Source organism: Helianthus annuus, chromosome 15 (genome assembly GCF_002127325.2).
Source record: "Helianthus annuus cultivar XRQ/B chromosome 15, HanXRQr2.0-SUNRISE, whole genome shotgun sequence".
NCBI classification, from domain to species: Eukaryota; Viridiplantae; Streptophyta; class Magnoliopsida; order Asterales; family Asteraceae; genus Helianthus; species Helianthus annuus.
The window spans coordinates 115,464,308-115,536,396 of record NC_035447.2 but is presented as its reverse complement, the minus strand read 5'-3'; the positions used below and the strand labels follow the sequence as shown (position 1 = coordinate 115,536,396).

General features: G+C 41.7%; 2 protein-coding genes across 2 annotated transcripts; both read right to left on the bottom strand.

Annotated features, from left to right (window-relative positions):
• Positions 1-12,551: 12,551 nt before the first annotated feature.
• Positions 12,552-16,989, bottom strand: LOC110882701 (N66 matrix protein-like). Its single transcript, XM_022130656.1, has 2 exons — positions 16,323-16,989; positions 12,552-12,580 (listed from the first exon to the last, which is right to left on the bottom strand). Exons 1-2 carry the CDS (start codon positions 16,987-16,989, stop codon positions 12,552-12,554), a joined length of 696 nt encoding a protein of 231 aa, XP_021986348.1.
• Positions 16,990-35,173: 18,184 nt separating this feature from the next.
• Positions 35,174-36,067, bottom strand: LOC110882700 (putative uncharacterized protein DDB_G0290521). Its single transcript, XM_022130655.1, has 2 exons — positions 35,924-36,067; positions 35,174-35,815 (listed from the first exon to the last, which is right to left on the bottom strand). The coding sequence occupies exons 1-2, from the start codon at positions 36,065-36,067 to the stop codon at positions 35,174-35,176; spliced, it is 786 nt and encodes a 261-aa protein (XP_021986347.1).
• Between the last annotated feature and the right edge of the window lie 36,022 nt (positions 36,068-72,089).

Here is a 72,089-nt window from a genome sequence, read left to right as displayed (position 1 = left end):
AGACAGAACTTTGGCACAAAAGACTGGGGCACACAAATCTTAAGACAATAACAGAAATTTCAAAAAATGGTTTGGTAAGAGGCCTGCCACAAAAAATGTTTTCATGTCCTGAACATTGCATTTCCTGTTTAAAAGGAAAACAATATAAAAGTTCCCACAAGTCCATTGAAGAGTCCAAAACAACCCAGTGTTTGCAAATGCTACACATGGATTTGTTTGGCCCAGTTCAAGTCATGAGCCTTAAAAAGAAAAGATATTGTTTGGTAATAGTTGATGACTTTTCTAGGTTTACATGGACTTTCTTTTTGCACTCTAAAGATGAAACTGTAGGCATTTTGCAAGACTTTGTGACACAGGTTGAAAAGCAATTTGACCTTCCAGTGAAAGCTTTAGGAGTGACAATGGCACAGAATTTAAAAATAGGGAGTTGGATGCCTTCTGTGTGAAGAAAGGGATTGTAAGGCAGTACAGCATCCCTAGAACACTAGAGCAAAATGGGGTTGTTGAAAGAAAGAACAGAACTTTGATTGAGGCTGCCAGAACCATGCTTGCAGATTCAGGTTTGCCATTAACTTTCTGGGAAGAGGCGGTAAACACTGCTTGCTATGTCCAGAACAGAGTTTTAATAAACCCCAGGCACAAAAAGATTGCCTATGAAATTCTGTATAAAATCAAACCACTGATCTCATACTTCAAGGTGTTTGGCTGCCCATGCTTTATTTTGAACTTAAAAGATTCCATTTCAAAATTTGCAGCCAAAATAGATTGTGGTTATTTTCTGGGATACTCAACCACTGCCAAGGCCTACAAAGTGTTTAATGCACGGACCAAGGTAGTGGAGGAGACTTTGGATGTAAAGTTCAATGAACTTTCATCAATGAAAATCCCAGCAAATCCTGCTGAACTGTTTGATCTTGAAAAATTCACTTTTGAAAATACTGCTGTCAAGACTAACAGTGCAGGTCAATCAGAGGATACAACACCAGACTATGGGTATGAAATCATCATCCCTCAAAGGTCTGCCACAAAAGGGAAAGCATCAGTTGTTCAAAACATATGTGAAAGCTCAACCACTGCTACATCAACAGTTGTTGACCAAAGTAGCCCATTTCCCACTGCTTCCACATCCTCAAACACTGCTGACAAAAGTCCTCAAACAGTGGATAAAAGTCAGCAGTGGTCCACTCCATTACCACCCATTCCACCACCTTTTGAAGCCACTGCTGGGTCATCAAAGTCACCAGCAGTGGTTAGCTCAGATGATACACATTTGCAGCCTTCACCAACAAATGCCATCATACCATACCAAGGAGATTTAATCTTCTTGAGATCTCATCCACCTGATCAAATCATTGGCAACATCAATGAAGGGGTGCTCACAAGAAGCCAAACCCAAAACATTTGTCTTTTTGCTGGTTTTCTATCACTCCATCAGCCAGTCAAGTACCAAGAGGCACTAAAAGACAACAGCTGGGTAGAAGCCATGCAAGAGGAGCTCCAACAATTTAAGAGACAACAAGTATGGGAGCTTGTACCACTGCCAAAAGAGGTTAGTCCCATTGGCACAAAGTGGGTCTTCAAGAACAAAACAGATGAAAGGGGCATTGTTGTCAAGAACAAAGCCAGGCTTGTGGTTCAAGGTTACAGACAGGAAGAGGGGATTGATTATGATGAAACATTCGCCCCTGTTGCAAGATTGGAAGCTATCAGACTGTTCCTGGCCTTTGCTGTCAACCACAACATGAAGGTGTTTCAGATGGATATCAAAAGTGCTTTCCTCTATGGTACATTGCAAGAAGAGGTATATGTATGTCAACCTCCAGGCTTTGAGGATCCATTTTATCCTGATCATGTCTACAGGCTAAACAAAGCCTTGTATGGCCTGAAACAAGCACCTAGAGCCTGGTATGAAACTCTTTCCAACTTTCTACTCTCAAATGGTTTAAAGAGGTACCATTGATAAAACACTGTTTCTTAAATGGAGAGGGAAAGATTTAATGATTGTCCAAATTTATGTGGATGATATTATTTTTGGAAGCACATGTACCAAAATGTGTGAAGAGTTTAGAGAACTCATGACAGCTGAGTTTGAAATGAGTGCAATGGGTGAGCTGCAATGCTTTCTTGGTCTCCAAGTACAGCAATTGCAAAATGGAACTTTCATTCATCAAAGCAAATATGCTAAAGAACTTTTAACAAAATTTGATATGAATGATTGTAAACCATGCAGCACACCCATGGCCACAAATAAGCTGGTCATGTCTGATGAAAAGGATGAGCTGATTGACCAAACACTCTATAGAAGCATGATTGGGTCTTTATTGTACCTAACTGCATCTAGACCAGACATCATGTTTGCAACATGTGTCTGTGCAAGAAGTCAATCAGCTCCCAGAAAATCAAATCTCATTGCTGTAAAAAGGATTCTCAGATACATAAAAGGTGCTCCCACACTTGGTATCTGGTATCCAGCTAATGGGAATATCAAGCTTTCAGGTTTTTCAGACAGTGACTTTGCTGGATGTCACACCACAAGGAAGTCCACTTCAGGAGGGTGCCAGTTTCTAGGTGATTGCTTAGTATCCTGGCAAAGCAAAAAGCAAGCAGCAGTTTCAACATCCACTGCTGAGGCTGAATACATTGCTGCTGCAAGCTGTACAGCCCAACTCCTGTGGCTTCAAAATCAGTTACTGGATTTTGGTATCACTGCCTTAAAGACACCACTCATGTTGGACAGCCAGGCAGCAGAAAATATCATCAAAAATCCAGTTTCCCATTCTACCACAAAGCACATCGACATCAGACATCACTTTGTGAGGGATTGCTATGAAAAAGGTTTGATTTCTCTGCATCATGTCCCAACTAAAGACCAGCTGGCAGATGTGCTCACAAAAGCACTTGATACAGCCACTTTTGAAAGCTTGGTCTCTAGGATTGGGATGCTAAACATGGAATAACAAGCAACATCTTGTTTTTCTATGAACAAAAGCAACAAAATGTTTTCAGAAAATCAAAAATCCATCCTTAAAAATAGCTTAAAAATGAAAATTTCATTAAAATCCTTAAAAGTCTGCCATAACCACTGTTTGTTCAAAAGTCTGCTCTACTTCAAAAAGTCTGCCCACTGCTGAAAGGCAACCTCTATTCTCTCCTTCCTTGATAACCACTATTGTTCAAAAGCAGTGTCTTATCCACTGATATGCTATCCACTGATAGTGAAAATCATCCACTGCCCCCTTTCCACTGCTTTCATCAGTTGCTTTCATCAAAAGTACTGTCCTTCATTTTCACCAGTGGTTGTCACGTGGGCAGTACATAGCAGTCAGACTTTTTGTAACGGCTGCCACGTCAGCATTCATTCTCTTTACTATAACATCCCCACTCACCATCAAAACAGGGTTTTACTGTCGAATTGAATTCTTAAAAATTCTCTTCTCAAAGCAGTTTTTCTTCTCATTTCTCACAAATTTCTTTGATCGTTTCGTTTCAAACATGACAAAATCGAAGCTCTCTGCAAAACCCACATCAAAATCATCGAAAACAGCCTCTCAAAAGGCAACTTCCACTGAAATTCCATTAAAAAAATCTCACAATCTCCTGGGTCTTCTCACAAAACCAGGAACCACAGATGTTTTCGATTCCATTATCACCATCATGGCAAAATCAAAGTACAAAACTTTGCTCACCGCCGACGCACCCATCTACTTGGCGACCGAAAGGGAATTTTGGAAAAATGCAACCCTTGAAAAACAAGGAGACCTTGCAACTGAAATCCACTCTTCCATAAAGGGTAAAGCTGTCCACATTACACCACAATCCATCCCCGAAGTCTTTCAACTCGATGACCAGGCAGGTAAAACTTCCTTCACTAAAAACGAGTTGCATATTGACTTCATTGAACGAGGGTATGAGGCAACAATGATGAAGAAACTAACCTTAGAAAAAGGTTATTTTCCTCCTGCACCAAGATTTCTATTTCATACCCTCCTCCTATGTGTGTCAAACAAAACCACTTCTTTTAATGAGATCCCTATAAAGATTCAAAATCTGGGATATGCAATTCTTCAAGAAGAAAATTATAATTATTCTCGGGAAATCTTTAAAGATTTGGTAAATAATGTTGAAAGCAAATCATTCTTACTATTTCCAAGGTTTTTAAGTTATTATTTTCAAAAGAAATTCAGTAAGGATGATTTAGCTTTAATAAACCAAGGTGAAATAACTGCAATAAACTGCCTAACGTCTGAAACTTTTTCACGAATGTTAGCACCTTGCAAAACACAAGCAGGGGTACCTGAGCAGAATTTAGCAGCAACCACTGCCCCTCAGGTATCTGCTGCTGAGCCTACTGCTCTAGGTGATCAAAGCAGCAGACCAACTGTTTTAAAACCCACACCTACAAAACCCAAAAAGCTTTACAAAAGGAAAAATCAAAAACCCCCCAAACCAATCAAAAATGGCAACTCTGGAGGATGAGATACCAGAGTTAATGCCTATGACAACACAAATGTCACAAGAAACCACTGCTGCTTCTTCCTCACAGCAGATGGTACACATATCTCAACCCATAACCATAACTCCTCCTGCTTCTTCACAAAAAGAACAGGTTGTACACAAAGGGCCACCACATTATGATGCTCTGGATACACTCGTTTCCATCATCCACAGCTCAATGCCCGGAGCAAATCCGCTTTCTAAACCCACCATCACATCCTCAATTCCACCAAAAACACAACTACTGTTGGATGCAATTGATTTGAACCAGGCATTACTCAGTCCTTCTCAATCACCTGTCAATGAGAATATATCTCAACAAATGACTGAGCCTGCTGTATCATTCTTTGCTAGCCCACCAACACAACCTGAGGAGGTTACACCCATTGAGTTACAAGTAACTCTTTGTGGTAATCCAAGTGAAGCAGCCACTATAACTGTTGAACCTACAGGTTTACAGTTGGACAGTGGTTACATCCATAAGACTTCCTTGGAGGCAATTCCTTTTATAGCACCTCTGCCAACCACCAGTGGATTTATTTATCCTACTGGCAACATCAAAAGGTTGTCAAGTGTTGAAAGAAGAAGACCCCAGTACCAAGAAAAAGGGGAATCAGTGGTTAAGGTTTGGAATAAACTCCCTACTTCTACCACTGATAAAACCGCTGTTAGTGGGAAATCAGATGATCCCATTAAATTGGGTGATGGTTTAAAGTACCAGAAATTGACGGCTCGTGTTGAAAAACTTGATAACTCTGTTGCAGAACTCAAAGAAATGCTACAACAGTTGTTACAAGTACAAAAGGTACAATCCACTGCTGTTCCACCTCAAGCACCTGCTCTACAACAGGCACCTGCTACAAATGAGCTCTGGAATCTATTTCAACCTTTTCTCCATCGTCAAGCACAGATAGCAGATCAGCAACATGAAAAACATGTTCAACAATTAAGAAATGCTATGGAGTCTAGGTACAGAGACACTCAGGCTGATCTAAAGGCTCTCAAAACTCAGATCCTGCACTCCACTGGCACTGCTCCTCCACCAGTATTTTTCATTGATCAACTCCCCGAAGATAATGCCAAAAAGGGGGAGAAAATTCAGGAATGGAGAAGGAAAGGAATAACAGATGGTCTTTACCTCGCACCAGAAAATTCCAATATGACCAAACAGATTCCTTTGCCAGATGGGAGTAAGAAACTTGATGTGACTACAAATGCACTTGCAGAAGCACTTGCATGTGTAAAAAGGGATAGAGAGGCCAAAAAGAAAGCCAAGGTGGATTATCCGGATTAGGGTACTTCAGGGTCAAGAGATGATGAAAATCTCTTTGATGAAAAGAAGAAGCCTACTAGAAAAGTAAGGCTACCCAAATCCATTCCGGTCAGACGTTCAAAGTCTGCTTAAAAACCACCACCTAAAACAGCTGTTGTAACTCCTGGTGTATCAGCTGCTGTTGGTACTTCAGTAGTTTCAACATCTGCTCCCACTTCAACACACACCACTTCAACACACACTACATCCAATGTTTTACCTCCATCACCACCAAAATCACAATCACCTCCTGTCAAAAGGCAGAAGACAGCAGTTGTTATAACTTCCGTTGTAAAGACAACAGTGGTTGGAACACCAGTTGTTCCAACAGCTGTTAGTCTATCACAAACCACTGCCACTACAACCACCTTTCCATCCAAAACATCATCAGTCCCTCCTCAAATAAAGAGGAGAAGGCTAATTCCCAAAGATGATGTCACTTCACCATCTCCAACATCTTCAAAACCTTTAGCTCTTGTCAATATACCAAAACCAGTTCCACTTTCTTCTGTTCCAATGCACAAACCCTTACCTCCTGCAGGTGTTCAATTCCCTCTTGAACTAGAAGCTGTCAGAGAAGAGATAAAATCCTTCTATACTGAGGATGACCCTGCCAAAAGGAGTTTGCCTTCAATCAAAGGATATCCCTGGCCCAAAAACATTGAAGAATATTTGAAGATAAAGGCCAAGCAAGCAGAGGATATCTCGAAAAGAAACACACAAGGGAAATCTGACAAAGAAGTATCAAGATACTACCAATATCTGCTCACACAAGTTAGTTCCCTAGAACGTTTTGCTAAAAATGTCAGTCAACAAATTTCAGAAAGAGCAGCTGAAACTCTGAAGAAAGACTACATTGAAAGCATTATGTTCTACAAGAAATACAAAGGAGAGAGACACATGTACAAAGAGTGGACTATTCCAGAGCTTGAAGCTGAATCAGCCAGAATTCAAGTTATGATAAAAAGAAAAGTCACTCACACTCCTCCTGATTGGGCAAAGTTCAAAAAGAATGTACCTGAAAAGCAGTTGGAACTAAAAAGAATGAAAGAAGAATTGGTTGTTGCTGAATTTGGTACCAAAAGACAAGTTGCTAGATGGAAAGAAGATTTGGTCAGGTCAACCTACAAAAGGTTGGAGGAATTAAGGAAGAAAGATCCAAAAATTCCTCAAAAACCTGACTACCCTGAAGCAGCGGTTTCAAAAGGACCATCAAAGCTGCAAACCAGGAGAGCCACTGCTCCAGCTGGTACTGCCATCTACAAAAGAAGGACACAAAGCCAGTTTGGAGCTGAAACTGTTCAAGAAATTCTTGCTGGAAATGCTGTCTTAAAAGAAGGCTTGTTAAGAACGTTAAAAGAAGAACTTGAACAGGAAAACTCTGCTACCACTGCTCAGCCAGTGATGAACCGGCCAGCCTCACCAAATACTTCTGCAAATAAACATCTCCCAAGAAACCCATCAGGCTCAAAAATACAAAAGTGGGCAACTGACAAACAGACCTGCGTATTGACTTTGCTCAGGTCTGGTGGAGTAGTGGAGAAAATATCAAGGGAACAAGCTCTTGGCCTGAGTCTTGAAGATTTGCAGGATCTCCTTGATCTTCCACTTAGCAGGGATGATGAAGATACAGATGCCCTTGACTTTGAATTACAATTCAAAGGTCAGATAAGGGAGCTGTTAATGAGGCAATAAAATATCCACAAATAATGAAGGGTTTTGGCATTATCTGTTCCAGGGGGAGATTGTTGGGATTGAACCCTATCAGAGGAACAGATAATTAAAGCAAAAACTAGATCAGAACAGTGGATTATGAATAAGCAGATGCTGATACACAAATCTCTCCCCTTGAAAGTGATTACAACTACTGATGACCTCCTATCTGCTGATCTTACCAAACTATTGACTCATAACTGCTGCTCAACTAAAGATCTGATGGAAGACTAAAGTCCTGCTGATTCAATCTACTGCCTTGAGTCAAGCACTGCTGATCCGGACAAGTGCTGCTGGGTTCACAACAGTAGAAGGTTGCAGCAGCTGTTCTAAAGTCTGTTTTATAATAGAATGTATTAGCAGTAGTTAACACAAGCAGTGTCTGTATAGATCAGAGGTTAGAGTTTGTTAGGAGGTTAGATGTCACTTTCATGGTGACGTCAGCAAAGATGCTCAGTAGTTTGCAAGTGCCTATAAATAGTTCAGTACTTTGTACTGTTCTATTAGCTCTTTACATCATTCGTCTTCTTTGCACGAACAAACTACTGAGCTCGGGCTGAGGGGGAGTTTGCATTCATACATCTATCTTTGTAATCGTTGTTGAAATTAAATTCAATCATTCGGTTCATTGTGTAAAAGATGTTTGATTAAAGTATTACTCTCATTTGATTGTATGCAAAGTTTGTTTTCATTTTAATTCCGCTGCACAACTCATCCATTTTCATCTTAACTTCAAACATAAAATACAATCAAAAAGAAACTCAGATCCAACATTGGGAAAAATGCTTAAAAGAGTCAGAAGGACCCAGTTTCATAATCTATGATGATGAAGGTTATGATTGGAGTCAACATGATGAAGAGGTTGCCGAAGTGGAAGCTAAAGCAATGACTGCTGAAGTAACACTTACTCGTGAAGAAAGACATGCACGTATGAGATTGGATGATGTGTATGATGCTTACAAAGAAGCAACACTAGCAGGCAGGTGGAGTAGAGAAAAAGAATGCTATGTTGATCCTCAAGGAAATCCAACGGTTGATCCGAAGACAGTTGACCTTGATGCATTAGTTGCGGCTATACCTACTGTGAGTGTTTGGTGCAAAGGCCTTAGGGAGATTCCAAGGTACAAAGAGCAGGTTGAAGAAGGTATTCGGAAGGTGATATTTGCTAGTCTGGAGAAGAAAAAGAAGAAGACAGTTGAAGAAATTGTGACTGAGAGTGAGAAGATGGTGAATGAAGTGAAGAAGGTTGAAGAGAAAGCCAAGGAAGTTGTTGAAGAGAAAACGCAAGTGGCTGAGGAAGATCAAATTCAGAAAGCAGAAGAAACCACAGTGCTAGTCACTAAGGTAATTATTCAAATTGATACTTCTGATAAAATTGATAATGAAGCTGAACAACAATGCAAGAAATGCATGGAAACGTGCAGTGCTTGTATTGAGAAAGATGAAAAACTCAACAACAGAGACATTGAATTTACTAAAATAGATAAAATTTTCAAACAAAAATGTAATGAGATGATTGAAAATGAAAAGTTTTTGAAACAAGAAAATGAAAAATTGAAACAAAAATGTGATGATCTTGAAACAGAAAACAAGGTATTAAAAGAAAAGTGTTCAGCTGTTTGCAACGAATGTGTTCCAAAAGACATCAAAATTCAAGAGTTGCAAAAAGAATATGATGTAATGAAATTGTCATATGATACTATAAAAGAAGCATATGAAACTTTGAAAAGTAAAGTCAAAAGTCTAGATGATAGATTGTGTGCTTGTCAAAGAAACACTAAATTTCTTGAAGCTAGATTTGAAGATAAACAAAGAGTGTTAAACCAATATATTGATGATGTTGCTAAACTTAAACAAGAATTGGCAGACAAAGAAAAGTTGGTCAATAAATTGCAAAGTTATCATTCATCTTCATATATTCTGGAACGTATTTTCAACATCACACCCGATGAGAAAGAGTCTGAAAAGAACAAAAAGGGAATAGGGTCTGAATACCATCAAGTTCCACCACCGTTGGAGAATAATTATACATTTTATGATGGCGAAAAAGTGGAAAAAGTAATCAACATGGTTGATCAGTTACCCGATAACATCAATGTGACTTACACCAAATCTGATGATATCGGTGATTCAGAGGTGGTAGGTAAGGTTGTTGAAAGTGTTTTCAAAGAAGAGTCGGTTGATACAGGTAAATCTGAATCACAAGATGAAAATGAAGGAAATTTTCATGATGGGTATCTGAAAAACACAAAATCCGAGAAAAATTTGAATGATGATTCAAAGGGATTGGTTTATACCATGATTGGATCAGACAAATTATTCTTAGATGTTGTATTCCCGATTCAGAATGTGATTTCAGAAAAGGTTGACAAAGTTTTCAAAATGGCTGAGATTGAGAAGTCTGAAATTTCAAAGTTTGTTGGTAAGAGTCGTAAAGGTTCGTATAACAAACCTGGTTTCAAAAAGAAAAACATGAAGGCTGGTTTGGGTTATAAGAAGAAACAAAATCAAAAGAAAAATGAAGTGCCAAATTATCAGGCTAAATTGAGTTTTGTTCAAGGAAACAGTTTAACTGAAGAAAAAGAACTCAAAATGAGACAGTCTAATGCTGAGTTTGAGGCACAAAAGAAAAAGCAACAACCACAGGTCAAAGATGTGTCCATGAGAACATGTTTCAAATGTGATCAAAAAGGACATCTTGCACGCAAGTGTCCAAATCTAAAACCTGTGGATGTTGATCAAAAGAAGCTTGATGCTGAGAAACAAAAATCTGAGAATGTGAGACAAAGGTCAATCAAACTTGATGCGAAACAAACTTGGAGGTATAACACAAACAAGTTTGCTTCAAATCTTAACAGGTTCGATTCAAGACAGACCTGGAATTCTCATATACCCAGATTCAGAACAACATAGAGTTGGAAAACTTCAGTTGATATGACAAAACCCCAACAGTTTTGGAAACCAAAAGTTGTTGTTCAAAATCAAAGTGCTCAAAAAGATTCACATTTTTACAAACGAGGAACACCAAAAGGTCAAACATGGAGTGTTAAGAAACATATTGATTCGGTAAAAGATGAGAAAGTTAAAGTTAAAATTGAGAAAGTTTTTGTGAAAAATGATAAAGAATTTCCAGCATTGAATGAAAATTATTGTGTTGAAATGCCTAAGGTCCAACAGACCTGGGCTAAATTGTTCAAGTAATTCAATTAGTTCAATGTGCAGGTGCTCAAGAATTCTGAAGATTGTAAGTTTGAAGGTTGGAGCAGCCTGGCACACCAAGAGGAGGAGAAGGCTGCTGGGCCCTGTGTTGGTTGAAGCAGGGAGATTTTTAGTGTTTCTGTATATAAATAAACTATATTTCAAAAAAAAAAACTCTAAAAATTAGAAAAATGAAAATAAAAAATATGTGTTGATTGAATACGTCGAAACCCTCACGGCTGATCAAACATGATTACATTCATCAGATTGAAAAACGGTTTTCAAATTGTAAAAATCAATGTGTTGTAAATCATGGGGGTAATTATTGCTTCTAGTGTAATTCAGTGCATGATTAGCTGAACATGGATGGCGAGACAAAGCTATCAGTATCGGGTTGTCAAATTTCTTTTAATGGTTTTGCATTTTAGGGGGAGAAAAATTGTCAGAAAATACAAAAACTTTAGAAAATTTGAAAAGCCAAAAACATGATAAAATTCAAAAATTTGAGTTTTGCGTAAAAAAGAGGAAATGATAGTACATCAGTAGACAGTTACGGTATGCTAAAGAATTGTATAGATTTAATAAGCGTTAAACAGTCTCACTGATGATATGTCGATAGGTTTTTATACACTTAGTAAACTTATTCGGGATATAAACCTAAATTCAAACACTTGCTTATTTTGTGGGGAACACTACTTGGATATATAGGTAACCCCTGAAATCTCGTTTGAAAGGTCCCATATTCTGAGATACTAGGTCTTTATACTCAGTGATATCTGGGGTATTATTCCGGGACTTCTGCTGTATGGAAGTACTGACCTAGTCCCCGAATAATGCTTGAAACACAGCATCGCCCTCAGCAAGCTGATGAAACAATAAAATTGATAGTCGCTGCTGTTGTAATTAAAAGATCCTCTAAAGGGGACACACCAGAAAGTCAAAGCCGTCATCTCTCTGCGTATACGAAAGTATCGACCTGAGCTCTCACGGCCCTCGCATTTAACCCCTTACAGATATCATTTGTGGTATACTCACCTGTAAGACTGAATATCTGGGATTCTGGATACGGGAGTATATTCAAGAGGTGGGACACATGAATAAGTTTAAGTTCTTAAAACATCTAAATTGTATCCTGAATCAGTTGAAGTTTGTATGAAAATTTAAGATGGATCAGTATATCGACAATCGAAGTGAATTGTTTAATTCTTGATGTGTAATTAAGCTCAACGGTACTCGTAACTTGTCAAAAACTGACACGATCCTCTGACGCATACTCAAACGAAAATATTGTATGTAAATATGTTTGTATATATTTCTTTACTGCTTTATATTTTCAGAAAATACAAAAACATTTTGATTTCTGTTTTATTTTTGTCAACCGATATCTAAAATGCTGAGTTTCAAAATCTTAGTAAGCTGATTGTGTTTCTGAAAATAAAACAAGTTCATTAATTTGAAACTTGATATTAAAATCAAAAATTTCAAAAACAGTATATGATATCTCCAAGGTCATTAACTTGAACTTGGATGATAAACTGTGAGGGAGTTGGATTCTTTAACACTGCCATATCTATAATGTATGTTGATAGGGGGAGTGGATTAGAGAATTTATTTGTTAGATTTTAAAATGTTGTTACTTATATAGTGTTTGAGTGATTGCAGGATAAGAAAGATACCAGATTACGATCCCGGAAGCAGAGTCTAAGGGGGAGTCTGAAGACAAGCTGGAAGTAAGGAAGAGCTTGTAGCAAGAAAGCTTGGTGTCGATCCCTAAAAAGCACGGAAGCTTGACGAGAGGGGGAGCCTGCTGATGATGAAGATGCTGATGATGAAGCTATTGATGATAAAGCCGGTGATGAGATTCTGGTATAACATTAAAAAAGAGAAGCTGATCAAAGACAAAGATTAAAAGATGCTTACATTGTTACAATCTGATTGAGAAGGCAAAATAATCAAGACTGAAGAAGGTGTCATAACAGAGAACGGTCACTGAAGACTTCGTCAATATCCGAGGGGGAGTCTGTTAGTGCATTACGTCTATTGACTTCGTCTTGTATCATGTAATAGAATAGAATAGGATATCTAGTGCACGAGGTTCGAGAAACGAAACTTGGTGGATAAGCAAGTAGTTCCGCTTATATGGACAATGTCCATAAAAGCGAAACCACTAGCATGTAGTTCCGCTTATATGGACATGTCCATATAAGCGAAACCTCCACATCTATATAAGGTGCACTGATTCGTTTATTCAGTACGACGGTTCTTGAAGTTGTAACGAAGTGCTGCCAAGATTTGTCCAGGTTGTAATCATTGTTAATATCAATCAAAGTGACAGCTTGTATAGTATCAAGCTGTTTATATGTCCGTTTCTCTGATTCCGCCTTTGAACTGGATTTAAAGTTCTTCTGATCGACTCATTCGGGGTCTACAACGATCCTACACTCACGCTCCCACGTGAATTCTGGCCCATGTCGTGCATTCCATCGAACTTTGACGAGCTTGACACTACTCCTGCGTGTTTTATTAACTTTCCAATCAGTAACCTCAACGGGTTCTTCAGTAAAATGGAGTGTGTCGTCAATGTGAACTTTGTTGGCAGGAATGACAACTGTCTCTTGAGTTGGACTCTTTTTCAGGTTTGATACATGGAATGTATCATGAACGCCATTAAGTTCCGCAGGTAGGTCCAACTTGTAGGCTACAAGCCCAATCCTTTGCAGGATTCTGAACGGACCGATGTATCTGTCGCATAACACTTTTGTCGGTCACGAGCCGCTTTGATGCGTTCTCGGATCTGTGCAATCTTGTCTGTCGTTTCCTGGACTAATTCCGGACCAACTAATTGTCTATCACCCGCATCAGCCCAACAAATCGGTGATCGACATTTGCGTCCATAGAGAGCTTTGAACGGTGCGGCTTGAATACTTGCATGGTAACTGTTATTGTATGAAAATTCGACCAACGGTAGGTGAGTGTCCCAACTTCCACCTAAATCCATTACGCAAGCTCGCAGCATGTCTTCCAACCTTTGAATTGTTCGTTCGCTCGCTCTGTCCATCAGTTTGTGGATGAAATGCAGTACTCAGATTTAACTGAGAACCAAAAGCTTCTTGAAAGGATTGCCAAATCCTTGACACGAAGCGTCCATCTCGATCAGAGATAATTGAGAGCGGCACTCCATGTCGTGCAACAATCTCTCTCATGTATATCTCAGCAAGTTTACTTGTACTGTTTTTTTCCTTGATTGGCAACAAGTGCGCAAACTTCGTTAGGCGGTCAACTATTACCCAAATCGTATCATGGCCATTGGGCGTCCTTGGTAATTTCATTATGAAGTCCATAGAGATCTGTTCCCACTTCCACTGGGGTATTTCAGGTTGTTGCAAGAGGCCTGAAGGCTTTTGGTATTCGACCTTTACCTTGGCACAAGTTAAACATTTGCCAACATATACCGCAACATCGCCCTTCATCCTTGGCCACCAATAGAAATCCTTAAGATCTTGGTACATCTTATCCGCTCCTGGATGAATCGGGTACCGAGATTTGTGAGCTTCATAAAAAATAACCTTCCTCAAACCACCAAAAAAAGGAACCCAAATTTGTTTCATAAAGCACAAAGTTCCTTCCCCATTTGTTACCAACTGCTTCTCTATCCCACGGAGATACTCATTCTCAATATTCCTTTCTTTAAGAGCTTCTCTCTGCGCGACACGAATGCGCAATGAGAGGTCCGTTTGTAAGATCATTTCCAAAGCCCTAACCCTTATGGGCTTGATCCTTTCCTTTCGACTCAGGGCATCGGCGACCACATTCGCCTTCCCTGGGTGATACTTGATCTCACAATCATAATCATTCAACAATTCTACCCAGCGTCTTTGCCTCATGTTAAGCTCCTTTTGATCAAAAATGTGTTGTAGGCTCTTGTGATCCGTATAGATTGTACATTGCGTGCCGTATAAGTAATGTCGCCAGATCTTCAACGCAAATACCACCGCGCCTAACTCCAAGTCATGCGTGGTATAGTTTTTCTCGTGGACCTTCAACTGGCGAGAAGCATATGCTATAACTTTCTGTCGCTGCATGAGCACGCAACCTAAACCCTGACGCGAGGCGTCGCAATATACCACGAAGTCGTCCGGGCCTTCGGGTAAAGATAAAATTGGCGCCTCACAAAGCTTGTTTTTCAACAATTTAAATGCTTCTTCCTGTTTGTCTCCCCAATCAAACTTCTTGTCTTTCTGTGTGAGAGAGGTCAAAGGTTGAGCGATTTTCGAGAAATCCTCAATGAACCTTCGATAATAACCAGCCAAACCTAAGAACTGTCGAATCTCGGTTGGCATCTTTGGAGTCTCCCAGTTCTTGATCGCCTCGATCTTTGTGGGATCCACATGAATTCCATTTCTATTAACCACATGTCCAAGAAACTGGACTTTGCGTAACCAGAACTCGCACTTCGAGAACTTTGCGTACAACTTCTCCTTTTTAAGTAGCTCTAAAATGGCTCTTAAATGTTGCCCATGATCTTCCTTCGTCTTTGAGTAGATCAAAATGTCATCAATGAACACAATCACAAACTTATCGAGGTACAACTTACAAACTCTATTCATCAAATCCATAACTACAGCTGGTGCGTTCGTTAGACCAAACGGCATAACCAGGAACTCGTAATGTCCATATCGAGCCCTGAAGGCTGTCTTTGGAATACTTTCCTCTTGAATTCTCAACTGGTGATATCCTGATCACAAATCGATCTTTGAGTAGAAACTTGAACCTTGCAACTGATCGAACAGGTCATCGATCCTTGGCAAAGGATATCTATTCTTGATTGTCAATTTGTTCAGCTCCCGGTAGTCGATACACATGCGAAGACTACCATCCTTCTTCTTAACAAACAAAACTGGAGCTCGCCTAGGTGAGAAGCTTGGCCTGATGAATCCCTTGTCTAACAACTCCTGAACTTGCGTTGACAACTCCTGCATCTCCGAAGGCGCAAGTCGATAAGGTGCCTTAGCCAAGGGCGCGGCGCCTGGAACTAGGTCAATGCAAAACTCGACTTGCCTTTACGGCGGTAATCCTGGCAAGTCTTCTGGAAAGACTTCAGGATATTCCTTTACGACTGGAATGTCTTCGATCTTTGGTTCAGCGGCTTCTTTATCAACGATATGTGCCAAGAAGGCAACACATCCCTTCTTCAAACACTTTCGAGCTTTTAGGCAGCTAATGATCCTCAATGGCGCATCGTGCTCCTCTCCATGAACCACAATCGTTTCTCTATCTTCTATTGGGATGCGGATGGTCTTCTCGTGACAAACAATCTCGGCTTTGTTGCTTGACAACCAATCCATCCCTACTACCACGTCGAAGCTTCCCAACTCAACTGGCAGTAGATCTAGCGTAAATTCGTGTCCTCCCAGTTCCATCACGCATCCTCTGATGACTTCATTCGTTTCAACCAGCTTTCCATTAGCCAGTTCAATTGAGTATGGAATGTCTAACTTACTAGCAGTTAACCCAAGCATTTTCTTAAATTCTAACGATACAAAACTATAGTCGGCACCAGTATCAAACAGTACAGATGCAAAGCGTTGATTTATAGGGTACGTACCAGTGACGACATTTGGATCCTGGCGCGCTTCCCTTGCGCCAATGTTGAAGACTCTTCCTTGCGCTTGGTTCAGTTTCGGGCATTCCCTTTTAAAGTGCCCCAGGTCTCCACAGTTGAAACACCCTGGTCCTGGACCATTCCCATTACCATTTCCATTACCGCCTTGGTTGTTGTTCTGATTGCGGTTATCATTTCCCGCTTGATTCCCGAAATTTCCACGGTTTCCATTTCCGCCATTCCTTCCTTGTGGGCGGTTTCCGTTCCTATTACCTCCACGGTTGTTACCAAAACCCCTTTGGCCACCACGACCAGTACCAACCCAGCAAGTTTCTTTTGAGTGGCCCATTCTTCCACAAGATTCACATTTCAGAGACTTGCATCGTCCCTCGTGATGCAACTGACACGCGTTACACTTGTGCAGGGTGCCCATATACCCTTTTCCCTTAGCCTTGGCCTGTGCGCTTGTTTCACCCTTTTTGTCCGAAATGCTGGTACCTTGCTTAAAGTTGGAGAACTTTCGTTTGTTCTCTCCAGATGACTCCACATGAGTCTCCTTCTTTTTCGGTTCAGAAACTGAAAACTTGTTCAACCAAATGTCCTCTTCTGTAAGTGCCACGCTGAGATCAATTTCTTCAGTAATCGTTGAAGGCTTGGACGTGGTTACCATGCTCATGATCTGGGGTGCCAATCCTCAGATGAAGCGCTCAATGCATTTAAATTCGGGTGTGACCATGTACGGCACCACATGGGACAGGTCATGAAACCTATGAACATATTCGGCGATTTTTGGGCCTTCCATCTTTAGGTTCCAGAATTCCGTTTCTAGCTTTTGTATCTCAGCCCGCGAACAATACTTCTTCCTCATGAGCTCTTTCAGCTCATTCAAAGTTAACGCATATGCCGCCGCCTCTCCTAATGTTTGCACTTGCAAATTCCACCACGATAGGGCACCATCCAGATCATATGCAAAAGTGTGGTCTCCCAAAAGTCTTTGTATGCTGGCCCAATTGCGACATTCTCACCAAAGCAATCTACCTGCACCAAACCAAAAATCTAGCTACGCTGATGTTGGAGGAGGAGGAGGAAGATAGGAGAAAAGCAATCGACGCATGTGTACCCAATCCTCCTCAAGGGCATGAATAACGCGCAGCAAATAGGCAATTTGCTGCTCAGGTGTAAGGAAACGAACATCCGAATCAGGGGGTAGCAGGAGGGGTGCGTGTGATGCGGCAAAAGGAGTCTGACAGTGACATGGAGGACGTGGAGTCCTCTCTAACTCCTGAACGCGACGACTCAGTGCGTCCTGCTGTAGCTGTAGGGAGATGAGTATATCGTCCGTCGTGTACCTGACGTGTGCGCGACAACCCATATTTTTACAATGAAATTACACACGATTTTATTTTAAATTTATAAAAGTGATTATTATTTTTTACATCAAAACACACACGAAAGAGGCAAGTGTACCCCGTCATATATGTAGTAAAGTATCTGTAAGAACCAAGTATCGATCCAAGGAAATGGGCGGAGAAATAATACTAGACCTTTGTCACTAAACTACCGGTAAAAACATAAGTTGTTTGATTTTTAATAAACTAAAATAAGCATAAACAAATACTTATAAAACATAGTAGATTTCAAATACTAATATAGATAAATAGCCTTGCTTAATACACAACCAAAGCATGTCAACTAAGTCGGTTTTGGCACTTGAAGCATTCGGTCAATTTTCCATTTTTAAGACAATTAGTATCCCTTTCAGGAATCCTAACATGACAATCATTCGGAAAGCTAAAATAATAAACACACTTTAACCACCTAAAATTTTTATTTAACGTGCAATTGATAAATGTCTATGAAAATCTCTTAAAAATAAGTTAGTCATCTGTTAGGAGTTTTCTAACCTCACTAAACAAGGAAAGCGACACCGATAAACACAATGCAACCACCGAGACAAGCATAAACTAGATTAAATCACAACCGAGTTCATTTTACAAATCTTGCACATAAATTCACCAAGATAGCAATTCTGGCCTAAACTACTAACTAAGCTAACAAATAATGGCAAGAATTCATAACAACACCATTTAACCCGTTAAGGTCCTTACGTGACGACAAGCTGTCTTGATTAACAATAATTACGTTTTATTAAACCACTAACCATTTCTAGTATCATGGTGCCCACATTTTAACGAAGCTAAACTAGTTAACCAAGTTTAAAGTTTACTAATACATGATTAATTAAGCTTCATTTTTCAACTATCTCAACTAACCAAGTACCAATCATCCAACACAATTACTTATAATCAAGAAATCAATATCAATAATAAGGTTGCAAACTAATCATCAAAGATTAACATAGAAAATACTTCCAAATGTCAATGCAAACAAAGATTAACATACTAATGGCTATAATCAAGCAAGGGATTGTTGTGTTTTTGCCCCAAAGGCTATAATAATACATAATAATCAATCTTAATGCTTGAAACATGACAAAATTATGGAAAGACTTAAGAATTCAAACCATAAACAAGCATAAGAGTGAGAATCCGGATAGTAATCGAGCTAAACGAGACAATGTGGCTTGAATCCGGGTGAAAGCTAACGCCTCCGGAGCCTGAAAATCGCCTGAATTGCTCTCCAAAATTCCAGAGTTCCGAACAGAATGTTTCTGTTCGTTTTTTATATATTTTCGATGTCGCACGGTCGTGCACTGATTACACGACCGTTCGCTTTTTGAATTACTGGAGTTACTGTTCATGACATCAGCAGAGTTGACTGGTCTTCGGTCTCGCACGGTCGTTCTTCCTGAAGCACGCTCGTGCGTTTTCGGGATCACGTAGCACGGACCGCTGCACCTCTCGTGCATTGCCGGTCTTTGGCTGAACATCGGATCCGCACGGGGTGCAATCGGACGCACGCCCATTCGTTACCGGAATATGCTTGCACGGACTGCTGCATCCTCGTTCACTTTCGGACTGGGTTGCATTTGTCGGAGATGCATGGTCGTGCATCAGGTCGCACGACCATTCCATTTGCCCAGCTCAGAATTCTAACAGAATGTCCGCAGCTTTGTCGTTTCATCCGGAAAGTCCTCGTTTTCACTATCATCTTGTCTGGTATGCTGTTTTAGGCCTGTAAACAAAAGTATACATGATTAAGTATCCGAATGACGGTTTTACGGCCGAAAACGCATAAAATGGGGATAAAATGGGGGACTAAAATATGTGTAAATTAGCGAATATCAACTATCCCAACACTTGAACCTTGCTTGTCCTCAAGCAAGCTAAACTAAAAAGCATTAAAAGACAGAATCAAACAAGAACGATAATTTACACACTATTTATTGAAATAACTACAAACGGTAGCCGGTTTTTCGAAAGACAACATCAAATGAGTCAAACCAAAACAAGCATATGCAAATATATGGTGATAACCAAAAAGCCGTGACTCACTTTCAATTAACTTAACATGTCAATTTTTACACAACTCACAATGTTCACACACACTCGGTTTTATTTATGAAACATACATAAAATGTGTATGTGCAAACACTCAATGCCTCGTCAATGAAATGTGTAATATCATAAGCTTGTCATAAGATCTCGTCTCCACCAACTAACATGCGAAAAAGTGTAAATCAAGAGGTCTTTACGGGGTGTAACGTTAGGCTTGGGCGAAGGGTATGGAAATGGATATTTAAAGTGGAGAAATGGTTAAAACTCGGTTTTAGTGTTTAACTAGCGTAAAACAATACAACTATACATACTAACGCCTTAAAAAGGCGACTTTTGTGACATCGAGCTTATCAACAAGATTTAAACAATTTAACATTCAAAATCGCGCGATTTTTGTCAACTTCACCCTATTTTAGGGTGTTTTATTTTCTATTTTTTAAGCTAATGGATTTATACAATGAAAATTTAAACTATAACAAGCGCTAGTTAAACGATTATTTTGACCGAGTTTCAACACTAAAAGGTTTAAAACATAAAAAGGCTACATTTGGCTAAGTGGGCGATTATGTTAGGTAAACAAAGGTAAACGGGAAGGCTCGACATGGTTAATCCTAAAGGTAATGTAAGGTTTACGGGAAACACAACACAAAGAACAAGGCTAACAACAAAGGGGTAATCAGAGTGCCTCTATCACTTCTACACAATTCCGCAAGTTCATGGTCTTAACAAGCATACTAGTGACAAGTTCTAAATTACATAAGACATCCGGCTCACTCCTATATCCGAAATGAACAAATATACAACAATATCAAGGGTCAAATATGCTCACGTAATGGAAGGAATGGGTAAAAGTGTGAAAACTATCATGCAAGTCTTTCTTTGTTTGTCACGCTTTCCGGTTTTCTTTTTCAAAATTTATTTTGCTTGTCGAGTTTTTATCAAGTCCAAAGCTTTCTAAAACACAACTAACCGGTTTATTTACTAAAATATATATACAGAAAACAGATATTTTTGAATGATTTTTCTGATTTTTTGATTTTTTTAGGACAAACAAAGTTAACAAAGTTAACCCCCTCCCCACACTTGAACTTCGCATTGTCCCCAATGCAATTGTCCCCAATGCGAAACCCGAAATATAGAGAAAAAGGATAATAGTACTCCCCTCAAGATGATTTCTGATGAAACGAGACTTCCAAGCTGTATCTGTCATGTGCTCCGGTCGAAGACTTGATAGCCAAAATCTGCAAGTATGTCACATGGTACAGCAAAACAGAACAGAAACAAAATAAACACAAATAAACCATAATGTACATAAATAGAAGTACTAAGTATCTAAACACGAAATAAAGCAAACATACGAAAGTGCTAGAAATAAAAAGTACATATCCGGGGGTGTTTGACATAACAATCAAAATGAACACCCGAAATAAACAAAGTACGGAAATAATAAAACCACAAACGATCAACTCCACCTTCTCCTACTCGTCATCACCAGCATCGTCTCTTGTGTAGGATGGGCCTGCATCTCCGTAACCAGGTGGGTTCCAGGGTGGGAACTGTGGAGGATGCTGAAAGTAGTCAGGATAGGCATGATGCATCTCCCCGAACAGGTATGAGAACCCAGCTTGCACTCCCTGGTACAAGCTGTCCTGGTTTGCCCTGATCTGATCCTGAGTAGCCCTAATCTGGTCCTGACTAGTCCTAATCTGGTCAATATAAACCCGATGCTGCTCCTGTCTAACCTGCATTTGTTGGAACTGCTGGTAGAACTCAGGGTAAGAGGGGATGCCCTCGGGCCACTCCTGGTGGTGGTAGCCATGATGCTGCGGTGAATGCGGTGGTTGGTGTGGTGGTGTCTGTGGCTGGTGCTGCTCCTGATGCTCCTGATCATGCATCTCCTCATCCTCGTTTTCCTCCTCAGCTGGAGGCAACGGGTCCCAGACCTCGTTGTTTAACCCTTTCAATCTATCCCTGTGATCCGCCTCAACAATCACACCCATCGCCTTCAATGACCGAATATCAACATATACCCCTTCGGTCACCATAGTGAGACTCTCAAGTACCTCATCAATCATCAAGCCCAAATTGTAAGCAATTTCGGTCACATACTGACCGCCATGAATTTGACTGTTGGGCGTCCTCCCTGAGCTCTTCACAAAATATTCAGCCATCCTTGCAGCTAGGTTGATATGTACTCCCTCAACCAGCGCATAGAGAAATATCAGATCTGGCGTTGGACAGTTCCCCAAACTGTCCATTCGGCCGCAGATGGTGTGGCTGAATATATGATGCATCACTCGATGCAAAGGGTCTTTCAGTCGTGAAGCTTTAGAGATTCTCGGGTCGTAAGGGTCACCAATTGCATTTTCAGCCCAAAACGCGGCTCGTGCTTCATCACTCGGGAAGGTAAATTGCTCCGTGAAGAATTCGGAGTCCATGTCTGCAGTCGTGTAGATACCAAGTCTCCTACCCAATCGACCCACTGACCAACTGTGCCAGCGTCCACCCAACCTAAAAGTTATCCACTCCTTGTAGCGGAATTTTGGCCTTCTATAAGCAAGTAGCTTTTCGTAGGCATATGTGGAGAAGAACTCTATCGTTAGCTTGAGATAGATGGGTCGGTCGATAGCTAACAAGCGCGCAAGTGGGATAGTGAGCATGTTTTCAAGTCTGTCATACTGATTTAGCTCCCTCATAACGTCCCAATCCAACCTCCGGGGGACACCAAATTGCCCTCGCCTTCTCCATAAGGCGTCACGTCTTGGGATACGAAGAGCCTCTCGCTCATCATTGGGGTCAAACTGCAAGAAGGGATGATCCATCTGTATGAGTAATATCGTTAGAATAGAGGGAACAGGAAAATTTTCACTCAAAAACAGCAGAACACATAATTATGAAGCTTCTGTGTTGCTGATCTGGGCAAATGGCACGGGCGTGCGACCAGGCGCATGGTCGTGCGTCACCGAGAACGAGCAAAAATGGCCAACATATGTCGGAACTGCACGGCGTGCGAGCAATCGCACCACCGTGCATCACCGAGTCAACAGAAAAATCAGTGAACAACCCGCAACCGCACGGACTGTGCCACAGGGGGAACGACCGCGCGACATAATTTTTCTGCAGATCCTAACCCCAGCTCTGAATAGCCTGATTTTTGCAAAATTCAACAAGTTTTGTGCAAACGGGGGTCAGAAACTCAACCGGTTGTTCACGAGACATGATTCTAGCAAGGGCTAGGGTTTCGATTTGTTTATGAAGAGAACCCTAGAGAATCCTTGAAGAATCGGATGAATCTAACCTAGAAAGCGAAGAAACGGAAAATCTACAAGAAGGAACGTACCGTGCGAAGAGAGGTTTGAAACCGTGCGAAGAAACCGTGCGATTTGAGGCAAAGATGGTCTGGAACGGCTGCAGCAGTTTAGGGTTCGCGAAAATGAAAGTGGGGCTGCAGATGAGGGTATTTATATTGGACAAATGACCATATTGCCCCCGCCTCACGCACGGTCGTGCGACATATGGCACGGTCGTGCATCACCGACATTTAGCTGACCCTGAACGCTGTTCTCGGAGATGCACCGGGGGTGCGACTCGTCGTTCCGGCCAGCCCGCAAACGCACGGTCGTGCGACGCATGGCACGGGCGTGCCACAGCTTCAGTTCAGTTTTTTCTGCAGAAGCCATTTCCAGCAACTGTTTTGGCCGTTTTTCGCCATTTTTTTCACACGCAAACTGTTTTAACAATATTCCCATGTAGACCCTTCACTCGGCACATATAAAAACTATACAAACTAACGGAAACCACGTAATACTCCTAAATTACGCTAAAACTAGAAAAACACAAAAAAGACGATACTACCCCTAAAGCGCTTTTGACGCTCTTGCTACATTTTTGATCCGCGAGTCAGTAGCATAGACTCTCTCCTCCTCACACTTATGATGTGTGCGGGGTTTGGAGCTCGATGACCTCCACCGCCGACTCTATCGGCCCGGCCACGTATAGCTTCAAACGATGCCCATTTACCTTGAAAATAACGCCATCCACGTTCTTTATTGCAACAGTTGTTAGTGCAGTTGTCTGTCGACTACATCTTCGTTCGAGTCTCTTAGAGAGAAAGAAAGTCAAGAAAGTCAAGTCGCTACGAGTTTCACTACAGATTGACTACGGCAATATCCAAGGGGGAGATTGTTGATGCACTTAATGTCTATCGCCTTCGTCAATCCGAGTTGTAGTGAAAAGCCGAAGGGAATCAAGCGCATCATGTCTTATTTAGTTAGAAATGGCAAGGTGGCAAACTTGTAATTAATGATAACTATCATTAAAGTGCCTTGACCATATAAATAGAGGTTATGTTATGATTTTAGTTAGAAATCTTAAGTTTTTGGAAGAGATTAGTAGGAGACTTGGAGGAGAAGACTTTCTAGAGAGAGAAAGTAGAGAGAGAAAGTAGTGTAAACGTGAATTCTTGTACCGGATCGTCAAAATCTATCAATGAAATCATGTTAGTAGTACGATAGTGTGTGTTCGGTCACGTACGTTCACGGATTCCGCACGTGAAACGTTCGTTACGCAATCGAACGGTCGAAAAACCGGTCCTACAACAGTCCCATATGGAAATACCTCTTTAACTGTGTATGGTCCTGTCCAACGTGAATGAAGCTTCCCGGGAAATAAACGCAACCGCGAGTTGTAAAGAAGAACAAGATCGCCTGCTTGGAATTGTTTGTGGTCCTTCAAGCATTTATCGTGCAATCTCTTCATGCGCTCTTTGTACAACACGGTGCTTTCATTGGCGCGTTGTCGCAACTCTTCCAATTCATGAATCTAGAGAAACCGGGCTTCACCTCCGGTTTTTTAGGTCCAGATTTGCGGTTTTTAGAGCCCACATCGCTTTATGCTCCAACTCCACTGGTAAATGGCATGCCTTTCCGTAAACAAGCCTAAAGGGAGTAGTCCCAATAGGCGTCTTGTAAGCCGTACGAAAAGCCCACAACGCTTCATCAAGCTTATCCGACCAATCCTTGCGGTTTGCACCTACTGACCGCTCAAGGATTCTCTTCATCCCCCGGTTTGTGACTTCCACCTGCCCGCTTGTCTGTGGATGATATGGCATGGATAAACGGTGATGCACATCGTAACGGGACAAAGCTCTCTCGAGCTGAGTATTGCAAAAATGCGTCCCTCTGTCACTAATAAGCGCTTTCAGAGCGCCAAACCGGGCAAATAAGCTTTTTAAGAATCTCACGACCACCCTGGCATCTATGACAACTCGAGTTTCCGAGATTCCACTTTCGCATTTATTGCACGTTCACTGCTTGTTTAGTATTTACTTGCACAATTGGTTTGCTTTGTAACTGGATACATTTGGATTTGATAAGGTTTATGAATGATTTGTCAAATACTTGAAGGTGGTGATGAAACTGTAAATTTCATATCTTGTGCATGTACTATGTGATAAATAATACTTAGGGGTGCTTAGTGCCAATAGTGAAATTTAATCACTCTTAACCCTAATCTCCTTCACTAATCATCACCCAAGAAACAAAACACGTACTTTCACACTCTCTGATCCTCTCTGGCAATCATCATCTTCATCATTGACACAAGCTCTTCATCACTCTTGATTTCCTCTCTTTGTCTAGAATCAATCCAAGGTAATTGTTTATTGATTGTTTGTTATTATCAATTCTTGATTATGTGATTCATGTAAACCCTAGTTCTTCACATACTAGTTCTGTACTTACTGATTGAATTCTGATTATTGTGAGATGATGTTGATTAGTTGTGTAATCGGTTGCCTGATGTTAAGATACCAGAATTGTAGAATGATTGATTGATACTTGGATTACTGCAATGCAATACAGATGCAATGAAATTAGGGTTTCTTAATCGTGAAAACGTAACTGTTACAATTGCAATGAACTTGAATATTCGTATGTATGACTGATTGTTTGTCTGAGTTTCATGCTTACTAGGTCCGAACTTTAATTGATGTCAAAACTTTTGAATGATCATAAAGAGGTCCGATCTTTTATTGATGCCATTCATGTCCGATCTTTTAAAGTCATGTGGGATCCGACTTTTGACAAGGGAGAACACCTTGTCCGAGTTTTGTATCAAGCATAGGGGGTCCGAGTTTAAAGGGGGGGAGCCCCTTGGTCCGACCTTGTACCTAGGGAAGATGTGTCTGAGTTTTAAGGCCCCCAAGCCTTGTCCGACCTTCTTGCCCTGGGTTAATGAGTCCGACTTTTTAACTACAGAGGGGGGGGGGGTGTCCGAATTTTAAAGGGGGGAGGCCCCATATCCGAACTTTAAGGGGGGAAAGACCCCTTTGTCCGACTTTTATATACATACTTGTAATGTAAGGGGTTCGAACTTTGTAAATACATACCTGTTTAGATGAAGCCTTGTCCGAGTTTTGGGCTTGATGAGGTTGTCCGACCTTTTACATGTGATATAATGTCTGAACTTTATTAACATGGGTACATAATGTCCGAGTTTTTAATATGTGAAGTTTGTCCGACTTTTTGCTCATTTCAAGGGATCCGATCTTTAATTGAGGTGCTTTGTCCGACTTCCTTATGTGATATACTTGTGATGCTATTATCAGTTAGTGATGACTGTGTTGAGTCATGTATGTTAACCTTATTAAACTGCTAACCATGTGAAGCATGTTAATGAATAACTATAATAGAACAAATGGTGAAAGACATTATATGAAGCATATATTGCATGAATAGGATAGAATGTTTATATGGTGCATGATGTTAACTGCCAAGTAATATGTGATATAGACTTGCATGCAAACTTTTATGATCTTGAACTGATTGTGTAAACATGCACGCTATAGGACTTGACTGATTACTTGTGAACACATACTTAGCATACCGAGCAAACCAAGGTGAGTTCACACTCTTTACCAAGGCATGGGATTCCCGGGGATAGGGAATGGGTTGAATGATGGAATTGACTAATTACTCGTACTTACACGACTACTAGACTATCTACCATGGTCCTCGGGTTAAGCAGGACACTTACGTAAAACCTACGTAAACAGGAATATGCTACTGTCTTCCGGAGTCAGGAAGGACACTTACGTAAAACCTACGTAAACAATAACATGCTACTGTCTTCTGGAGTCAGGAAGGACACTTACGTAAAACCTACGTAAACCCCACGCGTACCACTGTCCTCGGGTAAAGAAGGATACTTACGTAAAACCTACGTAATGCTTGTACGTACTACTGTTCTCGGTTGTGAAGAACACTTATGGTTATGAATAGTCTAGTGTATATGTAACATGGGAAGCCCCCACCAATAGAACATACTAACGGCCCAGTAGAGCCACATGTTATGAACGAACTTACTATTACGCACTTACTTTCTGTGAACTCGCTCAACTAGTTGTTGATCCTCTGTTACATGCCTTGCAGGTCGTTAGGTACTTGGAGCTTGCACATGGAGGCGTGGTCGTTGTGGACAAGGATCGTGATTACTTGATTTAAACATTATGACATTACACGCTTTATTTATGATTGGGCTTTTATGCATTTGCTTCCGCTAAACCTTATTATGATACTTATGTTTTGGAACACCTTTCATATGGATTGGTTTGGTTTAATTACAATTACTTTTACTATGTATATTGTTCTATATGATTGGTGGCTTGATCCTGGTCAGTCACGCTCCCAAGCGATGATACTCCGCAGGTGGATTTTGGGGGTGTGACAGCATCATTGGTGGGTAAGGCCTGTGCCTCCGCCCACTTGGATACATAGTCAACTACGACCAGGATGTACTTATTACCTCGTGAGGGGGGAAATGGTCCCATGAAGTCTATCCCCCAGATATCGAAGACTTCACAAACTTGAATCCAGTTCTGAGGCATTTCATCACGTGCGGATATGTTTGCTGCCCTCTGGCAGGCATCGCACACTCTAACCCAACTCTGCGCATCACGAAATATTGTCGGCCAATAAAACCCGGAATCCAACACCTTCTTGGCGGTAAAGTTGGCTCCATGGTGGCCTCCGGTAGGTCCCTCGTGACAATGGTGCAGAATATCTGTCGCCTCTTTCCCAGAAACACATCTCCTGATCACCTGATCAGCACCAACCCGAAACAAGTAAGGGTCATCCCAAATGTATTGCTTGACATCTGAAAAGAATTTCCTCTTTTGCTGGTGAGTCAACCCTTTAATCAGAATCCCGCAAGAAAGGTAGTTCGCAAAGTCGGCGAACCATGGCGACTCATCGCATATCTCAACACTCATCAAAGACTCGTGTGGGAAGTTGTCATTTATGGAATCCCAACGCGCGTCCACGATGTCTCCATGCTCTAACCGAGATAAATGGTCAGCCGCTACATTCAACGCACCCTTTTTATCTTGAATTTCAATATCGAACTCCTGCAGCAACAATATCCACCTGATCAGACGCGGTTTAGCGTCCTGTTTGCTGAAGAGATATCCGATGGCTGCGTGATCAGTATACACAACGGTTTTCGAAAGCACCAAGTACGATCTAAATTTGTCAAATGCGAAAACGACCGACAAGAGCTCTTTTTCTGTTGTGGTATAATGCTCCTGAGCGTCGTGAAGAATCTTGCTCGCATAATAGATCGGGTGAAAGTGCTTTTCTTTCTTTTGTCCAAGAACGACCCCTATAGCGTAATCACTCGCGTCGCACATAATTTCAAACGGCAGATTCCAGTCTGGTGCAACTAAAATAGGGGCCTCAATCAACTTTTTCTTGAGAAGGTCAAAGGCTCTCAAGCAATCATCTCCAAATATGAACGGAGCGTCTTTCTCCAACAAATGGGTCATGGGCCTAGCGATCTTTGAAAAATCCTTGATAAATCGCCTATAGAACCCCGCATGACCAAGAAAGCTCCGTATCGCTCTCACAGAGTGGGGAGGCGGAAGTCGTGAAATAATGTCAACTTTAGCTGGATCGACCTCCATACCAGCATGAGAAATCTTATGTCCCAGAACTATGCCCTCTTTCACCATGAAGTGGCACTTTTCCCAATTCAGGACCAGATTCTTCTCCTCGGACCTTTTCAATATTTTCTTCAAATTTTCAAGACAATGATCGAAGGAATCTCCAAACACCGAAAAGTCATCCATGAAAACCTCCATAGAATCCTCGATCATATCATGAAAAATTGCAACCATGCACCTCTGGAAGGTCGCCGGTGCATTACACAACCCAAAAGGCATCCGCCGGTAGGCAAATGTGCCGAAGGGGCATGTAAAGGTAGTCTTCTCCTGATCCTCAGGAGCAATAGGAATTTGGAAGTACCCAGAGAACCCGTCCAAAAAACAGTAATACGACTTCCCCGACAGACGTTCCAACATCTGGTCGATGAATGGAAGCGGGAAGTGATCCTTGCGAGTAGCATCATTGAGCTTGCGATAGTCAATGCAAACTCGCCACCCAGTGACGGTACGGGTAGGAATCAGCTCATTCCTATCATTCGGGACTACTGTAATACCACCTTTCTTTGGTACTACCTGCACTGGACTTACCCACACAGAGTCAGAAATAGGATAAATCATCCTGGCATCCAACAACTTAATCACTTTTTTCTTCACCACGTCTTGCATATTCGGATTTAAACACCTCAGATGCTGTGCACAGGGTTTGTACTCGTCTTCCATCAGAATCTTGTGAGTACAAAAAGAAGGATTGATGCCCTTGATATTCATGATTTTCCATGCAATGGCTCTCTTAGGAAGTCTCAGAACATCGAGAAGCTGATTTTTCTCATCCTTTTCCAATGATGCCTAAATTATGACCGATAAGCGACGCTCCTCGTCCAGAAATGAATACTCGAGATGTGGTGGGAGTTCTTTCAACTCCAAAGGCATCGGATCTTCAACCGAAGGTTTTGCTTTCTCTTTTTTTACATGGCCATCGTCACCAATCTGATAGACTGGCTGCTCGAAATCGTGGCCCTCCTGCGTAATGCCAATCAGGTCGCCACACGACAGACGTGCGTCCGAATCAATCTTGTCAATAGTGCCTTGAAAATGAGAGCACACACATGCGTCGACAATGTCGACATAGTAAAGCATGTCATCGTGACTTTGCGGATGCTGCATTGATCTTTTGATATCAAATGTCACGTGCTCGTTATTTACTTGGAGCGTGATTTGGCCAACTGCCACATCAACAATCATCCTCACTGTATTGAGGAACGAGCGTCCAAGTATTAAAGGCACTCTTGAATCTTCGTCCATTTCAAGGATAACAAAATCCATGGGGAAAACAAATTTATCGATTTTTACAAGCATGTTTTCCACAAATACACGCGGATACTTTATTGAGCGGTCTGGCAACCGAATGCTCATTCTAGTGGGTGAGGGCTCACCCAGATCCAGCTTAGTAAAAACCTTATATGGCATAAGGTTGATACTCGCTCCCAAGTCAGCCAATGCATGGCTAACAGACATGTTTCCAATCAAACACGGGAGCGTAAAACTACCCGGATCTCCCATTTTTGTGGGCAGACGGTTTTGCAGAATGGCGGAACAAGTTTCATTCATCACCACACATGATATATCCTCGAGCTTCTGTTTATTCAAGAGGATATCCTTTAGGAATTTCGCATACTTTGTGATGTCTGTCGTTATGGACATGCAAAAACCTATTTAAACTATTAGTATAGAATAAGCAGGGTATCGAACCAAGGGAGGACTGTGGAAAGTGTTGTAATGAAAAGTTTCAATTAACTACTACAAAATTGGAAAATCAGTTTGTTTGATTGTGAGAAATAACTAAATTAACGAGTAAAAAGTGTGATGTAAATCAATAAGAGAAAAGATGGTTCCTCCAGATTTCAGGTTTTGCAGTTAACTTCAACTATGTGTTTAATCGCGACACCTACATAGACATAAGTGTTAATTTTGATTAACTAATTGTGATAATCAACGACTAAGTACTCCGGTCAATACATAACGGGAGGTTATCGAATGATTATCAATTACAATTTACAAACCCTAACCCCATGTCAAATATATCCTAATTACTAGAACTCTCGGGAACTGAATGCTTAGAAATTAAGGTTTAAATAAATGCAATTGGTTACAATCAAGAAATCAAATCAATGGTGAAAAGCATCGAATGCTTAGATCACCGAGTTATACGATTGTATCAACACATAATATTCATTAACTTACAAAAACCCTCCATCCGGAGGAAACCACAAAAAGTTTAGCCGCTCATCTCGCACGAAGAATCTTCAAAAGCTTGAATTGATGAAGAAATCATGGTTGATTCGATGATCGGATGAAGAATCTTGATGGAATTGGGTGAAAGAAGCCTTGAAAATTGAGTCTTGGAGTGCCCTCAATCGATTGTAGATGATAGATGATGAATACCAACATCACAAACCCTAATATATACCATATAACCTTATTTGCGTCTTTTTTTCGTAACCCCAACCGTAGGCTACGGTTTGGGAACCGTAGCTTACAGTTTCAGAATTCTGACCAACATCAGCACCCAACCGTAGCTTACGGTTGGTGAACCGTAGCTTACAGTTTCAGCAGATTCTTCCAAAATTGTTTTCTTCATAACTTCTTCGTTTTAGCTCCGTTTTACGCACCGTTTTCGCCCACGTCTTCGTAATTCAACCCTCTATCATGCCATCTTCTAATATCTTCATTTTCAATCCATTAACATTCCCCAAAACTCATCCAATCTTCGTATTTAACCTGCAAAACATCATTTTCTCATAGTTATCCAATTCCACACATATAAACAACCAAATATGCATAAGATTAGACATTAAACACATATAAATCACATTCCTAAACCCATCCATCACATCCCCACACTTACCTTTGCTTGTCCTCAAGCAAACCAACTAGAAGTAGTCACCACAGTAACAATACCTCTAAACTCCCTAACCGGTTTAACCTGTTCAGTCCCAAGTCATACCCATCCCATAGACTGACACAATCGAGATTGACAGTCTGACAAGTAAATGATGCAATTTCAAAACTTAAGACTTGTCTATCTAAAACTAACATGTTTAAAATTAAACACATGCTACACACCCCGCACAATGTACTCTCCTCTCGGGTTAATATCTGGACTACCGTGTAATGTGCTAGTATATAAACACACAATAAGCAAACATGAAATCCTGTAATCATAGGCTTGTATGACAATCACACCTCCACTGTATCATCTAACATGGCACATATCAAAAGGACTTTCGGGTTTTGGGCTTAGGGTAAAGGTAGGAAATATTTTTGGGTTCTTTTTCTTTTCTAATTGGCTCACAAACAACAACCAAACCGTGAAACTTTATTCAAACACAGCTTATACTATTGGGTTGGTTTCTACCCAAGAACATAAACGACATTCACAATATTTCTATTTCTATTTTTGTTTTTTTTCTTTTTCATTTCCCACATATTTTTCTATTTTCCTTTTTCTTCATTTTTTTTCTTTTTCTTTTTTTTCATAGCAATATTATCACGGTTGGGTTTTCACAATAAACAGTGGGTAAACAAACGAAAGGTAATTAGGCTCAACAGGGCTACTAAGGGAAATTTGGTGAATAACACAAACGAAACACAAACACAAACGGTGTAACGGGAAATCCTAATGCCTTTATCATCTATGTGCACATGTCAAATCCACAGTCTCAGCATGCATCGAATCATACAAGTTCTAACACAGAATAACACGTAGCCTGCACTCAACAAATGAATTCATAATATAATGTATCCTATCCATCTACAGGCTCAAGATCTCACCAAGAAAAGGTAAAAAGGTTGACGACATGTAGCATATGAAATTAAAACATGTTACCCCTAGTAGACATCTCTTTTCAACTCATTTCCTAAAAAACACTTGTCAAACCTACTCTCATGAAACTTAAAGGGACAACCATGACAAGGGACTAATCTAGCTTACTACCGGTAAGAAGCCTATTAGTGATTGAAACTTTAGGTTTTCGTATCCAATTAGCTTGTTCAAGGCGATGAAAAATTTGAAAATTTTAAAAATTTTCAATTTTTACTAATTTTCATCGATTTCAACCACATCTCAATCTCTTCAAGCTTTATCCACAATCCCTTCCCGGGCTCCCCCATCCCCACACTTGGGATACATTGTCCCCAATGTATGGTGCTTTTAAAATATAAGCCCGGGAAAACAAACCAAACAAACCAAACGGCTAACTCTAAAAACAAATAACTAAACACACTCCCATAACACACTAAAGTTTTAACACCACCAAAAACAAAAACAAAAACAAACCGAAACAGGATAGCGAAACACATGCACCTGATCAGAAACAAGTGAGTGTCTGTAGTGGTGTAACTGCTGCGATCAAGACCGGAAAATACGCATTCAATATAGGATTTTATGATGTCTCATCGGGGATGTTGCAAAACATCCCCACACTTGAATCATTGCCTCCGCGAAGATAAATGCGTAGAAACCTGTCAAAACACAACACACCAAACGAACCAAAACGAAATACAATACTCTACATCCTCGGGCTGCCTCCCGAGAGCGCTAAGTTTTAGGTCTTCAGCCAGACCGTACCTGATGTACTCAGGGTGGTTCAGCTGCACATTTTCCCTCGCATGTCTCTCCGTACATATCCATCCATTTTTAGGGAGGGTCACCGTTTCACTTCGGTTGGGGTTAACTACAGTTTCATTACCCCATCCAGACCCACCATCAGGTGGTTTTCCTCCGCCAAATGGCCTTCTCACACTTGACTTCTTCACCCGATATCCACTCGCCTCTAACCTATCCTTTGTCACACTTGAATCATGTTCATTAGTAGCAACTGTGTGACAAGCATCATTAATAGGATCGTAAGAAATAGTTTTTAAAAACACATTAAAGTACAACTTACGATTCTTATAGCTCATGGTGACCATTCCGCTTCGACAATCAATTTGGGCATTCGTGGTATATAGGAATGGGCGACCCAAAACTACCTGCGGCTGCTCGTATGTAAGCGATGGTGCATAATCGACTACCATAAAATCAACCGGGTAGTAAAAATCGCCAAGTTGGATGACCACATTCTTCACAACCCCCCGTGGTCGTTTCAAACTTGCATCTGCGAACATGGCCATGCTATCACACGCTTGTAGCGGACCGAAGTCATACTGGTCATACAAGCTACCAGGTAACACGCTCACTCCTGCTCCATAGTCCAGCAATGCCTTGTGGATTTTGAACTTCCCAACTCTGATGGAGACAACCGGCTCCCCCAAATCGATTCCACTTTCTTCCACAACCGCTTCATTTAGACCTGTAATCACATTCGAAGCAGACAAACCATTATCATAACAAGTATTATTAGGAACTGGATTTACCCCACTGATCAATGTGCTCCGTGGATTCTTGGGGTTTGGTTGAGTATCACTTGGTAGCTTCCCTTGTTGCTGCTTCAGCTCCTTCACATCGGTTGCAAGTTGGGCCATTTGTATGGTTAATGATTGAACGACTTTATCTCGCATCTCCTCCTTTTGAGCAAGATTTTTCAATTCAAGCCTTTGATTTTGTAAGTCAAGCTGAATTGCTTTCAACATCTCCATCATATCATTATTCACCTGACCATTACCTTGCTGGTAGTTCCTTTGATAACCGACGTTATTTTCCCTCTGATAGTTATTTTGATTTCGGGGCTGGTAATACTGATTGTTGCCTTGGGAACCCGAATACCTGTTCCCACTACTTTGCAGCATATTCACATCATCCTGCTTGCCAATTATATTAGGGCACTGATCAGCGATGTGCCCTATATCCCCACAATAAACGCACAACGGGCATTGTCCACTAAAATCTGGTGGATTGTCCACCGCTCTCACTACCGATTGTCATGTACTTCTAGAAGATTGAGCCTTGCGCTTTGACGCCCTTGCGGTTCTTTCCAAATATTCCCAATCATCCTCTTCGTAATTCATTCCAAAAGTACCATTGGATATTGAATTTACATCCCTGGCATCTTCATCTGTTAGACCTTCGTGGAATGTATTAATAAGCTCCCACAAATATATCTCATGATGTGGACAATTCTTGAGCATCATTTTGAAACGATTGAACGCTTCGTGAAACAACTCACCGGGCTGTTGTCGAAACCCTCGAATATCCTTCCTTGCATTGTTAGTACGCAGATGAGTATAAAATTCGTCTAAGAATTGTTGCTGCATTTCGCCCCATGTGAAGATCGAAGCTGAAGGTAGCGAATGAAACCATTGCTATGCTTTGTCTTCAAGTGTGAATTGGAAAGTACCAATTTCACATCATCAACTGAGAAACCTTGGCTGCTGATTGTGTTGCAACGTGCATCATATGCAGCAATGTGTAGATATGGTTCTTCATGTGCGTGACCATGAAACTTAGGCAGACTGGATATTTATTGCGTTCGAACTTCGAATGACCGCCCTCCTTGTAATTGCGGGATCACAACCGGTGATGGGTTGTTAACTATAGCAGGCCTGAAGTGGCTCTCTATGCCCCGAACTGGACCTTGATTATTTCGACGTGGAATTCCTTCCGGTAAAATCACCGGTCGGTGTAAATTTCGTGGCAGCGGTCTTGCCTGACCCTGCATCTGAGGTGCCGGCGGTGGTAATGGAATATCCACCACCGGCCTTCTCGGAGCAGGCTGCTGATTGAGTGGGCCAGGTTGATGATATGGTTGTGGTATCTGTTGTTGTATTGGCGTTGGTTGCACATATTGTTGATACCCTGCGTTCCCTTGATTGACTCTCTCTGCCGCACCCAATCCGACTGTTTGCCTCTTATAGTTACCCGTGTTAACCACTTGTCTCTCATTTTGACCCATGTAGTTATCATATTCCTCATAGCCATCATCATAATCACCTGAGTTATTTCCTTGATCATAGATGGTTGATCTATAAAGATTTGGCATTGGCTGACTTTGCTGTGAAATAACCGGTCGAGTGGCTTGCTGAATTGATGTTGCATTAGGTGCTTGAGTTTGAATCGGTGATGGAGTGTCATCAGGAATGATTCTAACGTAAGGAGACGACTGCTATAAATTGACAGTCTGGGTTGTAGTTGGGTGTTGAAGAGATGTTGTTTGGGTGGAAGTTGGTTGATTGTTATCAAAGTTTGGGAAAAAGGTTGAGAATGATGGTACTGGAGATGTAGAAGTAGGTTGTGTAGATTGTGGTGGTGGTGGTGGTGGTATGGTAGTGTTTGGTGAAGGTTGGGTAGGTGTTGGCGAGAATTGTTGCGGTTGTGAAGTTGCGGGTTGTTTCTCCGGTGTTGCTAAGTTCTCCATTGTCTTGAGTGTTGATGTTGGTGATTGAAGAATCCTGTTCTCACGATGTAGTACTCTCTTTGTATGCTTTACTGTTCTCTCGATCTCTGGGTCGAACACTAATGGTGATGACTTCCCGGAATTCCGAGTATGATGCATACACTTCCTAGATCACCTGCACAAACACACAAACAAGAAAACCTCGCGTAAATCCGAACAAAACAGAACAAACTAAAGAGACACTATTTTTGGATTTTTGTATATTTAACTAAACTAGAACTTAACACTAAGCACTTTGCGCACGCCTCCCCGGCAACGGCGCCATTTTGATGTCTGTCGTTATGGACATGCAAAAACCTATTTAAACTATTAGTATAGAATAAGCAGGGTATCGAACCAAGGGAGGACTGTGGAAAGTGTTGTAATGAAAAGTTTCAATTAACTACTACAGAATTGGAAAATCAGTTTGTTTGATTGTGAGAAATAACTAAATTAACGAGTAAAAAGTGTGATGTAAATCAATAAGAGAAAAGATGGTTCCTCCAGATTTCAGGTTTTGCAGTTAACTTCAACTATGTGTTTAATCGCGACACCTACATAGACATAAGTGTTAATTTTGATTAACTAATTGTGATAATCAACGACTAAGTACTCCGGTCAATACATGTAACACCTCAAATTTTTGTGTCCAATGATGTGTTAACACGTGTCATTTGTTTACACGTGGCATCTATAATAAATAAAGGACTAATTTTGACAAACCTTGAAAGTATATAAATTCGAGGGTTATAAATGTCAACAAGGGTAAATATACTGTATAGTATCCCTAAATAATGCTTAAACCTTCAAACGAATGAATTATAGATCGTACAAAAATGAAACGCGGAAGAAAGTGAGAGATTACAAACTCCAGGGGTTAACTGTGTCAACATGTTTAATAATACCTCTGAGTGACCCTTTAACGTTCCAAAGACTTTGTAACGGTATTATACCCTCACTAAAATAATATATATGAATTTCGCGAAGTTTCGATATGAAACGAGAAAGTTACGATCGAATTCGTAGAAGAAGGGTTAAAAGCGTCAATAATGAAAGTTAAGGCTTTCTGAATAATTAATAAATAAACCGGGGACTTTATAATGCGGGTAAATAACACGAGGCCCCTATCGGTAAATAACCGAGGGCCAAACCGCAAAGTTACCCCTTCAAAACCGAAAGGTCAGGCGAATCATTACGAAAGATTTCGTTATTAATGGCCAGATTCTGTAATCATTACAAAAAGATTTAAAAATCCTGAAATCTTAACCTTAGGCGACCCGCGTGAAGGTTAAGGGTTAGTTGAGGCGGGCCGCGAGCCTCCTCACTAATTCGCCTGATTTCATAACCATTAGGCGACCCGCATTAAAACGCATGGGAACTCCCATGCGGGCCGCGTAAAGTGCCCAGATGCAAAATGGTTGTAACTACTTGGCTTTTGGAACTTTTGAACGATCAAACACCAATTAATGGAGCATGGGCACCCTACATTTGACCCATAACACTTAGGGGACATCTACCCATCACCCCTGACCTGTTGTAGGTGTTGTAATGATCATACATGCTTGACATTGGCTATAAATAGCCAAGTTTGGCACATAACATTCACACAAATCAAACAACACCTCTCTGATCATTCTAAGTGCTTCCAAGCATTCTCTTCTGCTCTATAATCAAGAACACACTTCTGTAAGTCGTTCATAACCAAGTTGGCCTTGCATTTCCATAGTTTTAGCCTATAAACGCAACCGTCGTAACTAACGGTTGTCATTGCAATATCTTGCAAATGATTCAGTCTTATGACGAATCAAAAATGGTTATGAGTTGGTATTTATGTGGGTATTAAACCTCTAAAATGGTTCCCCCTGATCACCACTCTAACTATGTCAATTATCGAGTCAAACGTGCGGTTAAAAAGTCAACAGAAAGCTATTTTAGCAATTTATGCATAATCTGTAATGTATATGTTATGGAACCTGTTTTGATAATCGTAAAACATGATAATAAGTATATAAACATGTTTACGCTCGTTTGAATCGATCATTTACTATATTGAACCGGTTCGGAGCCGAAAGTCGCAAAAGTTTGACTTTTGCTTTGACTTCAGTTCTGACCCGTTTTAGTGAGGTATAAATATACCTTAGGACTCTCTTAGGACCAGGTCACATGTTGGTATACGCCTCTGTGGTCGGTTCATGAGTTATCCGAGTCTTTTAAGTATTTCCGTCATTCGCCTAAAAGTTGACCGTAACGGCCTTTTAAAATAAAAACGAGTATTTCGGACACGTGAACGGACCAAAACCTTGCTTATTAAATTATAAGCATGTCCCTAAAGTTTCACGTCAATCCGAGGTCTAGAATGAGAGTTATGCTAAAAGGCGCACTTTTAAGAAAGTTTTGTAATTAACGGCGCAATTAGCATAACGCCCATCTAACCCAAGTTTTTGTCACCAAAACTTTTACCCACTGTGGTAAAATAATATTTTGGGAATTTTAAAGATTTTTAATAATTTTTACCTTGCTCATAACCTGCGGTTATGGCTACGGTTCGGTAAATACCGAATATGCCCTTTTTGGCCAAAACGGGAGTTCTACAAGGTCTTTTGACCCGATTCCAGTTGCTACTGATTTTAAATAATAAATAAAGTATTTTAAGCTTTATAAGCTGTTCGGGAAACTCAGATTTCCTGTAGAACTCGAAAATCCCTTTTAAAGTCTTTAAAATGACCGAAAAGCCCCTACGGGGCATAATATAAACTTAAACTCGTTACGGGCATTACGAAAGGTATCCTACTGATACCAAAATACTTTTAAGGCATATTGACTTAGGAAATAAGCGTATGACTCTTATGATTAACCGTTTCGCCTATTTGCGCACACGGTACGGCTCATGGAACTAGTTTTCGTGCAATAGCCGATATGGGTCAAATTATATTATTTGAACCCCAAAATCCAGAGTATGAACTATAAACCCATATAAAACAAGTCACTAAACTTGTTGGGTCCAAATCATACTCCATTCTCGGTTTTCGCCTTTTCGTGCGAATTAACCATATCCATATATATCGGAATCAACCGGTTTAAGCTACGGCTAATACAAGGACCGTTAGGATTCTAAGAGGTTAATTAAAACCTTCGTTCCAGATTAGGAGCCCCAGTAAAAGCTATCGGTGACTTGATCTAAATTAAGGATTAATACTTGCAAAGGTAAATACTTTAACTTATTTCCCCTATATGGGCTTGGGTTACGGTATATTAATACCGCTTGATTGAGCATTATGTAATTCCATCGCTTAGGTGGTTAATTGATTAAATATGATCGGCTCATTTAAACAGTTTTGTTGCTTATAAGCCTTTGGGGGGTTTAATGACCGTTGTCCCGGATATCCTCGGCATCATTTTACGAAATGGCCACGACCATCGACATCCCGGTGTAGGCGTACACCCGGTATAAAGTGTCGACATTAAAACTAAAAGACGTAGCCGTTGGTTTTCATACTACGGTTTTACGCAAACGTGGTGTGTCTATAAATCTTTAACCCGGCACGACCCGGGCTACTGAACGCATAAAAGAACATGTAAAACGTTCACAAGATTATTATGAATTTTCCCAAGTTATAAAAGAGTTTGTGCCTTGTGCATTCAAATCAATTTTAATAAACATTTTCAAATGTGTCAGTTGAATGTATTTACCAGTGTAAACTGACGTATTTTCCCCAAAAAGATTAAGTGCAGGTACCTAAACGTAATTGGCTGGTATTAGCTCCCTAGCGTCGGGATAAGCCTCGCAAGCTTGATTGCAGTATCTAATGGAACAATACTTACTTTTATTTACGATCCACTGTGGATATTCAACTTCTGTAATACATTTTGATATTACAACCAGAGGTTGAAATTATATATTTAAATTATGCTTCCGCTGTGCATTATATAATTGTGTGGTTTGACTATATTGTTGCCAACATCGTCACGGTAATCCCCCACCGGGCCCACCGGTGAGACACGTGGAAATCGGGGTGTGACAGGTTGGTATCAGAGCCAACATTGAGTGAATTAAACACTATCCTAATGTGTTTAATCTCAATGACACAATTGCACATACTTGAGTCTAGACAAGAACTTAGGACAAATTCGGATTACTACTCCATTTTTGTCTTTATTTTCGATTTGATTTTTAATAAGTTTTGGAGCAGGAAAATGCCACCTGTTATATTCCGAGGAAGAGGAAGGGGACGTAGAGGCCGAGGAGAAATCGTGACACATCACGATCAAGAAGCTGGACCATCTGGTACAAGACATCCTTCGATGACACGAAGCGAAGAGCCACAACGACGAAGAGATCTTTACGAACCAGCGAGGCATTCCACTTCGCACAGCTCGACGCCATCCTACCGGCACTCCTTTGGACCAGATTCAGAAAATAATCCCAACAACCCACAACCTTCCTTCATACCTCTACAACGTTCGGTATCGCACCGAAACTACGACGACCCTAGTCCATACTACGTAGCTCAGTTTAATCCGGCTGACTACATACAGGAACCTTCAGGTTTTGTTCCACTAGGGCCACAAGACCATTTTTCTGAAGATCCCATGGAGGAAGATGAGGATCCAACTGAACCAGCTCGTGGTACGCCCACGCATCCGATAGAAGTATCTGATGGATCTTCATATCATGGTCCACAATATCAAGGCCCAGACAGCTTTATGGCCTTGTTTGACCGACATGAGTGGTACAACACACCATCTCATCAGACATCGCAACCGAGACATCCACATGATCCCTCTGAGGATTCACGCTTTGAGGCAGTTACGCCACCACCTCCGCCACCGGCACAACCAGTAATACCTGATCCGCCGAGGCGTAGGAGGACCAATGCTCGTATGTCTACACGAGGAAGAGGGGGTAACCACTTCAGCACTCCTCGACATTCTAGTAGTAGCCACTATCCGCCACTACATGAAGAAGGACCTTCAAGTCCTATACAGGAGGCGAACTCCGCACCTACTGCACGAAATTCGCCACCATTTGGGTATGACCAACCCATACCAGCTTACACAGGTCCAACGGCTTACAACCCGTTTGAACCGTCACAAACACAATACAACTACGGCTATGAGCGCGACCCATATGTGGTGTCGGCTAGATATAATGCGCGCTACCCTGACGGAGCACATGGAAACATGGGACCACCGGACTACTCAGCTCATGGGTATCCAATACCTCCCAGACCTCCAGTTCCGCGTCAAGCGCCACAACCACGATTTTCTCCTCCTGAACAGGAAGAAATACTCCATCGACTAGATCGTGTGGAGAGAGAGTTCGAGGAAGAAAAGAAAAGCCACCGAGGATTTCTCAAGGGCTTGGCGAATCTACTAAAGGGCAAAAAGAAGAAACGTGACCACTAGCCCTTAATAGTAGTACGAATGTAATTTCTATTTTGAAATAAGTCCCTGTGTGGACAACTTATCGTATTTCAGTCCCTACGTGGACTTATATTTAGTCCTTGCATGGACACCTATCTTGTATTAGTCCCTGCGTGGACTTGTCACTTATTTTAAACCTCTCTGGAGGTATGTATTATTTGAAAGACCCGTTTAGGGCAATATGTAATTGTATATGAAATTTTGGAATGTATGTTATGAGTTTTGTTTTAATATATATAAAAATAAATCAAAACCATTCCTTTTATATTGATCTGCCTAAATAAAGAATCTTAAAAGGTGAAACCTAGCTTGGGGTCTTTTAAGATCTAGTCAAGATGGTACGACCTAACTGAAAAGATTCTGATTCCCTGTTAACCTCTGTACGCATGTTAACATTCATGGCAGATGTGATTCGTTATAATCACGCACGTCATTCCTATACAATAATCCTTTAAGGATTTCAAAACCCAACTAAATGATTTATAAATCGCGGGTTAAATCACCAACAAAGGTGATCAATATTATAAAGACATCCATTTAGCGATGCAATGCCTACGGGCCAATATTATAAAGACATCCATTTAGCGATGCAATGCCTACGGGCCAGTATTATAAAGACATCCATTAGTGATGCAGTGCCTACGGGCCAATATTATTAAAACATCCATTAGTGATGTAGTGCCTACGGGCCGGTATTATTAAAACATCCATTAGTGATGTAGTGCCTACGGGCCAGTATTATTAAAACATCCATTAGTGATGTAGTGCCTACGGGCCAATATTATTAAAACATCCATTAGTGATGTAGTGCCTACGGGCCGACCATATTAAGACATCCATTAGTGGTGTAGTGCCTATGGGCCATAATAATTGTCTTATGAAGACAAAAGGCAGTGGTAGTCTATGACTCTCTGTCAGAAAGAGATAAAGAACTACGGTTCAACTCTCTATGCCTTTGATTCTCTGAAATCTCGGCTAATATCATAAAACATCATCATGATTAGGCTTTATGCCGCCTATACTATTTATATAGTTGAAGTAGGACATATTCAGATCCTAATATGTAATGAACTAATAAGTTAACCGAATATGGTCTCTGTACCATGGTTGACAAATTGTCATAAAAGACAATCATATAATAATCTCCTAAATTAAAATTTTGTTATCTTCTGTAACAGATTCAAGTTACAATGGCGGATCCCAATGGAGAGAACAGCCACACGAATGAAGATGACTATGACAATGCGTCAGTACATTTGACAGGCGCACAGCTAAAGGCTCTGATTAACAATGCTGTTCAGGCAGCTATTGATCGTCAACATACTGAGTCTCAAGGCAGAACTGTGTCAAAACCACCCTCTAAACCAAAGACACACTCCAAACCACCCTCTGAACCCAAGAAAGATGACGACAAGCACTCGTCTACTGAGCACAGCGTTCATCGCGATAGAGAATATACTGATGCGTCCAGTGCTAAGGGTTGCACCTACAAATACTTTGTATCATGCAAGCCCCGTGAATTTACAGGGGAGAAGGGTGCGGTTGATTGTATCACCTGGCTGGACGAGATGGACACGATTGTGGACATCAGTGGGTGCGCTGAGAGGGACGTGGTTAAGTTTGTGTCCCAGTCATTCAAGGGCGAGGCCCTGGCGTGGTGGAGAGCTCTGGTGCAGGCTTCAGGTAAGTCTGCCTTGTACAAAATGTCATGGGGGGAGTTTATTACCCTCATAAAAGAAAACTACTGCCCTCAGCACGAGGTTGAGAAGATTGAGGCTGATTTTGTCTCACTAGTGATGACAAACCTGGATTGTCAAGCTTATCTGACAAGCTTTAACACTATGTCACGCCTGGTGCCATATCTTGTGACACCAGAACCACGAAGAATTGCCCGATTCATTGGGGGCTTAGAACCGGCGATTAAGGCCAGTGTTGTCACACCCCCAAAATCCACCTGCGGAGTATCACCGCTTGGGAGCGTGACTGACCAGGATCAAGCCATCAATCATATTGAACATAGCATAATATAAATAAAGTAATTCGTAAAACCCCGTTCAATACAATTGACGTTTCAAAACAATCATAGTATCAGTAGCGGAAGCATAAGTAAATAACCCAAGTAAACCATAAGTTCAATTATTCGAAATGTTTAAACATAGCGTTCTTAACCCACTGCCCACAACGTCCCGCTCCTCCAGTGCAAGCTCCATAATGTACCTAAGGTCCTGCAAGGCATGCAGCAGATAATCAACAAACTAGTTGAGCGAGTTCACAGTTTATAGTTTAGTTTGGGTAATAGTGCGTTTGTTCAATTAAGTTTCGTATCGTATCAGTTCCATCGCGGCCTCACAGGCATGTGTGCGAAGATTATGTTCGTTAGTTCGCGACCGTAGTCTTTACCGACCAGGGTGTGTGCGAAGGCAATTGATCAGTTCGTTCGCGACCATAGTCTTTACCGACCAGGGTGGGTGCGAAGGCAGTTGAGTAGTTCGTAAGCATCAACAGTTTAATCGTTCGTTACAGTATCAAAGTATGCACAAGTAATCATCCAACCCATTCCCACCCTGGGAACCCATGCCTTGGCTGTGTGAACTCACCTTGGTTTGCTCGGTATGCTAGGTTATGCACTCACAAGTAATTCATTCACGTCCTATCGTATGCACGTATAACAAATCAGTTCATGTTCACAACGATACGCATGCAATTTAATGTTCACATAACAGTCAGTTTGCATATCGGCACAACACGTAGTATTACACGAATATGTTCATCACCAAGCATGGCATAACAATTAATTCAACATATGTTCTACTGTTCAAAGCATTATCAAAACCCTAATATCTTTCGATTCATAATTCATCTTTCGACCAACAGTTTTGTCATGTTTCGAAGCATGCTATCCTTCGATCAAATCTATCCTTCGGTCAAATTATGGTTCGGTCAAACTATCTTTCGGTCACTACTATTATCTTTCGGCATATACATTATCTTTCGACAATAACTATGTTTCGAGTAGACAAGTATCGTTCGATACAATCAGTTACGTTAACAACAGTTACAATTTCAGAAACCCTAAGCATGCTAACAGCCGTCAATCAACATTATCGATCAAACAACAATCATGCAGTAATCATAGGATCATCATCTAATCATCATGCAATCATCATAATTCTAATACCCATCGTGATCCCTAGTTTATGCGTATCCCGAAACCGGTTAACACACAGTAATACATTATCAAACCCTATCAGAAATAATGACTAAATCCAGATTAACGCCACCCAGAAATCAGTATTCAATCGTAACGAGTTTCACATAGAATCATATACATATCCGTCAACAACAATCCTATATGAAAACTATATCATCAATATCGTAACAAGAATCCTAATATTTAATCATGCATCAATTTCAGATTACTTCAACAACCAAAACACACGACACATGAGCACATACGCAGAGGAGCGAACGATCAAATCAAATCAAATAGATTTACTAACCGAGATGAGGGTTTGGTCACGCAAAAAGGGTTCCGGTGGTTTCTAGTCTGCCGTCACAGTGAAATGGCTCTTAGGGTTGAAAAATGACAGAAATGACAGCCGGTTATGTGCTTATACGTATATATACGTATTACAGAAATGGGCCAAGCCCATCTGAATGACTGGGCCGAAGGATGTCGAAGGATTCCTTCATGGCCCGAATGATATGTTTCGAGACTTATCAATCCGAAGGATGATCTTCCGGATCGAAGGATGTGTTTCGTCATCCTTCGATTCATGCACCATGTTTCGTGGACATCCTTCGAAGGTTGTTTGTGTAATGTAATGTGTTTCATGCTAACTAGTTTACAAGTTTCACAATGTAACAAACAACTATGCACGATCAAACAATCAAAACGTATATATATATATTTTCATTAACACACAACTCGTATAATTCAAGTCCACAATCCAACAACTAAACAGTCAAAGTCAAAGTCAACGCGCAATAAATGCGAAAGTGAAAGTCAAACACTCGAGTTGTCACATTATCCCCAACTTAAAAGAAATTTCGTCCCGAAATTTAGTACGCACTTACTGAGGAAGCTAGGTATCGTTCACTGGTTTTCCTGGGGTGTCACATCATCCCCCCGTTGATTTGGAATTTCGTCCCGAAATTCAGTAGTAGTAGCTTCAGCCTCAGAAGTGGATGCATTGGTTTCGAATAGCTGGGGGTACTTTTCTTTCATCTGGTCTTCGCGTTCCCATGTATACTCCGGGCCACGCTGGGAGTTCCAACGAACTCGAACAAGAGGGATTCTCTTGTGTTTGAGGACCTTAACATCCCGGTCCGTGATTTCAACTGGTTCCTCGACGAACTGCAACCGCTCGTCGATAGTGAGTTCCTTAAAAGGAATGATGAGGTTTTCATCTGATAGGCACTTCTTTAAGTTCGATATGTGAAAGACATTGTGAACTGCTCCGAGTTCAGCTGGTAGGTTCAACTTGTAGGCTACCTTGCCAATCTTTTCTGTAATTTCGAATGGTCCGACGTACCGCGGATTTAGTTTGCCCCGTTTACCAAAACGTACCACACCCTTCCAGGGTGAAACTTTCAATAAAACCCGGTCCCCGACCTCAAATTCCAATGGCTTTCTACGCTTGTCCGCGTAGGCTTTCTGACGGTCGCGTGCTGCCGCCATGCGTTGTCGTATCTGTGCTATCTTTTCTGTGGCGTCCACAACAATATCTGGACCCGTAATCTGACTATCCCCCACCTCTGCCCAACAGAGAGGTGACCGGCATTTACGTCCGTACAATGCCTCGAATGGAGCGGCTTGAATGCTGGTATGGTAACTGTTATTATACGAGAACTCCACCAAAGGGAGGTGCTTTTCCCAGCCGTTGCCGAAATCGATGACACACGCTCGAAGCATGTCTTCTAGAGTTTGAATAGTTCGCTCAGACTGCCCATCCGTCTGAGGATGATATGCTGTGCTCATGTCTAATCGTGAGCCGAAAGATTTGTGCATCGCTTGCCAAAGCTCTGACGTGAATCGTGCATCGCGATCCGAAATAATAGAAGTGGGCACTCCGTGCCTCGAAACAACTTCTTTCATGTAGATGTCTGCTAGGGTAGAAAACTTATCCGTTTCTTTGATAGCCAAGAAGTGAGCAGACTTTGTGAGCCGATCAACGACCACCCAGATAGTGTCATTCCCACGCTGGGATCTAGGCAGGCCAGTAACAAAATCCATGGAAATTTGCTCCCATTTCCATTGTGGTATTTCTGGTTGCTGAAGTAGGCCTGATGGTTTCTGGTACTCGATTTTAACCCTTGCACAAGTTAAACACTTGCCGACGTAAGTTGCGATAAGAGCTTTCATGTTTGGCCACCAGTAAGTTGTTCTGATATCGTGGTACATCTTATCCGACCCTGGATGTATCGAGTAGCGAGACTTGTGCGCTTCATCCATCACAAGTTCGCGTAAGCCGCCATAAAGTGGGACCCAAATACGCCCCGTCACATAGTAGGCGCCGTCTTCCTTTTGTTCCATTTGTTGCCTTGAACCGCGCAAGGCTTCAGCCTTGACGTTTTCGGGTTTTAGTGCTTCTATCTGTGCAGCTCGTATCTGTGCAGGAAGACTGGACTGAATAGTAAGCTGTAGCGCTCGCACGCGCTTAGGTAGAGTGTCTTTCCGACTGAGGGCATCAGCCACAACATTGGCCTTCCCTGGATGATACTTGATGGCACATTCGTAGTCGTTCAGTAGTTCAACCCATCTTCGTTGACGCATATTCAAATCTTTTTGCTTAAGGATATGCTCGAGACTCCTGTGATCGGTGTAAATCGTGCACCTGGTACCGTACAGGTAGTGTCGCCATATCTTAAGCGCGAAAACAACAGCTCCCAGCTCTAAATCGTGCGTCGTGTAGTTCCGTTCATGAACCTTGAGTTGCCGAGAGGCGTATGCGATAACTTTATCCCGCTGCATCAATACACAACCAAGACCCTGTATAGATGCGTCACAGTATACCACGAAGTCATCTGTGCCCTCTGGCAATGAAAGAATAGGTGCACTGCAAAGCCTATCCTTTAAGTACTGAAAAGCGGTCTCTTGCGTATTACCCCATCTGTAAACGACACCTTTCTGTGTTAGCATAGTAAGTGGTTGCGCGATCTTGGAGAAGTCTTTAATAAATCGCCTGTAGTAACCCGCCAAACCCAAGAATTGGCGTATTTCCGTCGGTGTACGTGGTGCTGGCCAGTTTCTGATCGAATCAACCTTGGATGGATCGACATGAATCCCATCCTTGTTCACCACATGGCCTAAGAAGTGGACTTCACGAAGCCAGAAGTCGCATTTTGAAAACTTTGCGTACAGTTGCTCTTTTCGAAGAAGTTCCAAGATAATACGTAGATGCTGCTCATGCTCCTCCTGACTCTTGGAGTAAATCAAAATGTCGTCGATGAAAACGATGACGAACTTGTCGAGATACGGTTTGCACACCCTGTTCATGAGATCCATGAAGACTGCAGGTGCGTTTGTAAGCCCGAATGGCATGACCAGAAACTCGTAGTGACCGTAGCGAGTTCTGAAAGCAGTTTTGGAGACGTCCTCATCCCGGACTCTCAGCTGATGATACCCTGACCTCAAATCGATCTTGGAATAGTAACACGACCCTTGCAACTGGTCGAATAAGTCATCTATGCGTGGAAGAGGATAACGGTTCTTCACCGTCACCTTGTTGAGTTCACGGTAGTCGATACACATCCTGAACGTACCGTCTTTCTTCTTCACAAATAACACTGGAGCTCCCCAAGGCGAAGAGCTTGGACGAATAAAGCCCTTTTCCAAGAGCTCTTGTAGCTGCTTCGACAGTTCTTCCAGTTCGGTTGGAGCTAAACGATACGGTGCGCGGGCTATTGGTGCTGCTCCAGGAGCTAACTCAATCTGAAACTCGACTTGACGATGAGGAGGTAAACCAGGTAAATCTTCAGGAAACACTTGAGGAAAATCACGCACAACTGGTATATCCTCCAGCTTCTTTTCCTTTGCTGATGCGTCAGTGACAAGTGCCAGAATGGCAGTATGTCCCTTTCGTAAACATTTCTGCGCCTTTAAGTAAGAGATGATGCCAACCACAGCACCACTCTTGTCACCTTGTACTTCGAGAGGTTCCTGACTGGAGCGAGGAATACGAATAACTTTTTCTTTGCATAAGATCTCCGCATGATGTTGGGATAACCAATCCATACCGATGACGACGTCGAAACTACCCAAAACTATGGGTATGAGATCAATCGAGAAAGTCTGACCCGCTAGAACAATACTACAACCCTTGACTACCTGTGCGGCTTCTACACTTTTACCATTTGCTAGTTCTACGACGTGTTTGGTGTCTAGAGGTGTTGGTGTACGTTTTAATAATTTACTCATTTTCAAGGACATATAGCTTGTATCAGCACCCGAATCAAATAAGACAGTAACATAAATATCGTCGAGAAGAAACTTACCCATAACCACATTGGGATCATTCACTGCATCTCCTCGACCCAACACAAAAGCACGACCACGAGCTTCATTGCCGTTGTTGTTGTTGTTTCCCCCGTTGTTGTTGTTACCATTACCCTGATTGTTGTTATTCCCGTTGCCCTGGTTGTTGTTGTTATTGCGATTCTGGTTCAACTGAGGACAATCGCGTTTGTAGTGACCTTCAGCCCCACACTGGAAACACCCCCGGTTTCCACGCTGTGGCTGCTGCTGCTGATTCTGTGGAGCTGGCGGTGGAAGTTGCTGGTTCTGGTTCACTGGTCGCGCGCTTCTACAATCTTTGGCCTCATGGCCCATCTTGTGGCACCTTTGACATTGACTCCTGCGACATCTTCCACTGTGGTGTTTGTTGCACCTGTTACACCACGGGTGATTTCCCTTATAACCACTATGTCCCTGACTGCCCGATGACTGCTGACTCGGACTCTGGTATTCGTTGGTGCGACGTTGCTGAGTTTGGGACTGAACAGACGTTGATCCCCTGCTGGAATCCCCGTCCCACTTTCTTTTATTCTCGCTGGGTGTGGCAGAAGTAGCAGCTGTTGGAGTGACTGAAGTAACAGCTGTAGCAGTAGCGCCGACACGCTTTGGCAGTTTATTCTGATCCACTGCCTGATCGGTGATGCGGTGAGCGAGACGCTGTATTTCCTGGATATTGTTGAGGTTAGCCGACGTAACGTGGCTCTGTATTTCTGGTGCCAAACCTTTGAGATACAACTCAATTCGCTTGTATGGAGGATCTACCATAGTTGGGCACAGCACAGCCAACTCATTCGATCTTTTGGTGTAAGCTTCGATTTCCGAACCAACCATTTTCAAGTTATACAACTCGTCCTCCAACTTGTGAATGTCTTCTCTAGTGCAGTATTCCCTCTTGATCAGTTCTTTGAATTCATTCCAGGGTGTGGCGTTAGCAGCTGCCAACCCTAAAATCTGCACTTGTGCGTTCCACCAAGTGAGCGCAATCCCTTCAAGTGTGCCAGTGGCGAACTTCACCCTGCGAGCCTCAGGGCATTCACACATTTCGAAAACCGACTCGAGCTTTTCAAACCAGTGGAGGAGTCCAACTGCTCCCTCCGTGCCACTGAACGAACTAGGACGACAATCCATGAAATTCTTGAAGGTGCACCCAGGTTGTTGCTGAGCGGGTTGACCTATTGTGTACGAATAGGGCAAAGTTAAGTACGAGAATTAATGTAGGATCTAAAGATCCTAGTGTCTATACTGCAGGGTATACTACCTGCTTGGGCGGCTGCAACTGCCGCAGCAACGAGAGCCTCTAGCTGGGCTTGAGTCATGGTAATTCGTGCGGCCATTGATCTTCACATCAAAGGCAACATAAGTGAGAAAGGTTCGCGAGTAGTGCGATGACAGAAGAGTGTAAGCACATAAGTATTCTCATGCAATGTCAAGTTGTGAGCAAGGTAATGTAAGCATACTACGAGCAAAGTTCTATGCAAATTCTAGCATGTAGGCAATAAACATAAACCTTATTACCTAGGAAGTTGAGTCTTGCACGTGGAGCGAAGCGTCGTTGTGGATCGTTGAGAGCACTGTTCTGGTTATAGTCTGGTTTTAATAAAACGTTTTCCCATATTAAAACCAAGTTCTCTATAACCAATGGCTCTGATACCAATCTGTCACACCCCCAAAATCCACCTGCGGAGTATCACCGCTTGGGAGCGTGACTGACCAGGATCAAGCCATCAATCATATTGAACATAGCATAATATAAATAAAGTAATTCGTAAAACCCCGTTCAATACAATTGACGTTTCAAAACAATCATAGTATCAGTAGCGGAAGCATAAGTAAATAACCCAAGTAAACCATAAGTTCAATTATTCGAAATGTTTAAACATAGCGTTCTTAACCCACTGCCCACAACGTCCCGCTCCTCCAGTGCAAGCTCCATAATGTACCTAAGGTCCTGCAAGGCATGCAGCAGATAATCAACAAACTAGTTGAGCGAGTTCACAGTTTATAGTTTAGTTTGGGTAATAGTGCGTTTGTTCAATTAAGTTTCGTATCGTATCAGTTCCATCGCGGCCTCACAGGCATGTGTGCGAAGATTATGTTCGTTAGTTCGCGACCGTAGTCTTTACCGACCAGGGTGTGTGCGAAGGCAATTGATCAGTTCGTTCGCGACCATAGTCTTTACCGACCAGGGTGGGTGCGAAGGCAGTTGAGTAGTTCGTAAGCATCAACAGTTTAATCGTTCGTTACAGTATCAAAGTATGCACAAGTAATCATCCAACCCATTCCCACCCTGGGAACCCATGCCTTGGCTGTGTGAACTCACCTTGGTTTGCTCGGTATGCTAGGTTATGCACTCACAAGTAATTCATTCACGTCCTATCGTATGCACGTATAACAAATCAGTTCATGTTCACAACGATACGCATGCAATTTAATGTTCACATAACAGTCAGTTTGCATATCGGCACAACACGTAGTATTACACGAATATGTTCATCACCAAGCATGGCATAACAATTAATTCAACATATGTTCTACTGTTCAAAGCATTATCAAAACCCTAATATCTTTCGATTCATAATTCATCTTTCGACCAACAGTTTTGTCATGTTTCGAAGCATGCTATCCTTCGATCAAATCTATCCTTCGGTCAAATTATGGTTCGGTCAAACTATCTTTCGGTCACTACTATTATCTTTCGGCATATACATTATCTTTCGACAATAACTATGTTTCGAGTAGACAAGTATCGTTCGATACAATCAGTTACGTTAACAACAGTTACAATTTCAGAAACCCTAAGCATGCTAACAGCCGTCAATCAACATTATCGATCAAACAACAATCATGCAGTAATCATAGGATCATCATCTAATCATCATGCAATCATCATAATTCTAATACCCATCGTGATCCCTAGTTTATGCGTATCCCGAAACCGGTTAACACACAGTAATACATTATCAAACCCTATCAGAAATAATGACTAAATCCAGATTAACGCCACCCAGAAATCAGTATTCAATCGTAACGAGTTTCACATAGAATCATATACATATCCGTCAACAACAATCCTATATGAAAACTATATCATCAATATCGTAACAAGAATCCTAATATTTAATCATGCATCAATTTCAGATTACTTCAACAACCAAAACACACGACACATGAGCACATACGCAGAGGAGCGAACGATCAAATCAAATCAAATAGATTTACTAACCGAGATGAGGGTTTGGTCACGCAAAAAGGGTTCCGGTGGTTTCTAGTCTGCCGTCACAGTGAAATGGCTCTTAGGGTTGAAAAATGACAGAAATGACAGCCGGTTATGTGCTTATACGTATATATACGTATTACAGAAATGGGCCAAGCCCATCTGAATGACTGGGCCGAAGGATGTCGAAGGATTCCTTCATGGCCCGAATGATATGTTTCGAGACTTATCAATCCGAAGGATGATCTTCCGGATCGAAGGATGTGTTTCGTCATCCTTCGATTCATGCACCATGTTTCGTGGACATCCTTCGAAGGTTGTTTGTGTAATGTAATGTGTTTCATGCTAACTAGTTTACAAGTTTCACAATGTAACAAACAACTATGCACGATCAAACAATCAAAACGTATATATATATATTTTCATTAACACACAACTCGTATAATTCAAGTCCACAATCCAACAACTAAACAGTCAAAGTCAAAGTCAACGCGCAATAAATGCGAAAGTGAAAGTCAAACACTCGAGTTGTCACAAGTGTAAAGGCCTCTAGGCCAACGACCTTCAGGTCAGTTACTGACCTCTCCTTGTCTCTTACACTTGATGCTGTCCGTCTGAGGGCACAAAGGAGCAAGGAGGCTGAAAAGCGAAAGCGTGAGGATGATACCTCACGAAAGTCCGGTAAAAAGCACCGTGGAAACGGTGAGGGCAAAAGAGGGTCGGAGGCAAAGAAGGAGGGGCAAGCTGATGGAAGACCTCACTGCAAGGTCTGCAAGAAACCTCACTCCGGGAAGTGTAGGTTTGCGTCTGGTTCACAGTCGCAACAAAAGACTTCACCCTGTGGGCTATGCAAGTCCAAGGAGCATAAGACAGTGGAGTGCAAAAAGATAAAGGACGCAACCTGCTATAATTGTAATGAAAAGGGGCACATAAAGAGTAATTGCCCGAAGTATGCCAAGAAGGCAGAAGAGACTAAGAAGACGAATGCGAGAGTTTTTCGCTTGGATGCAAAGGAAGCGGTCAAGGACGACAATGTGCTTACAGGTACTTTTCTCGTAAATAATATATTTGCAAGAGTACTATTCGATTCTGGCGCTGACAAGTCCTTTGTAGACCAGAAATTTTGCCAACTACTAAATATGCCAATCAAAACCCTTGACGTGAAATACGAAGTAGAGTTAGCAGACGGCACGATAGAGACCGTCTCTACTGTTCTAGAAGGATGTGAAATATCCATTAGGAACCATTCTTTTCCTTTATCTCTACTTCCTTTCAAACTTGCGGGTTTTGACATTGTGCTAGGCATGGACTGGTTATCCCATAACCAGGCCCAAATCATTTGTGGCAAAAGGCAAATAGTTTTAAAGACTCCGAGTGGTGAATCTCTTACCATTCGAGGGGATACGCATTACGGATTGCCCGAAGACGTATCTATGCTGAAAGCTTCAAGGTGTTTGAACAGAGGCTGTGTAATTTACATGGCTCAGGTGATAATTGAAGAACCAAAGCCGAAGATCGAGGATCTTCCTGTCATTTCTGAATACCCCGAGGTTTTTCCTGAAGAACTACCTGGTTTGCCACCAGATAGACAAGTGGAGTTCAGAATTGACATCATTCCTGGAGCAGCTCCGATAGCCAGAGCACCTTACAGATTAGCTCCAACGGAAATGAAAGAACTGAGGACCCAGTTGGATGAACTGCTGGCGAAAGGTTTTATCAAACCTAGTTCATCTCCCTGGGGAGCTCCTGTCCTATTTGTAAAGAAGAAGGACGGATCAATGCGGTTGTGCATCGACTATCGAGAACTGAATAAAGTTACCATAAAGAATAGATATCCTTTACCAAGGATCGATGACCTATTCGATCAGCTGCAAGGAGCAAGCTACTTCTCCAAGATCGACTTAAGGTCGGGTTATCATCAACTAAGGGTCAGAGATGAAGATGTACACAAGACTGCATTTAGGACTCGCTATGGTCATTACGAGTTCCTAGTGATGCCTTTTGGGCTCACAAATGCGCCGGCTGCGTTCATGGATCTCATGAATCGCGTTTGCAAGCCGTACTTGGACAAATTCGTCATAGTCTTCATTGACGATATCCTTATCTATTCCAAGAACCAAGCTGACCACGAGAAGCACCTTCGTTGCATTCTCGAATTACTACAACGTGAGAAACTCTACGCCAAGTTCTTGAAATGTGAATTCTGGCTACGAGAAGTTCAATTTTTAGGACACGTTGTGAGTGAGCGTGGTATCCAAGTGGATCCCGCTAAGGTAGAGGCAGTCATGAACTGGCAAGAGCCAAAGACGCCTACCGAGATTCGTAGTTTCCTGGGGTTAGCAGGATACTACCGGAGATTTATTGAAAATTTTTCAAGGATTGCTGCGCCCTTGACTTCCTTGACCAAGAAGAAAGAAAAGTACATTTGGGGCCCGAAGCAGCAAGAGTCCTTCGAAATACTGAAGCAAAAGCTAAGCAACGCACCTGTGTTGACCTTACCTGAGGGTACAGATGAATTCGTAGTTTACTGCGATGCATCACACACAGGCATGGGGTGTGTTCTTATGCAAAAGGGCAAGGTGATTGCCTATGCTTCAAGACAATTAAAGGTGCATGAAAAGAATTACACCACCCATGACTTGGAGTTGGGTGCCGTTGTGTTTGCACTTAAGTTGTGGAGGCACTACCTTTATGGCATAAAATTTGTGATTTATTCTGATCACAAAAGCCTCCAGCACCTGTTCAACCAGAAGGAGTTGAACATGAGACAGCGCCGTTGGATGGAAACCCTGAATGATTATGACTGTGAAATCAGGTACCATCCCGGCAAGGCGAATGTGGTCGCCGATGCATTGAGCAGGAAAGAAAGGGTAAAACCCATTCGAATCAATGCCAAGAGCATTGAAGTTAAAAATAATTTGATTGAAAGGATTTTGGCTGCACAGCGAGAGGCTGTGTTGGAAGCAAATTATCCTAATGAAAAGCTGGGAGTAACTGAAGAGCAGTTGACTCTTAGCAAGGATGGAATTCTTAGGCTGAATGGACGTATATGGGTTCCGATATATGGGGGACTACGAGATGTTGTTCTCCAGGAAGCCCATAGTTCCAAATACTCAGTCCATCCTGGTGCTGACAAGATGTACCAAGACTTAAAGGCAAATTATTGGTGGATAGGCTTGAAAAAGTCTGTAGCCGCCCATGTAGCAAAGTGCTTGACTTGTGCTCAAGTCAAAGCCGAGCACCAAAAGCCGTCTGGCTTGCTACAACAGCCTGAACTTCCCGAGTGGAAGTGGGAATGTGTAACTATGGACTTCATAACCAAGTTACCCAAAACCAGGAAAGGAAACGATACAATATGGGTCATAGTTGATAGGCTGACTAAATCAGCTCATTTTCTACCCATCAAGGAGACGTATAGCTCCGATATGTTAGCCCAACTATATGTTGATAAGATTGTAGCCTTACACGGCATACCTGTGTCTATTATCTCCGACAGGGATACTAGATACACATCTCACTTCTGGAAAAGTTTCCAGCAATCTTTGGGCACGCGTTTGAACTTTAGTACGGCTTACCATCCACAGACGGACGGTCAAAGTGAGCGTACTATCCAAACGCTAGAAGACATGCTTCGTGCATGCGCGATCGATTTAGGTGGTAACTGGGATAAAAACCTACCCCTAATCGAATTCTCCTACAATAATAGCTACCACACCAGCATAAAGGCTGCGCCTTTTGAGGCATTATATGGTAGGAAATGCAGATCGCCTGTTTGTTGGGCGGAAGTAGGAGAGGTCCAATTATCGGGACCAGAGATTGTTTTCCAGACAACGGACAAGATTGTCCAGATCCGGGAACGTCTCAAGGCTGCCCGCGATAGGCAGAAGAGCTACGCTGATCCAAAGCGTAAGGATTTTCACTTCGAAGTGGGTGAAAAGGTATTACTTAAGGTGTCACCCTGGAAGGGGGTGATGCGTTTCGGCAAGAAGGGCAAGCTGAGTCCGAGATACATAGGGCCTTTTGAGGTCATTGAACGAGTCGGATCAGTTGCCTATAAACTGAACTTGCCTGAAGAGCTCAATGGAATTCACAATGTGTTCCACATCTGCAATCTCAAGAAGTGCTTCGCCGACGAATCGTTGGTGATTCCACACACAGATGTGCATATAGATGAGAGCTTAAAGTTCATAGAAAAACCCTTGTCGATTGAAGATCGACAGGTAAAGAAGCTTCGCAAAAAGCACGTACCGATTGTAAAAGTCAAATGGGATGCTCGTAGAGGTCCTGAATATACGTGGGAAGTCGAAGCTACAATGAAAGAAAAATACCCCTACTTATTTGAGTAAATCTCGGGTCGAGATTTATTTTAAGGGGGTGAGGATGTAACACCTCAAATTTTTGTGTCCAATGATGTGTTAACACGTGTCATTTGTTTACACGTGGCATCTATAATAAATAAAGGACTAATTTTGACAAACCTTGAAAGTATATAAATTCGAGGGTTATAAATGTCAACAAGGGTAAATATACTGTATAGTATCCCTAAATAATGCTTAAACCTTCAAACGAATGAATTATAGATCGTACAAAAATGAAACGCGGAAGAAAGTGAGAGATTACAAACTCCAGGGGTTAACTGTGTCAACATGTTTAATAATACCTCTGAGTGACCCTTTAACGTTCCAAAGACTTTGTAACGGTATTATACCCTCACTAAAATAATATATATGAATTTCGCGAAGTTTCGATATGAAACGAGAAAGTTACGATCGAATTCGTAGAAGAAGGGTTAAAAGCGTCAATAATGAAAGTTAAGGCTTTCTGAATAATTAATAAATAAACCGGGGACTTTATAATGCGGGTAAATAACACGAGGCCCCTATCGGTAAATAACCGAGGGCCAAACCGCAAAGTTACCCCTTCAAAACCGAAAGGTCAGGCGAATCATTACGAAAGATTTCGTTATTAATGGCCAGATTCTGTAATCATTACAAAAAGATTTAAAAATCCTGAAATCTTAACCTTAGGCGACCCGCGTGAAGGTTAAGGGTTAGTTGAGGCGGGCCGCGAGCCTCCTCACTAATTCGCCTGATTTCTTAACCATTAGGCGACCCGCATTAAAACGCATGGGAACTCCCATGCGGGCCGCGTAAAGTGCCCAGATGCAAAATGGTTGTAACTACTTGGCTTTTGGAACTTTTGAACGATCAAACACCAATTAATGGAGCATGGGCACCCTACATTTGACCCATAACACTTAGGGGACATCTACCCATCACCCCTGACCTGTTGTAGGTGTTGTAATGATCATACATGCTTGACATTGGCTATAAATAGCCAAGTTTGGCACATAACATTCACACAAATCAAACAACACCTCTCTGATCATTCTAAGTGCTTCCAAGCATTCTCTTCTGCTCTATAATCAAGAACACACTTCTGTAAGTCGTTCATAACCAAGTTGGCCTTGCATTTCCATAGTTTTAGCCTATAAACGCAACCGTCGTAACTAACGGTTGTCATTGCAATATCTTGCAAATGATTCAGTCTTATGACGAATCAAAAATGGTTATGAGTTGGTATTTATGTGGGTATTAAACCTCTAAAATGGTTCCCCCTGATCACCACTCTAACTATGTCAATTATCGAGTCAAACGTGCGGTTAAAAAGTCAACAGAAAGCTATTTTAGCGATTTATGCATAATCTTTAATGTATATGTTATGGAACCTGTTTTGATAATCGTAAAACATGATAATAAGTATATAAACATGTTTACGCTCGTTTGAATCGATCATTTACTATATTGAACCGGTTCGGAGCCGAAAGTCGCAAAAGTTTGACTTTTGCTTTGACTTCAGTTCTGACCCGTTTTAGTGAGGTATAAATATACCTTAGGACTCTCTTAGGACCAGGTCACATGTTGGTATACGCCTCTGTGGTCGGTTCATGAGTTATCCGAGTCTTTTAAGTATTTCCGTCATTCGCCTAAAAGTTGACCGTAACGGCCTTTTAAAATAAAAACGAGTATTTCGGACACGTGAACGGACCAAAACCTTGCTTATTAAATTATAAGCATGTCCCTAAAGTTTCACGTCAATCCGAGGTCTAGAATGAGAGTTATGCTAAAAGGCGCACTTTTAAGAAAGTTTTGTAATTAACGGCGCAATTAGCATAACGCCCATCTAACCCAAGTTTTTGTCACCAAAACTTTTACCCACTGTGGTAAAATAATATTTTGGGAATTTTAAAGATTTTTAATAATTTTTACCTTGCTCATAACCTGCGGTTATGGCTACGGTTCGGTAAATACCGAATATGCCCTTTTTGGCCAAAACGGGAGTTCTACAAGGTCTTTTGACCCGATTCCAGTTGCTACTGATTTTAAATAATAAATAAAGTATTTTAAGCTTTATAAGCTGTTCGGGAAACTCAGATTTCCTGTAGAACTCGAAAATCCCTTTTAAAGTCTTTAAAATGACCGAAAAGCCCCTACGGGGCATAATATAAACTTAAACTCGTTACGGGCATTACGAAAGGTATCCTACTGATACCAAAATACTTTTAAGGCATATTGACTTAGGAAATAAGCGTATGACTCTTATGATTAACCGTTTCGCCTATTTGCGCACACGGTACGGCTCATGGAACTAGTTTTCGTGCAATAGCCGATATGGGTCAAATTATATTATTTGAACCCCAAAATCCAGAGTATGAACTATAAACCCATATAAAACAAGTCACTAAACTTGTTGGGTCCAAATCATACTCCATTCTCGGTTTTCGCCTTTTCGTGCGAATTAACCATATCCATATATATCGGAATCAACCGGTTTAAGCTACGGCTAATACAAGGACCGTTAGGATTCTAAGAGGTTAATTAAAACCTTCGTTCCAGATTAGGAGCCCCAGTAAAAGCTATCGGTGACTTGATCTAAATTAAGGATTAATACTTGCAAAGGTAAATACTTTAACTTATTTCCCCTATATGGGCTTGGGTTACGGTATATTAATACCGCTTGATTGAGCATTATGTAATTCCATCGCTTAGGTGGTTAATTGATTAAATATGATCGGCTCATTTAAACAGTTTTGTTGCTTATAAGCCTTTGGGGGGTTTAATGACCGTTGTCCCGGATATCCTCGGCATCATTTTACGAAATGGCCACGACCATCGACATCCCGGTGTAGGCGTACACCCGGTATAAAGTGTCGACATTAAAACTAAAAGACGTAGCCGTTGGTTTTCATACTACGGTTTTACGCAAACGTGGTGTGTCTATAAATCTTTAACCCGGCACGACCCGGGCTACTGAACGCATAAAAGAACATGTAAAACGTTCACAAGATTATTATGAATTTTCCCAAGTTATAAAAGAGTTTGTGCCTTGTGCATTCAAATCAATTTTAATAAACATTTTCAAATGTGTCAGTTGAATGTATTTACCAGTGTAAACTGACGTATTTTCCCCAAAAAGATTAAGTGCAGGTACCTAAACGTAATTGGCTGGTATTAGCTCCCTAGCGTCGGGATAAGCCTCGCAAGCTTGATTGCAGTATCTAATGGAACAATACTTACTTTTATTTACGATCCACTGTGGATATTCAACTTCTGTAATACATTTTGATATTACAACCAGAGGTTGAAATTATATATTTAAATTATGCTTCCGCTGTGCATTATATAATTGTGTGGTTTGACTATATTGTTGCCAACATCGTCACGGTAATCCCCCACCGGGCCCACCGGTGAGACACGTGGAAATCGGGGTGTGACAGGTTGGTATCAGAGCCAACATTGAGTGAATTAAACACTATCCTAATGTGTTTAATCTCAATGACACAATTGCACATACTTGAGTCTAGACAAGAACTTAGGACAAATTCGGATTACTACTCCATTTTTGTCTTTATTTTCGATTTGATTTTTAATAAGTTTTGTAGCAGGAAAATGCCACCTGTTATATTCCGAGGAAGAGGAAGGGGACGTAGAGGCCGAGGAGAAATCGTGACACATCACGATCAAGAAGCTGGACCATCTGGTACAAGACATCCTTCGATGACACGAAGCGAAGAGCCACAACGACGAAGAGATCTTTACGAACCAGCGAGGCATTCCACTTCGCACAGCTCGACGCCATCCTACCGGCACTCCTTTGGACCAGATTCAGAAAATAATCCCAACAACCCACAACCTTCCTTCATACCTCTACAACGTTCGGTATCGCACCGAAACTACGACGACCCTAGTCCATACTACGTAGCTCAGTTTAATCCGGCTGACTACATACAGGAACCTTCAGGTTTTGTTCCACTAGGGCCACAAGACCATTTTTCTGAAGATCCCATGGAGGAAGATGAGGATCCAACTGAACCAGCTCGTGGTACGCCCACGCATCTGATAGAAGTATCTGATGGATCTTCATATCATGGTCCACAATATCAAGGCCCAGACAGCTTTATGGCCTTGTTTGACCGACATGAGTGGTACAACACACCATCTCATCAGACATCGCAACCGAGACATCCACAGGATCCCTCTGAGGATTCACGCTTTGAGGCAGTTACGCCACCACCTCCGCCACCGGCACAACCAGTAATACCTGATCCGCCGAGGCGTAGGAGGACCAATGCTCATATGTCTACACGAGGAGGAGGGGGTAACCACTTCAGCACTCCTCGACATTCTAGTAGTAGCCACTATCCGCCACTACATGAAGAAGGACCTTCAAGTCCTATACAGGTATAAAGTGTCGACATTAAAACTAAAAGACGTAGCCGTTGGTTTTCATACTACGGTTTTACGCAAACGTGGTGTGTCTATAAATCTTTAACCCGGCACGACCCGGGCTACTGAACGCATAAAAGAACATGTAAAACGTTCACAAGATTATTATGAATTTTCCCAAGTTATAAAAGAGTTTGTGCCTTGTGCATTCAAATCAATTTTAATAAACATTTTCAAATGTGTCAGTTGAATGTATTTACCAGTGTAAACTGACGTATTTTCCCCAAAAAGATTAAGTGCAGGTACCTAAACGTAATTGGCTGGTATTAGCTCCCTAGCGTCGGGATAAGCCTCGCAAGCTTGATTGCAGTATCTAATGGAACAATACTTACTTTTATTTACGATCCACTGTGGATATTCAACTTCTGTAATACATTTTGATATTACAACCAGAGGTTGAAATTATATATTTAAATTATGCTTCCGCTGTGCATTATATAATTGTGTGGTTTGACTATATTGTTGCCAACATCGTCACGGTAATCCCCCACCGGGCCCACCGGTGAGACACGTGGAAATCGGGGTGTGACAGGTTGGTATCAGAGCCAACATTGAGTGAATTAAACACTATCCTAATGTGTTTAATCTCAATGACACAATTGCACATACTTGAGTCTAGACAAGAACTTAGGACAAATTCGGATTACTACTCCATTTTTGTCTTTATTTTCGATTTGATTTTTAATAAGTTTTGTAGCAGGAAAATGCCACCTGTTATATTCCGAGGAAGAGGAAGGGGACGTAGAGGCCGAGGAGAAATCGTGACACATCACGATCAAGAAGCTGGACCATCTGGTACAAGACATCCTTCGATGACACGAAGCGAAGAGCCACAACGACGAAGAGATCTTTACGAACCAGCGAGGCATTCCACTTCGCACAGCTCGACGCCATCCTACCGGCACTCCTTTGGACCAGATTCAGAAAATAATCCCAACAACCCACAACCTTCCTTCATACCTCTACAACGTTCGGTATCGCACCGAAACTACGACGACCCTAGTCCATACTACGTAGCTCAGTTTAATCCGGCTGACTACATACAGGAACCTTCAGGTTTTGTTCCACTAGGGCCACAAGACCATTTTTCTGAAGATCCCATGGAGGAAGATGAGGATCCAACTGAACCAGCTCGTGGTACGCCCACGCATCTGATAGAAGTATCTGATGGATCTTCATATCATGGTCCACAATATCAAGGCCCAGACAGCTTTATGGCCTTGTTTGACCGACATGAGTGGTACAACACACCATCTCATCAGACATCGCAACCGAGACATCCACAGGATCCCTCTGAGGATTCACGCTTTGAGGCAGTTACGCCACCACCTCCGCCACCGGCACAACCAGTAATACCTGATCCGCCGAGGCGTAGGAGGACCAATGCTCATATGTCTACACGAGGAGGAGGGGGTAACCACTTCAGCACTCCTCGACATTCTAGTAGTAGCCACTATCCGCCACTACATGAAGAAGGACCTTCAAGTCCTATACAGGTATAAAGTGTCGACATTAAAACTAAAAGACGTAGCCGTTGGTTTTCATACTACGGTTTTACGCAAACGTGGTGTGTCTATAAATCTTTAACCCGGCACGACCCGGGCTACTGAACGCATAAAAGAACATGTAAAACGTTCACAAGATTATTATGAATTTTCCCAAGTTATAAAAGAGTTTGTGCCTTGTGCATTCAAATCAATTTTAATAAACATTTTCAAATGTGTCAGTTGAATGTATTTACCAGTGTAAACTGACGTATTTTCCCCAAAAAGATTAAGTGCAGGTACCTAAACGTAATTGGCTGGTATTAGCTCCCTAGCGTCGGGATAAGCCTCGCAAGCTTGATTGCAGTATCTAATGGAACAATACTTACTTTTATTTACGATCCACTGTGGATATTCAACTTCTGTAATACATTTTGATATTACAACCAGAGGTTGAAATTATATATTTAAATTATGCTTCCGCTGTGCATTATATAATTGTGTGGTTTGACTATATTGTTGCCAACATCGTCACGGTAATCCCCCACCGGGCCCACCGGTGAGACACGTGGAAATCGGGGTGTGACAATACATAACGGGAGGTTATCGAATGATTATCAATTACAATTTACAAACCCTAACCCCATGTCAAATATATCCCAATTACTAGAACTCTCGGGAACTGAATGCTTAGAAATTAAGGTTTAAATAAATGCAATTGGTTACAATCAAGAAATCAAATCAATGGTGAAAAGCATCGAATGCTTAGATCACCGAGTTATACGATTGTATCAACACATAATATTCATTAACTTACAAAAACCCTCCATCCGGAGGAAACCACAAAAAGTTTAGCCGCTCATCTCGCACGAAGAATCTTCAAAAGCTTGAATTGATGAAGAAATCATGGTTGATTCGATGATCGGATGAAGAATCTTGATGGAATTGGGTGAAAGAAGCCTTGAAAATTGAGTCTTGGAGTGCCCTCAATCGATTGTAGATGATAGATGATGAATACCAACATCACAAACCCTAATATATACCATATAACCTTATTTGCGTCTTTTTTTCGTAACCCCAACCGTAGGCTACTCCTAGTCATGATCGCATTCACATGCCCGCCCGGGTTTGGTTCTGTATTACCCGGAAGACCACCTGGGGGCCTTTTGGACATCATCTGCGCCAGCTGACCAACCTGATTCTCGATATTCTGAATCGAGGCTTTCTGACTCCTCATTTCTCCCTCGTTAGCTAGAAAACGATCTTCGCTTTGTTGGTATCGTTTTTCGGAGCTAGAAAGAAGCTGAGCCATCATATCCTCCAGCTTGGAACTAGACTGAGGGGCCTGCTGCTGGGAGCTACTCCTAGTGCCTTGATTCTGATACGAATATGGACGCTGCTAGTAAGGTTGGTTATATTGCTGGAACTGCTGACCCTACTGTGGCGCTGGAGCACGCTGAGTGAATCCCAATGGGATTTGATTACCTGTATTCGCTCGCCACCCAAAATTTGGGTGGTTTTTCCAACCAGGATTATAGGTGTTGCTGTAGGGGTTGTTCTGCGGCCTCACCTGATTACCCACAAAATCTACTTCTTCGTGGCCCTCATACACGACTCCCTGAAAGCATGCACCAGGCTCATGTGACACTCCACACTGATCACATCCCGAACCAGCTTGTGCAATCATCTGGGACTTATCGAATTTCACTGCAAGAGCCGAGATTTATGGAGTAATGGCCTTGTAGTCATCTATCGCGTGTACCCCTGCGCGAGATGATGAGGATGCTGCCCGGCCTCTATCTCCTTCCCGACGCGAGCTGGATTTCAACGCAGCTTTTTCTATGATATCATACGCTTCAGTCGGTGTCTTAGTTCCTAGATCACCTCCTGCGTTCACGTCTAATCGCTCATGTGTGTGGTAACTGAGCCCCTGATAGAACGTCAAAACCAGTTGTCTCTTGGAGAAGCCATGATGTGGAACATCAATCAACAGATCTTTAAATCTCTCCCAGGCCGCGTGGAATGACTCTCCCTCGTCCTGGCGAAAGGAAACAATCTGGTTCCATAGCTTGTTTGTTTTCTCAGGTGGAAAATATTTCTGCATAAACTACTCCGACTGGAAGTGACATAAGCCAAGCTCTAGCTTTGTCACGCAATGAGAAAGGAAACAACCTCAACCGAATTGCATCCTCCGAAACACCTGTAATCCTAAATGTCGAACAAATAGCAAGAAAAGCAGCGATATGCCTCCCAGGATCCTCATGCTCACGCCCGTCAAACTGTACCGAGTTCTGCACCATATTAATAATACTAGATCTAATTTCAAAAGTAGGTGCATCTATAGTAGGCTGAAGGATACTCGGCTCCAGGCCTACCCTTCCGGGCTTATTCGTTTCATTCAAAGGTCGCTCATCGTCCGCCATGACGACTCTTTCCTCGTCCCCTGAGCTTTCGTCTTCAGAAATTATCACCGGCTCATCAATTGCGTTTGCAATGCATTGTGCAATGACAAGTGACCTCTCGTGCATTGCCGGTCTTTGGCTGAACATCGGATCCACACGGGGTGCAATCGGACGCACGCCCGTTCGTTACCGGAATATGCTTGCACAGACTACTGCATCCTCGTTCACTTCCGGACTGGGTTGCATTTGTCGGAGATGCATGGTCGTGCATCAGGTCGCACGACCGTTCCATTTGCCCAGCTCAGAATTCTAACAGAATGTCCGCAGCTTTGTCGTTTCGTCCGGAAAGTCCTCGTTTTCACTATCATCTTGTCTGGTATGCTGTTTTAGGCCTGAAAACAAAAGTATACATGATTAAGTATCCGAATGACGGTTTTGCGGCCGAAAACGCATAAAATGGGGATAAAATGGGGGACCTAAATATGTGTAAATTAGCGAATATCAGTACCCCACATGAAAAGGGTGGTACGGGTCTGATAACGGCATAACACTGGGGGAAGACCATAGAAACGGCTCGCCCGAAGGTACAAAAGATGGTGTAGTGTGAGGGAACTGGGACATGATCGGAACAGATGACAATACAGGTGGAATGAAAGCAGGCTGCTGCCTCGATGAACCCTCCCCAGGACGTGGTGGAGGAATATCCTGGAGGAATGTGATGGGAAGGTCGGTGCAATGGACATCAGAGATGTGTGGGTGGAAGAATGGAACATCGATAGGTGCGGATACAGGTGCTACAGGAGGAGTGACAGGTAGCACGAACGGAGGATAATCATCATCGTCGATCCACCCATTACGGGTGTCAGCGTATCGAGGGTCGACATGCGTGGCAAATGGCGCATGGTCGACAACAGGTGGAGCAAGAGCGGGTGCATCAGCAATAGGAGCTTCCACCACTGGTGGTGCAACAATGGGAATATCAACAATGGGTGGCGCAATGGCTGGTGCATCCACAATAGGCGGTGCCACGACTGGAGCATCATCAAGAATAGGGTCGTGCACGGGTAAGGGTCATGCGCAACAACGGGCTCTGGCGCCATGACAGGCTCAGGGTCAGCAAAGGCCATATCAAAGTCAGCAGGTAAACCAAGAAACTGATCAATAGGAGCCACTGGTGCCTCCAAGGGCTGGTCAACAGGAATAAACTCGATCTCGTGATCGAGATCAAAATCAGGAGGAAAAACTGGATCAAACTCGTCCTCGAACTCATGATCAAACTCAAACTCGTGGGGTGAACCAGGTGTAGCTGACATCGCTATGTCTGAGTCAGCGCCAGGAGAGTAGTGCTGCACGCCCCGGTCGTGCAAGGAAGCGGACGCCACAGACTCGAACGAGTCTGGACCAGGTGAATCAGCAGGAGGTAAAACAACAGCATCCGCAATCGGAACCTCATCCAAAGGAATGGCGACATCATCAGCAATCGGGGCCCCACCCTCATGGTCGTCCTCAGGGGGACCCTCGAAAAGATCGATGTCGTCATCGGACACAACATCGAGTGGCAAATCCCCTACGGGAAATGCAGCAAGTGGAATGGGAGCAGGGATCAAGGCAAGGGGTAGATCCCCATCAGGAATACCATCAGCGTGCTGGGCATCGTCACCGAGATCCGGCAACGCGAAGGGCTGGAAATCGTCGTCATCCGTGCTCGTGGTATCCGACGTGTAAACCTCTCCCTCGGATAGTATCTCATCGTCTGATACGATCGCCATGGGGTCCAATGTATCTGATACTCCAGTATCGGAAGAAGAAGCCATAGTGTCTGTAACACAATCACACATATGCACATATATCAACATATAGTCAAGTAAACATGTAAGTCACAATAACGCAAGTAATCGTCCTAGTCTTCCCCAGACTATCCCTCCCAGTTTCTCAAACTGAACTCCCTAGCCTCTTAGACTAACTCCTTGGCCTCTAAGACCAACTCCCAGTCTCTAAGACTAATCCCTTGGTCTCTAAGACCAACTCCCTGGTCTCTAAGACCAAACCTCCCAGTCTCTAAGACTAATCCCCTGGTCTCTAAGACTAACTCCATGGTCTCTAAGACCAAACCTCCCAGTCTCTAAGACTAAACGTCCCCAATCTCTAAGATTGAACCCCTCAGTCTCTAAGACTGAACCTCCCCAGCCTCTAAGGCTGAACTCCCTCAGTCTCTAAGACTGTACTCCCTCAGTCTCTAAGACTGAACTCCCTCAGTCTCTAAGACTGGAATATAAATTTTTGAAAAGTGCATTTATGCCTTTTGTTTGTAAAAATGTTTGTACCTGGATCTGGACGTTTTGTGTATGCAATGTAAAAATGTTTTCGTGAGAGCCCGAGTGATCATAATCTAGACTCGAGAAAGAATCCTAGTTCGCTATGATCGAGGCTCTGATACCAAGCTGTCACACCCTGGCTTTTGCGGAAGCGTGGGTTTATTTGGTGTGACTTCTTAATACCATAGCAACAATCATAACAATGCCATATGAAAATAAAACACAAGATGATCATCCATTCATTAAGTTTAAAGATACCACAACATCATTGTTTGAAAAAGTCAACACATAAAACAAGTTACAACCATGATAAGATTAAAATGTGTTCACATGATGCAACAAAAGACTTTAAAATAGTACGTGGTTTCAAGACATGTAACCCGTCCAGGTAAGGGTTACACTTCCTAAACCAACTACCCCGGATGTCATCTTTATTCGACGCAGCTTGACATGTGCAAACACTTGCCAGATCCCCTAGTTTCCTGAAATACATGTAGTTTGAAAAATCAACAAAAGTTGAGCGAGTTCATGTGTAAATGAGCATGTATAAACCTTTGTAAATAATGTAAGTATGCATCTATATCCCGGTATGATTGCAAACAAGGAAAAGATCACCAATGGTTTGCAAGGCCACTGGTATGTGTGACGGTGTAGGGAGACTCAAACCTAGCAAAGTTGTACCGGGCTTCCGGCTGGAAGACATAGTCACCTCTATTGGCCGCTCCGGCCTCATGGGTGTGGGCTCGCTACACCCAAATAGATCTATCACTCATGCCCCGTGGTCCTACAACGAGGATTAATGGTCCCAAGTATCTGCCTACCTTATCACATGATCTATGGTTCTTTCCTAGGCTAATCATACCAATAGTATTGAAAGTATCCCTTTTGTAACATATATTTCACCCCCGAAGTTGTAAAACTGAAAACAGTTAAAAGAAAAGGGGGACATGAACTCACTGAAGTGCGTCTCCTGTATCGAATCGTCAACCCAAACTCTGGTCCGCTACACGACAACCTACAACGTACTATGTCGAGTAGACAAATGGGCCGTGCCTTGATTAGGGTTTAATGTTTTTGAGTTGCGATTCTTAAGTTTCCGAATATTATTCCAAGTTATAATTATTAGTTAAAATGATTATCTTATCTTTAAATTATATTTTGTTTTGGAATAATCGTTAAACAATATTCCGTATTCATACCTCACAAGTATTTTACCTCGGATTTCCTTCCCAAGGATGGGGGTATTTATACATGTATTATTGTGATTCCGAAAAATATATTTTAAGTCCTACTTAGAAAAATATATTTAAATTTTGTCCAAAAACGTTTTAATTCAAAATATATATATTTTTCCCAAAAATAATATATTTTACTTCATTAATTTTTCCAACATAATATTTTACCAAAAATGTACGTGTAAGAGTATTTTCTGAAATATTACATAAGTTACGTTTGAACGTTCGATTTTTCAATACCGAGTATGTAACTCAAATATTTTATCCCTTGATATTTTTGGTATTATTCTGGAGTTGTAATTTCCATGGTATTCATAAGTTATATTATTTTACCCTAAAAATAATATAACTAGTTCACAAAATAAACAAATAATCACACAAGAGTTTTTGTATAAATTATATATTCTAAGTATATATTTATCAAATTTTGTTTACGAAAATCAACCTCCGATACTTGGTATTTTTGTAATAAAAATTATGGCGATGTTTATTTTGAAAACAAAGTTAGAAATATATTTGTAAACACTTGTTAGAAAAATATTTCCTAAGTGTCGGATTTTTAGAAAATTTCGCCAGAGTTTTCTTTGTAAATGGAGGTGTCCATGCTTATAAGCATATCATTTTCTTTTAAAAATTCATTCAACAATCACCAATCAACCATATACCATTTTTAATTAACAATTTTGTTAAAAACAAGCATTAATTTTCTACATCATGAACTTGAAAGTTTATATAACGTTGTAGTAATTTTCCAGTGTTCTTAGTAGATCTTGTTACCCTTTAAAATGTGATTAGTTCTATAAAAACTTCATTCTTAAAGAATTTAAGTGTTAACAACTTCCGATCATATTTTCTAAAAAATATTTCTTTATGAATTTTTCTTGTTACACAAGTGTTTCTACACTTGTTTATCCACCAAAAACGAGATTAACTTAGGTAAGATCCAAGATTTAATAATACTTATATTTTTTTAACTTGGTTCTTTTGAAAAACCACTCATGGATCCTTTAGATCTACATGATATTCATCCTACCTTGATCTTTATTTTTCAAGAAAACAAAGTGCTCTTTCAAGTTCATGACCTGTATGTGGATGATCCATCATCCTACAACAAATCTACTTCCTCATCTTGCTAGATCATGTTTTTAATCATGATCTAGCAAGACCATATGATGATCCACATCAATTACATGAGTAAACAATAACCAACAAGCATCACAATACATGAACATCATGATTTCTCATGGTTTTAAGCTTATGTTAAGGTTTCAAGTTCATGGTTCTTGGTGTTATTCGAGTTTAACGTTATGAATCACACTTTAACCACTTTCATAGGATGTAAAATGAATGGATTTAAGAGACTTACCACTAGCTCAACGCTAGGGAAGTTCAAGTGAAGAAATGTGATGGATAAAAGAAGATAAGAGAGGTCCTTCCACTTCCGAAAGCACCGAGCTTTGTTGTATGCACTTTAACACCTATGTATGCCCTTAGATTGGTTGAAGATGGTTGAATGATGATGGTGGTGGTGTCTCTTGGGGTCGGCCGAACAAGGAAGAGAGGGAGAGAGTGAGAGTGTTTGAAGGTGAGTTAGAGATATGTGAAGGATATAATCTCTTGGTTTCACTTATAATCTCCCAACATGTGAAGGACTATTGGATTTCATGTTTCAAATGGTTAGACAAGATCTAATATAATATGCAAATAAAATCATGGTGTGGGGGCTACCTTGTAGCCGTAAGATGGGGGGGGGTATAGGGTTGGGTTTCAACTAGATAGTTAGCTTATCTAGTTAGGAGATTAAGTATTTAGTTAGTGTTTTATGTGTGTTAAGTAATATATAGTGTGTTAGGGTGTTCGGGGACCATAACTAGCTCAGTAAAAATGGAACAATGTGTTTAACAATATTTTTGTGTTCCAGGTAATATCCGGTTGTTCGGTTTGATACTATTTCGTTAAAGTGCTTAATTAATCCGTAAAGTGTCTTTTATATAAGTTTTAGTGACACTTTTAATTCCCGACACTTAGGAAAGTATACAGGACCATTTTGTCAAGTTTTTGCAAGTGACTAGCATGTTTAAATGCTGAATTTGGATAATAAGTGCAGAATTTTGCAGTTAAAGTGTGTTTTAGGCACTTCCCGGCACTTTAACTATCACGTAGTGACGCAGTTTTATGGTCCTCACTTCCCTATACTTCATACTAGTGTAGTACCTTATTTCTGACTAATACTGGGCCTCCAAATACTGTCTGTCTATGTGCTGGCATTGTGAGCATGTTTCTGGGTTATCCGCTCATGGTGCTAACTGTGCTTTGTGCATCAAGTTTGTCACTAAGGTTTGCATGTAATAAATGTAGTGACAGTATGAATGTGATGCATATGTATGTATGATGCAAAAATCATAAAGCAGTTTAATCCGTCAGTTATAATCAAGCACAATCATTAAGCACAATTTAAATGTTAATTAATTGTTCGGATACCTGAAATTGTGAGGGTTGTCACATTCTCCCCCTGTTAGAGAAATTTCGTCCCGAAATTTTAGTTCTGCTACTAGATGCAGGGGTCTTGGGGAATAAATGTGGGTACTTCTCTTTCATGCGATCCTCACGCTCCCACGTGAATTCTGGCCCATGTCGTGCATTCCATCCAACTTTGACGAGCTTGACACTACTCCTGCGTGTTTTATTAACTTTCCGATCAGTAACCTCAACGGGTTATTCAGTAAAATGGAGTGTGTCGTCAATGTGAACTTCGTCGGCAGGAATGACAACTGTCTCTTGAGTTGGACTCTTTTTCAGGTTTGATACATGGAATGTATCATGAACGCCATTAAGTTCTGCAGGTAGGTACAACTTGTAGGCTACAAGCCCAATCCTTTGCAGGATTCTGAACGGACCGATGTATCTGGGATTTAACTTCATGCGCTTCCTAAAGCGTGCCACACCCTTCCAGGGTGAAACCTTCAATAAAACCATATCTCCCACCTCAAATTCCAGAGGTTTCCTTCTACGGTCCGCATAAAACTTTTGTCAGTCACGAGCCGCTTTGATGCATTCTCGGATCTGTGCAATCTTGTCTGTCGTTTCCTGGACTAATTCCAGACCAACTAATTGTCTATCACCCGCAGCAGCCCAACAAATCGGTGATCGACATTTGCGTCCATAGAGAGCTTCGAACGGTGCGACTTGAATACTTGCATGGTAACTGTTATTGTATGAAAATTAGACCAACGGTAGGTGAGTGTCCCAACTTCCACCTAAATCCATTACGCAAGCTCGCAGCATGTCTTCCAACATTTGAATTGTCCATTCGCTCTGTCCATCAGTTTGTGGTTGAAATGCAGTACTCAGATTTAACTGAGAACCAAAAGCTTCTTGAAAGGATTGCCAAATCCTTGACACGGAGCTTCCATCTCGATCACAGATAATTGAGAGCGGCGCTCCATGTCGTGCAACAATCTCTCTCATGTATATCTCAGCAAGTTTACTTGTACTGTCTTTTTCCTTGATTGGCAACAAGTGCGCAAACTTCGCCCTTCATCCTTGGCCACCAATAGAAATCCTTAAGATCTTGGTACATCTTATCCGCTCCTGGATGAATCGAGTACCGAGATTTGTGAGCTTCATC

Coding starts and splice junctions, on each gene's coding strand:
- LOC110882701 (XM_022130656.1), bottom strand. CDS start 16,989: ATGGTAACCACGTCCAAGCCTTCAACGATTACTGAAGAAATTGATCTC. Junction 12,581..16,322: donor GGATCCAAATGTCGTCACTG/GTACGTACCCTA, acceptor ATGTTATACCAG/AATCTCATCACCGGCTTTAT.
- LOC110882700 (XM_022130655.1), bottom strand. CDS start 36,067: ATGGAGAACTTAGCAACACCGGAGAAACAACCCGCAACTTCACAACCG. Junction 35,816..35,923: donor AACCTACTTCTACATCTCCA/GTACCATCATTC, acceptor GTCAATTTATAG/CAGTCGTCTCCTTACGTTAG.